At 38.6% G+C, this 72,089-nt stretch overlaps 4 protein-coding genes across 4 annotated transcripts in view; 2 read left to right on the forward strand and 2 right to left on the reverse strand.

Moving 5' to 3' along the window:
• Positions 1-4,578: 4,578 nt before the first annotated feature.
• On the reverse strand, positions 4,579-11,826 carry LOC145777121 (uroporphyrinogen decarboxylase-like). The gene is made up of 5 exons (XM_082588416.1): positions 11,601-11,826; positions 7,361-7,567; positions 6,613-6,785; positions 6,263-6,405; positions 4,579-6,144 (listed from the first exon to the last, which is right to left on the reverse strand). Exons 1-5 carry the CDS (start codon positions 11,798-11,800, stop codon positions 5,677-5,679), a joined length of 1,191 nt encoding a protein of 396 aa, XP_082444542.1. The 5' UTR covers positions 11,801-11,826; the 3' UTR covers positions 4,579-5,676.
• A 14,674-nt stretch (positions 11,827-26,500) lies between these two features.
• On the forward strand, positions 26,501-45,040 carry LOC145777064 (uncharacterized). Its single transcript, XM_082588348.1, has 12 exons — positions 26,501-26,773; positions 31,650-31,723; positions 32,807-33,113; positions 33,792-33,909; positions 34,642-34,772; positions 35,294-35,341; positions 35,639-35,793; positions 35,975-36,144; positions 42,819-42,915; positions 42,986-43,075; positions 43,333-43,470; positions 43,930-45,040. The coding sequence occupies exons 1-12, from the start codon at positions 26,701-26,703 to the stop codon at positions 44,116-44,118; spliced, it is 1,590 nt and encodes a 529-aa protein (XP_082444474.1). The 5' UTR covers positions 26,501-26,700; the 3' UTR covers positions 44,119-45,040.
• Positions 45,041-50,833: 5,793 nt separating this feature from the next.
• Positions 50,834-59,012, reverse strand: LOC145777382 (uncharacterized). Its single transcript, XM_082588751.1, has 5 exons — positions 58,918-59,012; positions 58,341-58,511; positions 57,143-57,310; positions 56,381-56,561; positions 50,834-51,106 (listed from the first exon to the last, which is right to left on the reverse strand). The coding sequence occupies exons 1-5, from the start codon at positions 59,010-59,012 to the stop codon at positions 50,834-50,836; spliced, it is 888 nt and encodes a 295-aa protein (XP_082444877.1).
• Positions 59,013-69,513: 10,501 nt separating this feature from the next.
• The window catches only part of LOC145777383 (uncharacterized), a 7,043-nt gene continuing 4,467 nt past the window's right edge, over positions 69,514-72,089 (forward strand). The window contains exons 1-2 of the mRNA XM_082588752.1: positions 69,514-69,997; positions 70,346-70,773. Coding sequence (XP_082444878.1) covers positions 69,514-69,997; positions 70,346-70,773 — 912 coding nt within the window. The remainder of the gene's footprint in view (positions 69,998-70,345; positions 70,774-72,089) is intronic.

Consider the following 72,089-nt stretch of genomic DNA (forward strand, 5'->3'; position numbering starts at 1 on the left):
AGCTCCACAATCACTCCTCCTATAAGGAAAAAAGTGGTGCCGACCCTCCATCAACACAATGACTTGTGGTGGAGGAGACAGTGGGAATCCAAACCTGACCAAGGCAAGACGGTTAGTGCCCACTGTCTGTCCGGATTTTCAAATTCATGGACCCGGCGCCCGGAGCTCCTGGATCACGCGGACCGAGTATTTGCGTACAAAGCTAGATTGAATCTAATGCCACTTAAATCAAAACCAAGCCATGGCCGCCGTTACCTACCTGCCATGTGTCGTGCGTGTGGGAAAGCGGAAGAGACTCCCCCCCACATATTGAATCACTGCCCTACCGTGATGTCTGTCGTCACGGAACGACACAATTCAGTATTGAGGGAGATCGTGGGGCACGTGCCTGCCGAATGGCAACCCGGGCTTTCCATAGATAGTACGGTTCCACAGCACGTGGAAGCGGGCGGTGCCGATCTGCGTCCTGACATCGTCTTGCAACGCCCTGACGGTGTCACGGTCGTATGTGACGTCACATGTCCGTTCGACAACGGCGCGGATTCTCTTCGAAAAGCCGCCGACAGGAAACACGACAAGTACGGCGAGTTATGTGTCAACATAAAGGAAGACAGGAAGCGCCCTTGCAGGTACGTCCTGTCACTTCTGTTCGTCGTAGGCTCCCTTGGGAGCTATGCCCCGACGAGCTCTCGAGCTCTGACGGCCTTGGGCGTTCCTGCTCGTGGGGTAGCAGAGGTGGCTAGAAAAGTGGCTTCCCTCTCAATCGAAGGATCCTTCCGCGTCTGGAAAGCTTGGAACGCCGGGCTCACTTGTGGAGGGGCTACGTCATAGAAAAGACGACTTCAGCGATCAGAAACTTATTCCCCAAAAACAGAAACGTTGCAGTAAGTATCCGAGCGCGCAAGACAGCAAACCGTTTAGACGTCATAACCTTATATTGTCTTAAAATTCATCAATTTTTATCATCAACTTATGTCTATAAACCAGTGTCATCTTTTTTATAATGCTCCAGTCTCATCAAACCCAAGCATTCAAAAATGAACAAAGGAAAGGAATAAAATGTCTAATGTACATTGTGAATCGAGACTGGTTTAACAGCAATTAAGTAACTTCAATCATCACTATATCTCTATGTAATAATCAATCAATTGTTTCGAATTATCTTACGCTGCCTTCGCCTTGTAACGCTGTTCTTGCCCCCTCGGATCAACCTCGCTCTGCTTTCAACGCATTGATCAACACGATCCCCTGATCAACTCGACGCAGCTTCAAAATTTCCACCCCAATTTTCTACTTTTTCCTGGTAATGTAGCCTATCAGTGCCTCTGGTTTCGATCGCTAGCCTCCCCGACCCAGCTGGGCGAACCTGCCTCAACGTCTGGCCAGTGCACATCCGTGCTCGCCGAATCAAAGCTCACTCTTCTCCAGTGAGTATGTATTACAATCCCACCTATATTTTTTTGTTTCTATTGATTAATCGAGCATCTGCTTCACATTTTTATTTGAATTTCGTCTGCCACGAGAGCCAAATTATCCTTAAATAGTTGACTTTCTTCCTCGTGGTAGACCCCAATTTTATCCGCTCTGCCTACTGGCAGACCGGGTATAAAAGTCAAGTACCTGCGCCGAGGTCGCGTGAGGGAGACGTGGGCGCCGTCCGGCGGTCAATTACTGCCGGTTCCAGCGTCCACACGCGACGGGTCGCCCGGCCCGTCGCAGGCCATCTTTCTGGGCAATGCAGAAAGAGCCTGTCTCCCTGGCCCGCTCCGCCATTCTAAATTTGCGGACGGGCCATATAGTGTTTCGATCCACACTCTCCCTCCACAGGTACCTCGACTCCCCAGCCTGGCCCCCGCGACCTAAGCTGGTGGACTTACCCCTCCGGGTGCATCGTCACCCCTAAATCACGCCGCTCTCCGCCGCCGCGGTGTGTGGCAGGCCGGTTTCTGAAAGTATTCGACCTGGCTATGTTTGTTTGTGCTCTCTCGCCGTGTCAATTATTTGTACCCGTGCGCTGTTGATGCGAATAAAACAGTTTAACATCTACGGTGCGATACTGATGAGCCCAGCCTCATGGGCGAAACACGTGTCTATCGCTGTCAATTCTTGCTACAAATTGGCTGCCGAGAAACATATTGTTGATTGGATGGTCTGAATGGCTAGCGTGGAAGCTATACCGTTATGGTTAGCGATTCGCAACTGCTCGCTGTACTAGTGAGTGCTCAGCCTTGTGCTGATAGCCGGGAAGAACGCCCCTTTCTTCACAATGTTTACTCGGAATGGTAGCCTATCATTGTTCCAAGCGTGCTGTAATGGCTTAGCATATATAAATCTTTTCTTAACGAGCTTCACTGCACCAATATCGCTCTTGTCAAGGGCATAGAGCTCTTGAAATAAAGTTTCTTCAACCTCCGCGATGACATTCATTGATTTTTCGCTTTCTCTCTCTGATCCCTCGTTCTCGATACTGTTCACAATATGAGTGATCACCATTTGGCGACCTTCTTCCGCTTGTATTCCAGGTAGTCATTCCAACCAACGCGAAAGCCGGTAATTCGGATGAGTCGCACTGGCCAGAATACATTGAGAAACTCTCATTGTGAAACGAGATTTTCCATGAAAACAAAAAATGACGCATAGCACTTGACGCTTAAAATAGCCAAAATAGTTGACGGCGCTATCACTTCCGTCAACTAAAAAATAAACTGACGGCGCTAGCCTCAGCGTCAACAAAAAGTTGACGGCGTCAACGTACAACACTCATTGTAGCCTATGAAACAATAAAGCAGATCTTGCACCAACAAATTTATGCGATTTTAAGTCAGCAGAGACCGAAGGAAACACTGGCTTTTGTTGAGCGAAATGAACACCATGAATTTTTTGTTAGTTGTGATACAGCTTGTAAGCATTAAGCAAGTATTTCTTTATCCTCCGTGGAAAGCTGATGTGAGCATAAAGCGAATGGTACCAGCTCTTCCGTCAAATACCACATGTGGCCCGTGAAGGCTTGTACGGCGACATTTGCAATTCCTGACAATTCAATTACAAAGGTATACTCAAGCATTTTCTTATAAACATGTAAATCATTGACAGCCACTTCAGAAGCAATGGGACACACAGCAACAAATTTTCAGAATTGTTGAAGACTTTGCAAAATGGGTGGCTCCAAGTCTAGTTGGTTTCGCAACAACAGAATCTTCAATGCGTAAATAGGTGTTGACATCCACACAACTACCAAAAAAATCATGATGTTCATTTGGCTCCACAAAAGCCAGTGCTTCTTTCGGTCTCTTCTGACACAAAATTACATGAATTTGTTGGTATAGAAATAAAAAAAATCACTTAAAAGTCCCCTAAAAAATTTTTTTTATCATGCGTTTTCCCAAATGGCCTGTCATGTTCCTATAACTTACTGAAAATTTCAAAGGGCCATTGATTGGCGAATACTTGAACAAACCTTCCCAATTTATTTTGGGGAGTTTCTAGGACCAACCTCATAATCTGAGGGGGTTGCCGTCATGTTCTGGAAGAAAAAGCTTTTTTTTCACAAACCCTGTTGTACAACCGTTGGTTAGATAATGGCGCAAACAGGATGGTAGCGAAAGACCATAAGTAGTCATCTTGTCAGTCACCACCCCATCACAGTAAATCTAACTACACATTCATACACATACGGTAGCCTACTAGCAGGCGCGGATTTATGGGGGGGGCCCGGGCCCCCCCCGAAATTTTGTGAAAAATTGTATGTTTCCGCATCAAATGGTTTGATATGCTTCTAAACAGCTGATATTAGTCCCTCGGCATCACAATTGATGAAAATGGTTGTTTTAATGTCTATTTTCTAGCATATCGTATATGTCGTAGTATCATTGTTCATATCTGTTTAGCTTTTTCTTTCTTTTTAATTGATTTTCAAATTTTCTGGCCCCCCCCCAAAAAAACTCTTAGATTCGCGCCTGCCTACTAGTGTGCATTCAGCGCCACTTAGTGGATACAATAATTTAAGCAACACTTCAACAATCGGAAAACTTCACTCTGTCAATCTCGGTAACTGCGTCAAGAGACTCTACAAGCACGCGAAACTACCAGGAATAACCTATTAAAGCTTTATCAGTTCCGGAATAAAGATTCAAAATAAAACAAACCAGCACGTTCGGAAAGAACCAACAGGGATGTAGCCACGTTTGATGGTTCAAAGCTTGACAGAATGGCTTCAACCATACCCAGTGGCATTTGCAATCACAAGTGAAAGCATAACTAAAATTCATCAATCGCTTTTGATAATGTTCAATATGATAAGGACTGCTCTTCAATCGGCGGCACCTGGTGCATAGAATAATTCAGACAACACTGTCAAACCTAGTCACTTCTAAATGTTCAGTGTGAGCCTTACTTTCATGGGAAGATCACTGAGAGGCAATAGCTTCCTGGGGGTGAAACTAACAAGAGGAAAAACGATTCCTTTCTACGCAAATATTGAAACAAGTCTGGTTGCAGAAACACTTTCATAGCGAATTGAAGTGGATGTTCTAAGGCTAAGCTTAGTTCTTCCCAAAACGTTGATTTATCAAATAGTGGTCAGACAAGGTTTTTATTGATTTAAAAATATCAGGCATATTATATGCTTTGTCGAAGCGATACCATTTTAGAAACTGTCAAGTTGCATTAGGATCAACCACTTCAGTGTCGGCTAAATAATTAATTATACAATACATGGCGTGAGATGGTCGGTATGCATTGCATAGTACAAGGGTTTCCAAAGCAAATTAATTTTAACCTAAAAATAAAACAGCTTGATTTTCCACGTAGAACTGAAGTGGAGAAGTTCAATAGCACCGAAGATAAAAACGGTCTAGTTTCGAAAACGTTTGCTGAACATGAGTTTAGTACAGTAGCTAGATTTTGAGCTTTTTATTTAGAACTGAATTTACCATCGTTCCCAAAAGAACCGAACAAAGGCAATATATTAGATTGGAAATGCAACTGTCACTTGTGATCACTTCAGAATAACTTACATAATAGGGACAGTGCGTATGTTGTGTGCCGACCATTCGTATGGGATTCTTTATCCCCAGACAGAGAAAACAATTTTCGAAGCTCAATTATGGCACTTTCGTTTACACACATGTGGGGGGGGGGTTGGGCCTCCAGCAGGTCCGATCACCAAGATAGACGGAGTGAGGTTCAACTTATTGAAACAGTGTTGCTACAAATTCTTCCAATTCATTGATAGCTGCCTATATCGCAATGTAGATGCAACGAACGTCTCATCGCCAAAATGACGCTGCAAATCAACTTTCTGCAAAATGTGCAGACTGCACCAGACGTTCGACCACACTCGAGGGGAAAGTTTACAAAGCCGTTGCCATGGCGACAATAGAGTCCCCTAACAACGGATATTAAAATACATAGTTGTGCAAACGTTTCTTTAATCTTTAGACAAAATGGCTTACTGGCAGTGCAGACAGTTGATCAGCAGTTTATCCATGCAAACACAATCACATGTAATATAAACTCCTAGAACTACTTTATGTTCTTTAAAATTAAAACGCGATTCCACTGCTTCCTTCTGGAGAGAAGGAGTAGTCACGTGCGAGATCAAACACTTAACAATTTCCTATTGCATAAGCACAAACAAACCGGGCCATGATTGTCTATGAAGCAATGACATGAGGCCTATGTCGAATTCCGAACAATGTTTTCTGAAGATCGATGCACAGACTCAACAAACGCGTTGAGGTGGTCAGGCATCATGTCAGGGTACATGCCATGGCCGAGGTTGGCTATGTAACCCTTCATTCCAAACCTGTTCACCATTTCACCAGTCAACTTGCCGATGTTGTCAAGCGAAGCGTACAAAGCGGCGGGGTCAAGGTTGCCCTGGAGGGCTTTCTTCTTTCCGTTGACAATTTTTCTCGCTGTCTCGGGATCAATTGTCCAATCAAGACCGATCACGTCGTAATCAGTGTCAGCTAAGTCTCCGATAGCGTAGTGAGCATCCTTGGCAAACACGATCATCGGGACAGGATCGACATCCTGCTCTTTCAATCGTCGCTTGACCTCACTGGCAATGCGGCTCAGGTAAGGCAATGAGAACTCGTTGAAGGTGGATGACGATAGCAACCCAGCATGGCTCTCGAACAACTGCCATCACAACAATGTTAGACAACCTGACATTGGACGGACAAACCTACTTCACTTTAACATCATGATTCGTAAGAGTTTAGACGATATTATGACAAAGTGAGCCTGCCTAACCCACCTGCAACATTTGCGCACCAGCTTTGACCTGCTCGACCAAGTAATCGATGATGGTGTTAGTGAGAATGGTGAGTAAGTGTCTACTCTCCTCTGGATGGCGGTAGAGCCATGCTCGACCCTTCGCGAAAGTGGAAGAGCTTCCACCTGCGTGATAACCGACAGTTAAGTTGCAAGATCAACTGAATGAGATGCATACAACCAGTTTCCGGTCAGATTTCCCAACAATTAAACACGAGATGTGTGCTATGGATGCATCCCTCCCGCTGTCCGGTTCCTCAAGGCTTCAAGGTTCATCATTCGGCATTGGGGTTCAACTGTTCAATACTAATTTCATTATAAAAGTAGTCCCACCTTCAATCATATACGCCATCAATGTCCAAGGTGCACCGCTGAAGCCGATCAACGGGACTTTCCCTTCAAGTTTATGACGTGTTAAAGTGAGAGCTTTGTATACATAAGCAAGTTCTTTCTTAACGTCGGGAGTTTGATTCAATCTCTTCATATCTTCGGGCCCTTGCAATGGGCTAGAAAAAATGAAATTGGAAGTAAAAACGCTATCCACAAAAGTGGGCGAGTAAACTTGCAATGTTTTTGTTAAAACACTTATATTATATACTGTGGTTTCACCAGATTCCTCATGCAAATAAAAAGTTTTTGTCACCGTTTCAAGAAATACCGAAACACAGACATGGTGAGTAAATAGCCTGACTGGAGATGAATAAGAGGTTTACACATACAATTCTATTTGAATGGGACACTGCTGAAGTAGATTTAAAACCACCAAACTTGTGTAAATTGTTAAGTAAACCATAATTGTAATAATTAAAAACGCAAACCGAACTGAAGTGTTAGTTTTTGCATAATGAGTTCCGTTACTAATACCTTAATGTTTAAAACTAGACACAATTTATCAGAATAATAAGACGGCCGAGACAATGAGACGGATGAGCAGAGACATCTATTTATTTTATTTGCTTATTTTGGAACAAACAAAGTTATTGGCGGCGAGTCGATCTATTTATACTGGGGATATTTTGTGTTAAGAGTTAAGACTATAAAGCAACAACATCTTGAAAACAAACAAATTATACTTTTTTACTTTGGGAACACTGGTCCTTTTCCAGGAACCATTTGGACTTCCATCCCCATGGCTTGTGGAACAACAAGAATGTCAGAGAAGATAATCGCAGCATCTAGATCCATCCTACGCAAAGGTTGCAAAGTGACCTCGCACGCCAGCTCTGGAGTGCGACAGACGGTGAAGAAATCGTGCTGAGCACGAACTTCACGAAACTCAGGAAGATATCTGCGATGAAATGTGTCTGATGGTGAACATAATAATTAAAAACTCAAAAAATTTGAAGCATCATCTCAAAGAAACCCTGTTTCTAATTTCATGTTGTATGATAACTGTTGGAACCTTCAAGCAATAAAAATACCGGTACTGTACTTTGCAAAAATATTAAATTTTGCAGTTTAAACAATAGGCTGTTTTAGTTTTTGTTCTTGCTTGCTGATATATCGTAATGCAGTTCACTGGCAGAACTATTCTTGGAAAGCATTCCTCGACTGCAACGGTTAACTTTTTTTCTCAAACCTTCAAAAGTGTTATTTTCAACAACTAATCATACAAATACTGCAACGTTTGGGTGTTCATCGGGGTTAAAAAGAAAAAAAAACATCAAATTCTTGTTACATTTAGTAGGCTTAGCAAAAAGCAACTCACTGCTCAGGAGCAAGATCTTTCACATGAAGGCATATTGCCTGGACAGAAGTCAACTTCTTTTTAAAACAATGAACAAATACCGCAAATATTTTTCTGGCTATTTTTAACTGATAAAACCCATTTTTCCAATAGGACTCAAGTTTTTTTTTTTATCAAAGAACCCATTTTTAAAAACCGGGGGAGGCTGGGTTTTATTTTAGAAAAAACGGGTTTTTTACAGCTCTGCCCACAGTCCAAAGCTTCATCTCTGACTCTGCACCCTGTTTAACCGGAATGCTTTTGTCAAGAAAGGGCTGGGTGAAGCTCAATAGTTTGCACAATAGAACTATTCCGCTCCAACATGCAGAAATGGGACACTGCTCCATCCATGATCTGTGGGTATGGCAAAGAGGAACATATCCTATACCACAGACCACATCATCTAATATGCACCTAATGTTGTGAGTGGTCTGCGAAAATGAGATGACGAATTAATTCAGTTACTGACAAATAAAACATTGATTGACTGAACTTATTAAAAGTCAAATCCAATATCAAGTTTCAAAGCCAATAGCCAATATCAAATAGAACTCGAAAAAAAAGAAGGAAACAAAAGGTAGCCTACATAAGTATCATAAGGTATACAAAATTTATATGAGTAAAAAAAGCAGTTGCAGGCCTTGAAATTCACGGCGGACATGTTCGCCGTCACAGCATGTGATGTCCGCGGGAAGTACCATCTAGATCGGTCATATTTGTCCGACGAAAAATAACACAAGAACTAATACAAATCGTCACTGCATAGCACGTCACTGCATAGCACGAACAATTGCTGCGAGAATACAATTTCCCACACATTCTAGCACACATCTAGAAAATGTGAATACTGTATCCCTTAGCTTTCATTCAAGTCAGAAAACTTTTGATTTTTACGTTGTTTCAACGATTGATAACATTGAATCATCGTAACATTAGGTGAATTCTTCGCAAAGAATCGATGGGAGTACGGGTACTTCTACACTAATCACGCGCAACTTAGTTAAGTCTTATGTCACAATGTCTGGCTTTGATCTCAGAGTAATATTGATAAAGAAAGATTGGTTACAAAATTAGAAATACGAGTAGCTAAGGCTATTACAGCAAGATACAGCAAAATTTGTTGAGCTTTGGTATTACAGTAAGAAAAAGCCCAGAGAAAATTCACTTTCGCTAACATGACACGCAAAAATAAACCTTAAAAAAGCCTAGTGATGCTTTGCACAGCAGAAAATAGTAGCATTAGTATAGAAGTTTTCCGACTTGTGCCCAGAGCATTGTCCTGTTTTTTTTTCGCTGAGACTTTTCGGTCATTTGTCCAAAATGACTTGAAAAAACTCGGTCATTTTGTATTTATTTCGGTCATTTTTTCTGATGAAAATATTTCCTTTCAAGTAGCTGATACAAACCAAAGTTTGCACTTCCTGACTAGCTACCAACATTAAGTTTCGCTGAGAAACGTTGTCGTGTTTTATCTGAGAAAAGTTGAACAGACAAACGTTTCTTCAAGGTTCATCAGCGAAACTCAACCTTGCAACACCCGGCCGCAGACATTGACTATGACTATATTTTTTTCGGACATTTTGACCGAATTGACTATGTATTTTTTCGGACATTTTAACCGAATTGACTATATTTTTTTTCGGACATTTTGACCGAATTGACTATATATGTTTTTGGACATTTTAACCGAATTGACTATATTTTTTTTCGGACATTTTGGCGGAATTGACTATATATGTTTTCGGACATTTTAAACGAATTGACTATATTTTTTTCGGACATTTTGCTAAAAAATCGGTCAATGACCGATAAATAACCTAAAAAAACAAACAACCCAGATTGTGACGCAAGAAGCCATACGACCTCGTTCGGTGGAAGTTAATCAGTTATGCGACGTATTAAGCAGCTAATCGGCGCTTTTACTCTTCAAGCGCACGTCGTTGGTCTGATGAAACTTGCCATGTTGATCGACTTTTTTGTTTGTATTTTGTTTTATTATCTTTATCCTGCATTGCGGGAAAGCGGACTTGAGCGCTATGCATCGGTGTACGCCTTCCGACGTACACCTGACCCACGCTGCAGCCGACTGCAATGTCTGTTTCCGTTTGTCTACTCTACTTATGACTTAAATTTGGTACGGTACTACCCATTACTCGAAATCGATCACGTAGGTAGAGGCAATTATCGTAAAGTTTCTTGCCCAGAGAAACAACAGCAAGTGCGGGTGGCTGGAGTCGAACATGCAGGCTCTTGACTGCGAGCCCAACGCGCTAACCACTCGGCCCTGCTGCCGACTTTATTTTAGAAAAAACGAGTTTTTTACAACCCTGCCCACAGTCCAAAGCTTCATGTCTGACTCTGCACCCTGTTTAACCGGAATGCTTTTGTCAAGAAAGGTGCGGTATCAAAGATGCTGATAGTCATGGGGGGAACACTCTTCGGTACACGACATCTGAGCGAAACCCACTTGGGTGAGACCAAGTGGGCAACGGTAGCGAAAGTTTAGCCGTTCGAAAAGGTGGTGACATATATAATTTATCTAGTTGCTTTGCGGCGTCGCGGTTTATCGTGAAGCTTAAGAGAAACCTCTTAACCGTTATCGAAACTTGTCAGTCGCAATACCAATGTTGATGATGCATTCTGTTGAAACATTTTTCGATATAAGCGACAGGCAGCAAAATCATTTGGCAACCACTGCAAAGTTCTGATTCCGTGTGACTTCAAGTCTTAAAATTTAATGACTAGGGCCAGTAAAACCCATTAAAGTTTTTTTTTGGTGGTGCAGAAAGTTGTCAAACCGATAACCGTGAAACAATGACGTTGCTACGGGGTCAATTTAAGAAGTTGTAAAGTCATATTTTCTGTTTTAGATCATAAAATATGACTTTTCATTTTTACCTCACGCTGAGTTTCACAAAGCATTAGAAGTAACATTTTCATTATTTTTGTAGCCTAGTAATAGCGCTTGCTGTTTGATGTTAATTTGCATTGTGACATCTTCTTGTTTTGCAACACACAATCCAGTCTCTGAATATTATAAACACTTGCGGTAAGTCACTAGGTCAAGGTACATGCATTAGACAATAAAACATTTGAATTTTTGTAGTGATTTTCAAGCAAAACAGAAGTTTTTTGTTAGTTGTTTGAGTGTGTTATAGTTCAAAATACATGTAAAAACTTACATACGAATCATTAACTACGGAGATTAGCATAAATTTGATGCTCTAAAAATAAAGTCATATATATATATATTTCAAAAAATAAAGTCATATTTTTCAATTTTTAGATCATAAAAAAATGGCCTTAGTAATGACTGCCAGTCACAATGTGTTCTGCTGACAATGCGCCTAGACTAGAGCATTCGGATTAAAATATATCAGTTGACTTTGCAAATTAACATCAAACAGCAAGCGCTATTACTGGGCTACAAAACTTTCGCTACCATCGCCACATAGTCTGTCGCCCACTTGGTCTCGCCCAGGTGACGTGTACTGACACTCTTGATGCAAATTTACTGTAATACTTAGTCTTGATCAAGCAGAAGTTTTTAAACGCTTTGAAAGACAAAAGGCCTAGTGATAGAAGCATAACTAACCTTCCAGCTTGCCGCATTGCCCACACTGGAACTCTCTCAACAGTCTCGCATCTTGCTGCACGAAGTAGAAGATCATTTTTCAACAACGGAAATTCTGCCATTATTATATACAAATACTGGAAAACAAAGTAATGTATTGCAGCAACAGATCTGAACAAACCGTATGATACTATCTTGATGATTTTCTTTAAACAATTCATCAAATACAAAAAAATCCTAGCCTATAAAAAGATGGAGAATGCTGATGTTATTATATCTTACAACACATGAGGCGGTGTATTACAGGGTGGCCAACAAGTCAATCGCGATCGATCGCCAAGTCTTAACTGGTGAATTGCATTTTATGTTGACGTTACAAGATTCCTAAAAAAAGCAAATTTTTCGATTGAAATGAGAAATATTGTCCATCGACTCAGACAAAATTCAGTCAGGGCTTTTCTGGGTATGAAAACAGAATACCTGTCAGTCATAGTCTACACGCTCATTGAAGAAGATTGTGATGTAATAGGTATGAACAATGAACATCTTAGTGTAAAAATAGAAGTAGACTAAAGCAGGTGCCTTGGCCAACCGGTTGAGGCGTGACCATAGATTTCACATTGAAGAAAAAGAAGCATAAACTGTGAAGACAACAACAGAGTGGTTTGCAAAAACGAGAAAATAAAATGAAGAAATAACATTTTGAAACGAGAATAATCGTTGTTGTTGTGTGAGCCACTGAGGTCGAAGGTCTATCCGTTTATCAACCCATATTCACGATGTTCCTGAACTAGGCTACACTGGAAGGCCAGCCATTGGTGCATGGTTAAGCAAAAAAGTCCTACGCCCATACAAATAGTTGAGGTGCATTCACACCTGTCTAACAATCAATCAGCAGCAAGAAAAAACACACTTTTTAACACAGCTTATGGCGTCACAGGAAAAAAGTTGCTCAGTGATTTCATCACTGACCTGTCGATCGCTAGTAAATAAGAAATCTTCTAGTTGATCCTATTCAATGAGAAGTTGGCCACCCCTGGTATATCAAAAGCAACTGATTAAAATATACTAGGATATAATAACACAACTCTCTATTAGAAAAGTTGAAGTGTAGAAGTCAGAAAGTTTATTTTGGTGTGCAAAAACAAATGAGCAAAACATAAAGGCTACAGCCTATACAAACAAGACAGTGCGCTTGGAAGCATAGAAAAATAACATAACAGAATGGTTATGCAGCCGACTCTCCCTTTGGAATTCGTTGAATAAACAAATATATATGCATAAAGTAGAATTCATCACCAAGCTTTTTGGACAACTGGCCAAAAACGTTTTAATTTTTGACAAGTGGGCCCTGTGAGTATAGCAGTGACGTGCGGTGAGGTTCCTAGATGGTGAGGCACTAATTTTTTCAAGTCACTTTTAAAATAAAAAAATAAAAAATTTTAAAAACAACAAAAATGGTATCATACTAATCAAAATAATTAGCAGCATGCTTTCACATTTATTAAAAATAAAATCCATGCGCCTATCCTTTTGGACTGAAACATCGGTGACTTTGTTGTAGAGACCCTTCTTTCAAAGTCCAAACATTATCACTAGATATTAAAAACTAGACAGGAAAAGCAGAAAAGGCAATTTTTTAAAGCATAGCCACACGGCCACTTCTTTTTTGAGTAGCCTACCAATCTCTTTGAAAGTTGCGAGTTATTTTTTTTGTTCAGTCGTCTGAGGCAAACCTTATAAATTTGTAACAGGTCTTCCTTTATTTATGACTTCAACTTTGGATTGAAAGTTTAGTTTTTAAAAGTCTCTCAGATTTGATACTAAATCTTTCTTCATTTTAGTTAAATTTTATAAGAAACAATCCTTTACACTGCAAGAAGTCACATACCACGCTGTGACATCACACTTGCGGCATGCCTCAAATCATAGCTAAATCGATCATGATGATTTGGGTGAATCGAAATGATTAAATCGATCTGGGCGACATTGCGAAAGAAAAAGGCACGCATAATGCAGTGTATGGAAGTTTTCTGATCTGAAGTAAGGCACAGCTTGGTGTTGCCTCTCCTCGCGTATTTCAACAACTTTGACCACGTGAACGCTTGATACGAATATCGCCACAGAAACACAAACAATCAAAGCACAGTTTGGGTGTAGAAACGTAAGATTTGCGGGAAAGGGGGCACGACTACAGAAATTCACACAAATTAAACACCTAAAAACATCTAAAACATAAAAACGTGCACCTAAAAACGTGCAATATCCTACTTTTTTAAAACGTGCAATATCCAATATCCAAAAACGTGGAATATCCAATTTACTACTTTTTAACAAATAATATTTATTCTGAGATAACCATTTCTTTGATAAAACTTTTGCTTTGCCAGATGTTGGCAACTGAGGCAGTGCCTCACCTGCCTGCACGTCCCTGGAATATAATATAGTTAGCAACAACAAACATTACTTAGCTTCCACACTGAACTGTCACTACATGTAAGCATAACTTGATTAAGTTTGACACTCACAAAGCTTCGAAAACTTTATAATAGCCTACTAAACAAGCTCTTATATAAATCAGGTTAACTTTTTGTCAGATTAACACTCCTCAGCCTTGCCAGGCTACTGAGGCTAGCACTGCAGCCAGCTACAGCTACCCCAGATCAATCATGTGTTTAAAGTTTCCACAATTGTTTAACTGTGACGAAACAATAAACCAAATTAACAATGCTCAGTTGTGACATAACAATGGTGCAACCTAATTCGTACCATGAACAATTCGTACCGTCAGTTCGTACCTTGAAAAGATCAAAAGAAAAAATTATAAAAAGCAGAAGTTGCTGATCGCAGTTTCTGCAAACATTTTAAAAGGGTTAGGGTATCGGAGTATCGATTAGCGGTATCCGCAAACAAACCAACTGAAAAGATCGAGAAAAAATAGAACATTGTTGATCGCAGTTTTCGTTTTTCCGCAGTTTCCTCAAACAATTTTAAATTTCCAGTAAGGATCCTAGAGCAGGGGTCCGCAAATACTGGGCCGCGACCCAAATTTGGGTCGCGAGACCATTCACAGTGGGTCGCAAAACGGTTTAAAATTACCATAAATATAACTTGTATGGCAAAAATAAATACAATCATATAGTCTTTGATGTGCTGAGTTTCGTACAATTTGGTAGGCTACAAGAAAATTTATACTTTCGATTGTAGTACAGTAGTTAAGCCCACGGGGCCACGGTTATATATATAGCCTGGAAGACAGCTTGAGCCAGGGCATGAAAACTCTCTCAGCTTAGGCTATCTCCAGAACTGGCGACTGAAACTTAGCGAAAACAAAACTTTGGCGGCAGCTTTCCACCTATAGCCAGTGGCTCCGAGAGGGGGGGGAAGTCGGGCTACTTTCCCCCCTAGCATAACATTGTAAAGGAAAAAACGAGTAGTTTTTCGTTTTGTCACTTTTGAGGGGGGCCCATTTTTACTACTAAAATAAAAATTTATCAACTTAAAAATAAACAAATTTTTGAATGAAATGCGTAGTTACAAGTATTTTTCGATCATTGTAGATGCTACTTTAGATGTTTCTTATCAAGAACAAACCATTCTCCTTTTGAGTCCGGCTATGTTAAACTGCTTCAGCGCGTGAAATCTGTTGCTGTTAAGCCTGCTGATCTCAGTATCACTGAACGTTTTATCTTGTTCTAACTTGAAAACTAGTGCTGCTTTGGCTAAGCGTGTATTATGTTTGCTTGACCAACTGTACCTTGACATGAAAAACTGCGTTTGCCAGGCATATGATAATGAATCCAACATATTTGGAAAAGTGTCCAAGCAAGATTGAAGGAAGTAAACCCTTCTTGCCTATTTTCTGCTTAAGGATGTCATTACTTAAATGCACTAGAGTTGGACTTCATGGTGTGCAGTGTTGTCCAAATATTATATCAGTTTTGAGTAGTCTAATTAATCGACTATAAGCTTATGTCATCTTCAATTGCAGCCAAGCCAGATAGGAAATTTTAAAGAAAGTTACCCCATTTCCAAGCAGCCTACCTGAGCAGTTTCAAACCTGTGCTTCTCTGCATTATGTAGATCACAGGTCTAAGCGAGATTCACTCTACTAACATATTTATGCAGCGATAAAGAACTGTGCAATGTTTTTTCGGCCCCAGAGGAGGCCCACACGACGACGACGAATGGACAATAAGCTGATGGATTTAATGAAGTTAAAGGAAGATGTAATTGAAGTTACAGAAAGCTGGAAAGAGTTGACTACTCGCAAGCTTAAGTTGTTATGGGAACTATGCATTAAAAAAAAAAGATTTTATTTTTTTGGGGACGGAACGCTACAACAACTCCGCTTCACCAGGTCAATCTTACAAACGAAATTTATTCTACTGCACGCTATGTTGCAAAGGATTCGCTAGCTGTTGGTAGTTTATTCACAAATGTATCAACAAACTCAAAAATATCGATAGGTTTGAAGTCCTATGGAAATATCATTGTAGGCCTATATCTGATGTGTAGTTGCAAGCATGTGGAGCAAATTTAAACAAGTTGTACAACAATGACATTTTGGATAAGTTTGTAGGCTACTTTTAAAAGAAAGCTACCCAGCAAACTTGAACTGCAAACCGCAACGCATCACCTCAGGCTCATGATATCTGCTCAAGGAAATCATTGATTGCAACTTTCGAAACACTTTTCCAAATATTTTTGTTACTCTGAAAATTTGTTACGTAAACCAGTACCTCCAACGGTTGCAGGTTGAAAACGCGGTTTTAGCACACAGAAATTTGTAAGATTTGTTTACGCTCCACCACGACTTAAAACCGAGTGAACAGTTTATGCATGTTGTGCATCAAATTAGACCTTTCAAAATCTTTATTATTTGATGCTGTGATCCGTAACGTTGCATTGCAAAAGGTTCAAAATGGATTGAATGCTTTTTGAGCTATTTTCATTGCCCGCACTGTGTCTGTGTGTTTCCAATTCTTCCTCTATAAGGGACGGTACATTACGGGACGCGCAACTCCGTTGTTTCTTCAACATTAGAAGGGTCAATTGCCAATTTGACATTTTTTTTTACGCTTTACTGCAGGCTTGCTTTCAACTAAAAACCTTAAATTACTTTAAAACCAACTTAAATCTTCTTATATAACCCAAAAAAAGTAAAATATTTTGTAAATTAGAAAAAAACGTAACCCTTCTAGTGTTGCGGATAAGCCAAAGGTGGATGAAGTTTCGCATCCCTATGATCTACAATCCCTATTCCTCTATCTACGGTAAGTTATACTAAAATTACCACCTATAACAATTTCGATTCACAACCTGACTGAAGCCAACGCAGATGCAGTGACGCAAACTTGTTAAAGGAGGAGACGTTATCGCCGACCCAAAAGCGATTCTTCCAGGATTCCACACAACAAACAGACAAGAATTCATCAGCAAATACGCCCACACTGCCCAAACACCAGAGAGTTTGCACAAACTAATGCATTCTTTGAATATGGTGCATTTTTCTTGGAAGTGTCTTTATTTGGGGCCAGAATCGTTTTGGTACGGGACCTAAATTATCCTCCCAACGGCCATGGCCAAAGGCACCATGTATGAGGTGTGCATGTGAACATCATATAACTTCACTGCAATTCTTTCAAGAGAAAATATTGAGCAACAATGGCAATTTTGCTCCAAGTGTAGTCGAGTGATTTTTGTTGATTTTCAGATTGAAAGCAGTTTTTTCATATAAATATAATATACTCTGTTTAAAATCGAAACTTTAAAGGAATTCAATTTCACGATGAGGCGATGAGGAAAGTAGCCAAGTTCGGCTTAAGACACATGATGCGAGGCATGATACAAATTCGTCACTTGTATTTTTGCTGAAAAATGTTTTTTTAGGGCCCACTTTTTGTATTGTTTCCCGACCAGTCATGATTTCTCTCGGAGGCCCTGCCTATAGCCTACAGTCGGGAAGTTGATCGTGAGCTACATGTTCAGAACAATGGAAAACCTCTGACCTTCTGCCCCGAGCCAGAATATCTTGGGGTGACACTAGACATATCGTACACATACCGCCACCATTTGGTGTCACTACGCAAGAAAATGACATCCCACGCTGCACTACTCAAGCGCCTGGCAGGCCACAGCTGGGGGGCGAGGGCTGACACTTTGCGTATAGCAGCCTTAGCCCTTGTCTACTCTTCAGCAGAGTACTGTGCACCTGTTTGGTGCTGCAGTGCACACTGCCATAACATCAGCACTGCCATAAACAGCACCCTGCGCACAGTTACCGGATGCATGCGTCCCACATCATTGGATAATTTTGCCATTCTCGCTGGCATCCAACTTTCTGAGCTTCGTCACGAAGAAGCCACTCTGTTTCTTAGCCGACGGACACTAAAGCCTAACCATCTTCTCCACCACAAGATCTCTGCTTCCCCAAACCAGCACCCGTCGACTGAAGTCAAGACAACCATTCGTGCCAGCCGCTCAACTTCTGATCAACGCAGCAGATGAACTTCATCTCTGCGGCTACTTGGGCAGATTATAAATGGAATTCTGAAAGGAAGTCAAGTACCACCGGACTTCATTCGTTCATCCCCAACGCCGACACATGCCCCATCGGCCTGACACTACAAAGACAAGCATGGGTGCGCCTCAACCGTCTTCGTACGTGCGTCAGGCTTTTCCGGTCAACCATGCGCCATTGGGGAATTAGCCTCTTCCTCCTCCTGTGAATGTGGTGCCGAGGAACAGACTGCAGACCACATCATCAATAACTGTACCATTTTCAAGCCACCTAACGGAGTGGAAGGTCTGCGTGTCATGGATGATGAAACTAAATATTGGCTGCTCTCTAATAGCCTTCAGGTGTACTCCGGGAACATCTTGAGTCTGGGCTGGTAAAAGGATAGAGTAGACCCTCGGCCCCAGAGGCTTGCACGACGACGAAGCGCACGGTTAATAGGTCCACCCGCTTATTAAGCCCAATTTGGTCCATTCCGGAATTACTGAAGGTATAGGAGTGGTAGACAATTGTCTCCCGCAGCCAAATTCGTCCGGTCCCGATGTGGCCTTAATAAGTGGGGACGACCGTATTGGAATTAATATTAATTTGCAAAGTGTTTTGCGCAAAATTGTATGCTTCCGAAACGTTTGGGTCGCGAAGACTTCGAACGATTGCTTTTTGGGTTGCACCAAAAAGTATTTGCGGACCCCTGTCCTAGAGTTTTCCAAAGTCGCTGATCGCAGTTTCCGCAAACATTTTAAAAGGGTTTAGGGTTGATCGGAGTTTCCGCAAGCATTTTAAAAGGGTTAGGGTGTTTCCGCAAAAAAATAGAACAAAGCCGAAGTCGCTGATCGCAGTTTCCGTTTTTTCCGCAGTTTCCCCAAACATTTTAAAATTTCTGGTAATGATCCTAAGAGTTTGCCGAAGTCGCTGATCGCAGTTTTCACAAACATTTTAAAAGGGTTAGGGTTGATTGGAGTTCGCAAACATTTTAAAAAGGTTAGCGGTTAAGGTTGATCGGAGTTTCCGCAAACACTTTAAAATTTCTTTAAATGATCCTAAGAGTTTTTGTTTGTTTGCGGAAAATTTTACAATGTTTGCAGAAACTGCGATCAGCGACTTCTGCTTTTTTAATTTTTTCTCTCAATCTTTTCAAGGTACGAACTGACGGTACGAATTGTTCATGGTACGAATTAAGTTGCATCCAACCATATAGACCCTTACATAACAAAATTTCAATAAGATAAAATCATTGTGTGCGCATTAGAAAAATTAGTAATGAATTTGGTTAATATTAGACGGGCCAGATTAAATACGCCAATATCAGGCAGGCCAGATTAAATAACCCAACGGGCCGGGCTTGGCTCATCCTTTTTTCCAAACCACTGTCATTCTGGCGGAATAACTTATACGCGTTCCGCCTAATGATGCGATCCGTAAAACAACGCGCGGTAAATAATGCGACGACAGTAACAACAATCCTGATAAACGCACTTCTTGACATATTATTTTTATGCCGTTTGAAAGTCAAAATAGCATTTTTACCTTTGATTTTATTAGGGGCTTTATCAGTGGCGTAGCCAGGAAAAAAATTTGGGGGGGGGCAAATATTTGATGAATTGAAGAGAACGACAAAGTGTTTGATTTAAGACATCACTACCTGATGTGCAGTGGCGTATCCTGGTGGCTTGATCAAGGGGAAGCAATGAAACTGGTGGGGGTTAGAGCGTGCCGAAGGCACGCGTATTCTAGGGGGGTCCGGGGGCATGCTCCCCCGGAAATTTTTTGCAAAATTACACTTAAATAATGGATTATAGCGCTTTCTGGAAACACTTTTAGGGTAATATTTGTATGAAATTTATTAGCAGATAAACAGCTATTAACTTATTAAAGGTAGCTCTTACACACGAACGGGCAAAATCTGCGGCTAAAATTAGAGAACACCAAAAACTCAGCTACACAAAAACCCAACAGAGTAAGCGATTCTGAAATTGCTTCCACAAATTAGTTAAAAGAAACGTAAATCGAGTAAATTTTGCGCGATTTACGATTTGCAAAATATATTGGTGTCTTTCTGTGTGTCTAAAACAAGTCCTTGGGGTGTTAATAGCCAGATGTCTTGGAAAACGTTATAAATTTCTACAAATTTCGTTATATTTTCAACAAAGGGCTCAACTTCGGAATCCAAACTTTGAAAATTTGGGGGAGGCCATGGCCCCTTTCGCCCCCCTCCCCTGGCTACACCTATGGGCTTTATATTAAGGGACGCGAAACTCCGCTTATCCGCCAACACGAGAAGGGTCACTGCACAATTTAAGTAGAAAGGCCTACGCAGTCACATCAAACAGCACCATCGATTTTGAACATACGAATGTATTGACACTAAAGAGTGGCAACAACGTTCCAATAAAGTAATAAATGTATCAAAACGCTTATACTGTATGACATTTTTTAATAAATTTACATAGGTCTATCCAGGGCTTCCCAAACTGGGGGTCGCGACCCCTTGAGGGGTCGCGTAACGAACTTCGGGGGTCGCAGAAAGTATACAAATTTTACACAAAGCACTGCATATTAACAGTTAACACGTATGTGCAAGATGCTGTGAAAGTTATTAACTTTATTAAGAGTCGTGCACTCAATAAGCTACTCGTATTTTGTAAATTTATTTAAGTTAGTGAAATATGGAATAAGAGTTTAAAACCCTCTTTGCTGCATTGTAAACATGGACTTCAAAACTAAAATCAATGCTTTAAAAAGTTATTAGTGTTAAAAAATTAAGTCGTAATTTTTCCAAAGGAAAAAAGTTTAGACTTTGTCCACCGTTTTTAAAAAGGCTTTTCAAGTTATGCTATTTGTCCGGTTTGTTTGAAAAAGGGGAACGAATTTAATTTGTCCTTCCAAGGAGAAAACATCGATGTTTTTACATTGAAATCTAAAGTTGGAGCGTTCATCAAAAAATTAAACATCTAGAAACAAAAGATTGAAAATGAATCATTTGAAATATTCTCGTTTATTGAAAAGTTTTTGGCTAACAGTGGCGTGGAATCAAACGTTATTAAGCTTCTGGTGACCGACACTAGTCAAGATTGTTGAAAGAGTTTAAAAAGTATTTTTTATCTAAAATTGGACAATACCAATTTATCTTGGATCCAAAACCCATTTGCAATGCAAAAACAAAGTAGCCTACCGAACACCTCTCTTTCAAATCTCAGGAAAAATTTGCAGATCTATCTTTTGACTCTAAGTAGGCTAGTGGCTTGAATTTTCTGGAAAAAAGTATCACACTTTTTGGCTTAGCCTAACGTTAGAGCGGAATATTCACCATTATAATGGCTTAACAGTAACCGCACTCCTACTGTTTGTCTCCACGGATATGTGCGTGTCAGTGTTTTCAATGTTGGTTGATACAATACCGTTCCAGCGGAAGTAACATTAAAACCGCCTTGAGACCAGCATTGACAAACATCGAGTGTTACGGACAATTTTCATATCAAACGTCATATAAAACCGTTCAGGTCTACTGAATCTTGGCGTCTGACGTAATGGACTATTGCAAAAAATGAGCAGATTGCAGAATCGTTTGCAAGACCTGTAAAACATTTGCAGCTGCAGCATAACATTACATTATCGTTAAATCTTTAAGTAAGCTTACTTGAACAAGTGTAAGCCAAACTTGAGCAGGTGTGAGCTAGACTTGAGCAGGTGTGGGCCAGGCTGGAACAGGTGCTTGAATAACTTATCATTGCCTATCATTATTACGTCACATAACTGCCTACGTGCGATTTGGAATATTGCAAATTATCTCTCATTCGTAAAATTGTAGCTTGAAAGTTGGTCGCATATTTAACTGTTTTGCTTAGTGCTTGCTAGCTGAACGAAATTTCCGTCTTTATCTAAGTAGTTTGGATTGTAGTGACAAGTTTTTAGGGGTGTACCGCGTTGTACCCCATTTTCGATAGCCGCGGGATAATTTTACAGAAATACACTTTTTTAATAGACGTTTCGAAAGAGTGTTTCTTTTTCGGTCATTACATACAGACGAACGGATCCGGAAATTTTATGTTACAATTTTCCCACGAAGAGATTATGGTTTACCGCTGTGACCATCGAGAGACGGCTAGACCTGCTTTGTAGTAGAGAGCAGTCGCACCCATCACACTGAATAAATGTGTTTACTTTTTGGTTTTGTTTACAGCAGGCTACAAGTAGTAGGCTTCGATTACGGATAGCTTGTTCTTAGTTTTCGTTTAAATCAGGGATATCTATAACTACGGGATTGGAAACTCTATTCAGTGCTATACATCAGTAGGGACATCACATTACTACGACTACAAAAAGATTAACAAAATGAAATACCGACCAAAAGATATACAAAATTCGATTTTACAATAATAATACAAAATGTACACTCATATTAAAATTTAACTAATGTATAAAAGTACATTTACGCTTCTAGAAAAAAAACGATGAATCCAAAAAATGAATGAATGCAACGAGTCCAAAAACCGCCTACTGTTGTTCTTTAGCCTTTTTCCTTCTGCAAATCGGATTAGAAGTAGGCTAAATGAGAAGTGTTCAGCAATCAGTGAATATGCTTTTGTATCATCAACTTGTTCACAGACCAATCCAGTACGAAACCAATACGTTTCCGATGTCATCAGAACTAAAAGCAATAGTCATTCTGGAAATTTTTTAAGAAGCAAACAAAATACAGCATGACTGCAATAATGGAATACAAACAAATAAACAAACCAGGCAAGCGTAGACCTTACAATTTACAGCAGGTGAATTGATTGTTACGCTTTTAATTGTTCGTTTAGCCTACTACTTGCTGCCCTTTGAGGTCAATTTATGTGATTGTTTACCACAGCAGCGCACAAAGAAAAATGACCCTACTGGTGTATGAAATGGTTTTCAGTTCCACCGAGTTTCCAATCCCGTAGTTATAGATATCCCTGGTTTAAATTAAGCCTTTCAATAATAATCACAACCGTATATTTCGCATTGTTTGTTCTTTTAACCGTAAAGGGTCGCGGAAAATTTTAGGAGATTAAAAGGGGTCGCGAGCAAAAAAGTTTGGGAAGCCCTGGTCTATGCAATGCGTATTATATGCGCAGGCTATATAAAGCTATGTTGCATACATTTTACATACCATAGCATAGCATTATAATCAATATTTATATATCAAAAAAATTCATGTACAAAAGTAAACAATTACACAATGTAAATATGGTTCTTCGCCATCACATTTACAACAACTTTAACTTTATCAACATAGGCTATGAAAAAATACGTAGGCTACATCCCTTTTTACTGAGCATCCACAACAACCCGAGTGCTTGCAATACACGTTGGCATGACCATTTGAGTGGTGTCTATTATGCAAAAATCGTATTATTTTAATGTTTATCGTAAATATATCCTCCATCTTTGAAGCGTTCTGCTAGGAGTTCCTTCTAAATGCACACCTATTGGTGCACATCCCTGGAAAGGTAATTTAATACTGAATCCGATGCATGTAAAATTTAAGTGGCACGTGTTGCGGATTATACTTTTATTCCAAGATGTTTGAAGACGTGTCAATTATGCAAAAATCGTATTATTTTAATGTTTATCGTAAATAGCCTATATCCTCCATCTTTGAAGCGTTCTGCTAGGAGTTCCTTCCAAATGCGCACCTATTGGTGCACATCCCTGGAAAGGTAATTTAATGCTAAATCTGATGCATGTAAAATTTAAGTGGCACGTGTTGCGGATTATAGTTTTATTCGAAGATGTTTGAGTGGTGTCTATTATGCAAAAATCGTATTATTTTAATGTTTATCGTAAATATATCCTCCAGCATCTTTGAAGCGTTCTGCTAGGAGTTCCTTCCAAATGCGCACCTATTGGTGCACATCCCTGGAAAGGTAATTTAATACTAAATCCGATGCATATAAAATTTAAGTGGCACGTGTTGCGGATTATAGTTTTATTCCAAGATGTTTGAGTGGTGTCAATTATGCAAAAATTGTAGGCTATTATTTTAATGTTTATCGTAAATATATCCTCCAGCATCTTTGAAGCGTTCTGCTGGGAGTTCCTTCCAAATGCGCACCTATTGGTGCACATTCCTGGAAAGTTAATTTAATACTGAATCCGATGCATGTAAAATTCAAGTGGCACGTGTTGCGGATTATAGTTTTATTCCAAGATGTTTGAAGACGTGTCAATTATGCAAAAATCGTATTATTTTAATGTTTATCGTAAATATATCCTCCAGCATCTTTGAAGCGTTCTGCTGGGAGTTCCTTCCAAATGCGCATCTATTGGTGCACATTCCTGGAAAGGTAATTTAATACTGAATCCGATGCATGTAAATTTTAAGTGGCATGTGTTGCGGATTATACTTTTATTTCAAGATGTTTGAAGAGGTGTCGATTCTGCAAAAGTCTTATTATTTTAATGTTTATCGTAAATATATCCTCCAGCATCTTTGAAGCGTTCTGCTAGGAGTTCCTTCCAAATGCGCACCTATTGGTGCACATCCCTGGAAAGTTAATTTAATAAAGAAAGAATTTTACCTATCGTGAAGAGCATGTGGTCTGACTCTGAGAGCAGAAGCAGGATGTTGGAGCAGAACGTGAAAGCTGTTACAATTGAACAATGTCCTTTTGAAGAAGGTGTTATCTACAAAAAAGTATGATTGGGCAAATATGTAAATACGCAAATGCTTGTACGCAGTGTTGGGTAAATTCAGTGCAATTGGGAGTTACTTATCGACTTGAAAACCGCAGGCTATTTTGTTATTCTTTCTTCATTTTGCTTTACAGAAAGAATCTAATTTCGAATTGTTTTGTATTGTTAACGTCAATTCCTTTCTATTTTTTGAACTGAAACCGATATACAGACAGAGAATATGCGCATGAACTCTCGATGACAATACGGTCAATGAAGACAGCCGGGATGGCTTTAAATGTAGCCTAGCCTATGTAACAAATGGTATCGGAAAATGTAAAGTTAAAAAATCACAGCTAAGTGGTCTTGGTCTTTGTAGGCGTCCCATTTTGAAGTCACAAAAATATGGTAAGCCTACAGATGTGGATAGGTCATCTGATGTCACAATCCTAAAAAAAATCAACCAGCCAGGTTACTGACAATGCAACTTTTGTTGCTGTAATTGCTGGGAAATTTAAGGATGCCAATTTGGCTCCAGCTAGTAAAGCTTCTTGTTGAAGTAAAGACAGCATCATCTCGTATTTTAGTACCTGAAACATTCAGTAAATGTATTATCTATCGAAGAAGCTTAAACTAATTTCGGCATAAGCATAATTTTTTTGGTAATGACCGTACTTTATGAAGATAATGTGTTTTTTTGGAGGTAACATGCCAGAAAGCTTCAGTCTCTACAAATAATTGAACAACTAAGAATAAACAAATATACTTCTTTATGTGTGCCTTTGCAGCAAAATGTTAATATTTATGTGAAGTTGCTCTAACCTTTAAATGGATACTTCACAGACATCACTTTCCACAAATTCTCCACCATTTTGATAAATCGAGCAGTTTCAAGAAAAGATGGACCGTGTTACATTGAACAGAAAAATACATTGTTGTTTTTATTGTTTTAATGCATGCGTTCGGCTTTTTATTTGTTGTTAGTCCAGGTTTGCATCGGCGAAAGCTTTAGGCCTATCAATAAATTATTTAAGTTTCCTAGCATTACTTAGTTCACTTTTAGTTAAGTCAAATAATAACTACACTAAACATCAGTAAAAAACATACCGTACGGTAGCCTATATTCAAGCGGGTGGTAAAAATTTTGGTGTGCAGTGCCTGATTATGCAAGTACAGCAAAGAACCCACTTAGCAAACTCTTTTGTTTGAAAAGAACTTTACTAGGAATAGCACCTGAATGACCGGGCGCCACAGCCGCCACAGTGCTTCGCACCTAAATATCATGACGCCACTGTGTGCGAGCCTATTTGACCTGCGCCTAACTGTCTACCGGTGCATCTAAAAGATGTCAACCCACAAACAGCCTCCACCCTGAAAGCTCAATTAGATAGCGCCTGACTTCATAAGCAAAGAAACTTCAAGATCAAGTTTAACGCTGATTTGATTCTTGTGGTGTACGTTTGAGCAATGCATTCTAAGGACTGTTCTCCATTCAGCGGCAACTAGTGGGTGGCATAATTCACAGACAACACTTCAACAACAAGCGGAAACTTCTCTCTGTTAATCTCGGTGATCGGGCCTGCGTCAGTATTTCAAAGCCTCCACAAGTAGGTATGCGAAATTGCCGGGATTGATGATTTGATGAACCTCTCAAGCTTTCTCTGTTGTATGATAAAGATTCAATCAATCATTAACGAGCTGTGTAGGTAGATATAGCCACTTCTTTAATGCTTAGACTACAATTTTACATGTAGGGTATGACTGCATGTTTGCAAGTAGGCTACGTATTAAAACATAAATGCCGTATATTAGAGCTAGTTCTGAAAATGAAGTTATTTATCAGACCAAGATCATCATTGAGTTTTGAACTAATGATGGAGTGGTGTTGCTAATGTTTGGTCTTACTTCAGTAAATGCATTGATTTGTGGATTGTGTGAATACAGTTTTGAATTGGAAACATGTCTATGAAAACAGAAGATTACGAAGAATTTCAAAGACAATTGGAGCTGCAAAACTTAACTAAAGAGAAAGGTGAGCAATTGGCAATGGCTATCATAGATATTATTGAGTTGAAATTTCTTAAGTTCAACTAATTTTGTTATACTGCAATGCAAATAGAAATACCAAAATAAACCAACAAAAGGAAAGTGGAGCTGGTGTACAAGTCTTTGTCTGATCAAATATACAATGACCTCATCGATTGAAATCGATCCAAAATATAATATTGACTGAAATAGCTGTTTTGTGTCTTGACTACATGATACCCTAATCACAGCCCTCTCTTAACCCTGAAGGTTATAGTTAGAAAATAGTGAAGCAAACGGAAAGCAGTAAAGGCCTAAACAGCTTTTGCTTGGTTGAATGCTGTTCAAACTTTTCACTATGTTTCAGCTGATTCCAATCTTTGACGTATAAACACGTCGTAGCATTTATATAATAATCAAGGCAGGGACTTGTACACCAGCTCCAGAAAGGGGTCTGCTACTATTCGGTGAGTCCGATTCGGTGAGTTCCTAACCCCTAACCCTAAAACGGCAATGATAATTAGGCTATGGTACCCAATAATTTAAAAAAAAAATTGAAAAAATCCCCCGTTAAGGGATCAGACTCACCGAATCGGACTCACCGAAATGGGCCATTCCGCCAGAAAGCTACTTAGCAAAACCGAAATTATTTCAAATGCTGCTGAGGTCAGAATAAATCTGTTATCAACCCCTTGCTGAAAGATAATAATTTCATATTATTATTATCAATGCATAATTTCTGCAAAACAACTGTCAATATGTATTATTATGTAGCCTACATGCAGTCTGCACATGTAGCCTACATGCTACATGTAGTATTCCAACATGCACAAGTGGGGTCTGGCTCCCTCATCGGCCTGCGAATGCGGCGCGGAGGAACAAACTGCTGACCATGTCGTTCTCGAATGTCCCATCTACAAGGCACCAAGTGGAACGCATGGTATAGCAACGCTGGACGAAGCTACACTCACCTGGCTCTCCACCACCTGCCCTGAAATTTGATCTAGTCTCAAACGAAAGAAGAAGAAGATTATGTAGCCTACTGTCTGCAGTAAATAATTATATACACTATACATACAGTCTGGGTTTTTTTTTTTCGCTGAGACTTTTCGGTCATTTGTCCGAAATGACTTGAAAAAATTTGGTCATTTTTTTATTTATTTTGGTCATTTTTTTTGATGAAAATATTTTCTTTCAAGTAGCTGCTACAAACCAAAATTTGCACTTCCTGACCAGCTACAACATTAAGTTTCGCTGAGTTGTTTTTTTCGGACATTTTGACCGAATTTACTATATATTTTTTTGGACATTTTGACCGAATTGACTATATTTTTTTCAGACATTTTGCTAAAAAATCGGTCAATAACTGATAAATGACCAAAAAAAACCCCAGCATATATACAGTTTAAGCACAACCCTTCATGCAGTGATACCAAGTGGATGGAAAAATTATAACTTACTATAACAACTTACTAAGAACAACTGACATATGCTTATTATCAGGATCGAAAGAATAAAGGACGAAAATCATAGAGCGAATGTTAACTGTGTAAACTGATGGTTCTTAACCAGGGAGCACGCCTCCCTAGTAGGGTGTAACACTTTACACACTTTTTTTACAAATTGCTACTGGCTAGTTATTGTGGTTTGCAAAATTACCTAACTTGATCAAGGGGGAAAAAATTAAAAAAAAAAAAAATCATTTAAGCAGGCCACGCTCCCCATTTTTGTGGCGAAACCCCAACAACCCCACTATTTGCTATATTTCATCCCACGATGGAGGTAGAGAGCTAATTTTGCCACCAAAAGATGCAGAATACAAAAGTTTATATCCAACTTATGAATGTACCATAGCCCTAAACCCTTTAGTTTTTTCTATAATTGAGAAAAACTGTTTTTGACAGTAAAATTTGCATCTTTCGTAACCAAATGCTTGTATTTCAGGTCATGGCTTAGATGAATGTCATTCAGCCATTACAGATAGCCTTTATTCAAACTCACAACTGTGTAACTAGTACAGTCATTGAACAGAAGACAGTATTGTTGTTCTCAAACTTTTTCACAGAATTGAATCAGTATAATTTTACAAGTTTCCTTCACCAATATACAGCACTGTGCACTGGTATACAAAATTTTATGATGTTTATCTCAAAATTGATTACAAAGATGTAAGAAGTCGAATAATGAATTTTCCCCAGGTCACCAAAATAATGCTTTTTAAGCTGGTTAAGTAATTACCTCAGGTTTTAAAACTGCTGGTGTTAAATATCACATCAAAATATACTCAGCAATATGTCTGTGATAGAAACTCTTTCAGCATTACTTAAATGTATATACTAGACTAGCCGAATCGGACTAGCCGAAACAGGCCATTTCGCCCCTGCACAGTGCACAGACCATTGGAGAACAAAGGTTATTTGCTCTTGTCCAATGTCTTCAAGAGTTCATCCAAAAGAGCTAAGACTTCTTTTAGATCAGCGCTCAGAACGTAACATGGTGATTGGTGGTGTTGATGTGGCTGTCTGAAGCAAATACATTTGAAGCAAATACAAAACAGAACTCTCAGAACTTGCCATAAACACGCTAGTGATGATTTTGATCTTACTGGTAACAGTGATGAATTAGAGACATCTTTTGAAGAGGAAATGCCAAAGTCATCATCCAGTGAATTTGAGTGTATGAGTGGCAGTGAAGAGGAAATTGCTTCAACATCATCACACCTTGTGAGTTCTAATGTTTGTAAATTAACAGACAAAAGACTTGCATCCCAGTGCCGTACAAGGTTCATCAGTTGTCTTAAAAATGAGAAGCTTCATGAAAGCATGTAATGCTTCTGAGCCAGCGAAGAAATGCTTCATTGACCACAGTGAGAAATGGCTGAACCCAAAGACAGCTGTGTTGGGTGCACTGCATGCCAACATTGATGTATCTAGGATTTCAACAGCAAATAAAGCAGACACCAAAGCTCTGTTGTGGTCAAACCGTCCGCTGGCGGCATTTATGGATGCAACTTCTGCATTTTCACTATATCTGACACCAGGGAGTAAGGATGATTAGGAAGTGTTTCGAAACAACAATACTTCTTGTGATCGATTGATAGGCCACATGAAGGAAACAATTAATAGCAAAAAATTCGTGACACAAGTGATGTTGACATAAAGACAAAGAGTTACATTAACAATGCATACTATTCGCAATGAGAAATTAACAGGACAATGTACTTTGTCCAGCACAGTGGTTCTCAACCTTTTTGTCTTGGTGGGACCCCTTTTGGTGCCTTCGAAGCAGTCGCAGACCCCTAACAATTTCTATTTGAAATTTTGGTATATCGCGTCTCCTTATGGAATCATATGTTATATAAGTTTCGAAGGAACACACTGAGAAGAATTTGCTGAATTCGCAACGCACTTGACGATTGATGAAATTATGTTATGACTTATGAGCTATAATTTGTTGGCACACAGGATCAAACATCAGTAATCTATATGCTGAGGATGTTTTTCTATAAATTTTATTAAAAGTTAATAGAATACTTGTGACCGTTACAAAGAATTTCTCTCTTTTTTCATTTGTAATCAATATTAATTCGTTATAATCACAGTCATTGCAAAATATGTGAGTTGCATTTCCAAGTTAATCATTGATCAACAATCTGCTGTCTCAAAAGAATTAACTTGAACATAGCCAACATTGCTTTATTAAAAGGTTTAAGTCATTTATATGATATTTTTTAGTTAAAAAATCAAACCTTTGTGCAATGTTCTTTGCAATTTTAAACGACGCACCAGTGGGTTGCAACTTACAGTTTGAGAATCACTGTAAGCTAATATGATACATAAACAAAGCACAAACAATTTTTAAATTTCGTAATTTATCAATCATGCTGAAAACTCGAAAACTTTCGCGGACCCCCGGTTGAGAACCACTGGTCTAGCATGTATTGTATAGTTTTGTGTTGATTGTTTCCTGCCTCATTATTGAATAAAACATCACTGTTCTTATACAGCTTACAAGTTTGATTTATAAAGGTTATGTTTTTAATGACTGAATGACAATCGTGCAAGCCAAGATCTGAAATACAAGCATTTTGCTTCAAAAATGACAGATTTTACTCTCAAAACAGTTTTTCTCAATTATAGAAAGAAGTAAAGGTTTTAGGGCTGTAGCATGTTCATAAGTCGGATAGAAACTTTGGTATTCTGCATCTTTTGGTGGCAAAAGCAGCTCTCTATCTCCACCAGAATACGAGATATAGCAAATTGTGGAGTAATGGGGATTTCGCAACAAAAACGGGGAGCGTGGCCTGCTTAAACAATATTTTTTTTCCATTGTTCAAGTTAGGTCATTTCGCAAACCACAATAACTAGCCAACAAGTAAGTTGGTCGGAGCGTTACACCCTACTCCCTAGGGGGGTGTCAGCTAATCACCTAGCAGAATACATTCCTTGTGTAGCACATTCCTTGAAACTTGTAGGAAAATGTGCTGCTGTGTGTTGCCAATTGACAATGTGTTTTTTTCATGTTTGTGCAGGGTCTCTATCTTTCTATATATCATAATTATGTCCTTTTCAACTTCACTATTATTGGTGCATGGTTGAGCGGAAAAGCCTGACGCTTGTATGAACACGATTGAGGCGCACCCATCCCTGTCTTTGTAGGGTCAGGCCGATGAGGCATGTCGGCGTCGGAGATGAACGAATAGAGTCTGGTGGTACTTGATTTCCATTCAGAATTCCATTTATGGTCCGCCCAAGTAGTCGCAGAGATGTTTTGTTCATAAGCTTCGTTGATCAGAAGTTGAGTGACTGGCACAAATGGGTGGGTGTATTGTTTTCGGTCAACGGGGGTGCTTGTTTAAAGCTAACTTATGCTTTACTTATTAGAATCTAAAACGAAAAAAGATGAAGATGGTACAGAATATGAGTGGGATGAAGAAAAAAAGGCATGGTTTCCTAAAGTAAGTTTGTGGTTGCAATAGAACAAAATTTAACTGTCCAGTAGCATTTTTTTGGTAATGAGATAAACATATATATATAGTTATATACCTCTTAATCCATTGCATATTTTTGTGTTTTTGTGTTGTTCAGTTAAAGCAATTGTGGTAGGATGCAGAATGTTTGAAGTTGTTAGTGAAGCAGAGTGATGATGATGCTATAGTTGCAGAAATAAATCAATGTTCAAAATCACTGAATTTGTGGTTGCGATAAAACATAATTTAACTGCACATAGCTTTTTTTTTTTGGTAATGAGATAAACATATACTCTTAATCCATTGCATATTATTGTGTTGTTCATTTCAAGCAATTGTGATAGGTTACAGAATGTTTGAGGTTGTTAGTGAAGCAGAGTGATGATGATTGATGAGGTTATAGTTGCTGATATAAATCAATGTTCAAAATCACTGAATTTGTGTTGCGATGCCATTGTGGTGGTCCACGCTTGGAGGCATCTTCAAAGTGCAGTATTTTATATTGCAAGTACCGTAGTATGATGAAGTTAGGTAAAGATGAGTCCCATACTTGATTCCAAGTGTAGGAGATGAGAAGTCTCCATGGCCTTTCCTTCAGCACTTATGCCAGAGGTGAGCAGTGTTTTCAATTTCACCAGCTTAGCCTGGAGTCGAACCAGGTTTGCAATATTGGAGAGCGAATGCCTTATCCCCTGCACTATCCCAACCCATCATCTCATTGATGACATTAAGTCTAAACAAAAAAGCTAAAACTACAGATACAAAATTAGGAATTTTGAAAGTCAGAATTACAAAATGCTATACCGGTATACCATATCAGAATGTGGTGAACTAAGTTGTACAATATGTATTTTTTTGTTTTAGTATATTATTAACCACTTGCATTTGCATATGATTGTCTTGTTATACTCATGGAAAACATGTGTATAATCACGTCACCCATCCGAAGTGGTTAAAGCAGAAAGCAGTGACACCACTTTGTTTCGTGGTTAATTAGTTAATTTCAATTATGCATAAACTTTCACAAGTAATCTTATCCTTCACACGTTTTTCAATTTTTTTTTATTTCAGTTGTCACCAGACCTTGTCCTCAAGTATCAATCTGGCTACTCTGATGGAAGTGACACGTCGAAGGATTCCACTTACTTTGATCCTGTGAGTAAGATGAAGTTTGTTTGGGATGTTGCTGAGCATCGCTGGAAACCTGAGACCACACAAAGCACTCAGCCTAACTACCCAGATAACTACAAGTATGCCGATCCAAAAACGGGAGTGGTATATGTGTGGGATGCGAAAGAGAAAAAGTGGAATTCGTCGGGCAGCCATGATAAGGAAGACAGTTGCACTGATACCAAACCTTCCAATATAACACAAGAAGGTGAGTCTATGAATTGAAGTTTTGCTGTTTGCTAGTTTATGCTGCATTTTACACTTTCTTTACACGCATAGAATCAGGCAATTAATGTTATAAACTTTACTTTTAATCTCAATTCTCATGCAGCGTTTGTCATTACGAGCGTAGTTGCTCTGTATTTGTGACAATTGTTGAAATACGTGATTTTAGAAAAATGCTTGTGTTGCTGTGCGTTAAATTAGACATTTTTCTATCATTTGCTTCAATAAATAAAAGTGTTGTGTGCCAGTGATCAATCACTTCACTGTCGCATTTTGCATTTACAGAATAGAATGTAAACAATAATTACTATTATATAATACTACAAAAAGTGCTCAATAGAATAGAAATTAGAATGTACCTATTCATTTCAATTTAATTAATGGGGGAAGGTCTATTCTTTTGAAATTTCAAATTCCGCATTGCTCAGCAATCATTCAATAAAACATAGATAGTGCAAGCACCCTCTTGTAATTATGATTGATACCCTGATTATTGATATGAATGTCTATTTGTATATTATTGATTGGATTGTGGTAAATTGATACCTTGTGAGAGGAGAGAGACATGTAACACTGAGGCTCACTGAGCTTCAACAGCCGAAGAACAAGTAGAGACTTGTATGAATGGAGTTCATTTTAATTTTGTTATTTCCTTACTCAGGTGTATACGTTGATCCTGACAGTGGGATCATCTACAAGTGGAACCAGACGAAACAAGTTTGGGAATCTGACGATGGTCATGTCTTGTACCCCTCCAATGATTGGAACTCAGTACAAAAGTATTTACTTATGAGAATAAATGACCTGTACCAGCCTGGTCTGCTGGTGTAATCTTTAATGATGTTACGAACAATAACCTTGGTTAGTCAGTGTAGCAGAATAGTCACAGTTACAACAATTAACGATGACAAGTCAGGTTCCTTGTGGGATGAATGGCTCACTTCATGATGCGACTCCCGGTTAGTTTTGACTGAGCGCTCAGTTCTCACGTAACAGTCTGGAATAATAACAACGCAACGCTTTCTGGTGTGGTTTTGTTGATAGAAGCAACGTTATACAGTATAATGCTAATGGAATAGAGAAGGGTTTTCATCACCAGATATAGTTCCACAATGCATTGTCATGATCTATAAACAACACTTTTTTAGTAAGAAAGCCTCTCTTTTACATGATATAGCATAGCCAGATTTGTATGAGCTCTGCTTAGGCTTTTGGCAGCTGCTTGCAGAGTTATTGACGCAACGCCTTTCGAAACGAAGGAAATTGGTCAAGTGCTAACGAAGTATGCCTCTTACAAGGACTGCCCATAATCCTGTTGCTCCAGCCTGGGTGGCTAATGCAGCGACAGAGGGTCATTGGGTTCTGGGTTAAAAATGATACAAGAACAAAACATGCATCTATGTGAACTTCCCCATGAAAAATGTAAACCTTGCGGAAGGGAAGGTCATTAATTTGGCCATGTAGTCATTGGTTGTAGCTGAATCGTCTTACAGCACATTGCTTGTCTGCAGCTATACCGATGAAAAAACTGGAAAGTCATACACATGGGATGTGAAGGCTCAGTCATGGAAGGAGATTGCGGTTTCGGGTAAAGGGAAGAAGGGAAAAGCTGCCGGAGTGAAGAGAAGTGCTACTAAGCCAGGTTAGTATTCCTGCTGTGGCTTTCATGGAGTAGTATTCGACTTGGTGTATTTCCCAGCAGGAGAGTTTAGTGTTTTAAACATCGATCCCCGACAACTGTTGGTAATTGTGCTGAAGTGAAAGATGTTGTTAATTCACATAAGAAATAATAACGTAATGTATACAACGTAATGTATGCTACATCTTGACTTCTATTGCGTTTTTTTCTCCTAATAGTTTATTGACCTTGATTTCATTTAAATCTTAGTGGACTGCTTTCATTCAACAGCACTGAAGGTGTAAACACCTAGTTTTGCTGAATATGAGTTTATATCTATATTTCGTTTGGGCTCATTATTTAATTTGATTTAAATTGTGCGTTATGAATTGAAACGTGCGTTGATGAAGAAACTTAACACAATCGAGAGACTGAAATCGAAAATTGCATAACTTTGGTTTGCTCGGTCAATCACTTTTGATGATTGGTTTACGATAATCCTCAGTTTCACTGCTTGTTGCTCCTAATGTTTGCTTCTCTTTCAGAATGGTTCAAGATAGATAGCGAGAAGAACACCAGTGTGTACGTGTCTGGTGAGTGAACGGGATTTTTTTCTAAGCAGATAGTGTCAGTGTTGTCAAGTTGTCTAACTAGAACTCTGTCTAGATTATTACTTAATGAGAATTGTTTCTCAAAGCAACCAGAAATAAAATGCAGTGTGGTTTTTATAATGATTTCAGTATTGCCTGGCAGGGAGTCGAACCAGCGTCTGCTGAGTCATCGCCACTGACGTAAATACTCAAAATAGTCGATGTTAAAAAATTACAAAAACCAAGTTGGACTGGTCCTCGTCAATTGGGATAGCGCGTTCATCTCCCTCTGTTGCTAAGGTCTGCCGCTGGATATAACGAAAACTGAATTCTTGGACATCATGTCGAAATGTGGTATCGTTGCGCCGAAGCCCCTCACGAACGAACCCAAGTTGAAGCTGTACCTTGACGACATCGGGAACCCTAAGGGGGATGGCCTGTGTTCCTATCTCAAGGTTAGTATCCTGGTTTATAAATGTGAATGAAGAAGCTCATCCTAACTATGTCTGTCCTGCTCATCCTTTTGTAGTGTTCTTCTGTCAAGACAGGCACTACGGGGTTGGTGACTTTTTAACTTTACTAAACTGATGCCCTGCCGACGGTTTCTTTCAGTAACGAAGTATTTGGATTCCGCAGAAGGAATCGGTCGCCCTCGCCAAGCAGTTACTGGACGGTATGGTTCTCCGGGACTCAACACTCAAAGTGCAGGAGGCACAATTCCAGCTCAAGGGAAGCTATGACGCGTCGAAAAAACCAAAGATGCTGAGCAAGAAGGAAAAGAAGAAGTTACAAAAAGACCAGGAAAAGTATGGAGTTGATAATAATCCCATTCAGTAGCAACCTTCCTCAGTTCAGTTTAGCTTTTAAATTTGACATCACTGCAATTTATGGGTCTGCTACTATTCGGCGAGTCCGATTCGGAGAGTTCCCTATTTGGAGACAGCCTTTTTCGGAGAGTTTCCTATTCGGAGATTTTTTGAAATTTTTTTTGAAAATTATCGGTTACCGTAGCCTAATTATCACTGCCGTTCACGTCAAGAACAACGCCAGTATTTCTTAAGCCTGTCTGCACTATATTTATCTAATTGAAACATGTAGCCATCATGTAGAAAAACCTCACCTTTGCGTTGCGTACTAATCGATTCCTCTGCCATGATCAAGTAACATCAACTGAGGGTCTAACGAAGGAACTAACCAATGGAATTCCAGGTCATGTAACGCCGAAACCCAGGTTTACTCTAAACTGCCACTTAGGTTTTAACTTCATTTTTTATGGCAAACGCTATTTGGCAACTGTCTTTTTTAGTTGACACGTTTTCGCTGAGACTTTATCTCATAAACCCCTATTGTTAATCATGAAAACTGTTGTTTTGATGTAAAACACATATTTTGAACGAACCCAGACAACAAAATTCGTCATTTTTACATTGATTCGAACGTCTGCAGACGTTGAATCAATGTAAAAATGACGGATTTTGCCGTCTGGGAAGGCACTCAAAGGTAAACACTGGATAAAATGCAAGAATGCAAAAGAAACGATATTGTGGAATAAAATACAAAATTCTCTAAATAAACAGAAGAATCGGACATACATCTCTCTGTTATCATTTTTAATGTAAAAATTCCTTTTGTGGCCCCTTTGTCTGGAACAAATAAAAACTGTGCTGTTGAAATTTCCGATTGTAGTTTTGGTCTCAATCTCATCATCATGATTCGGAGTAAGATGTTTGTTAGGTGATTTACAAGGCTAATTGTTCTGTAGAGTGAGCATTCTGTTGCTCCGGCTTTCTTTATTAAAGTTATGAATATGGAACGTACCATATCACTATGGAACGTACCATGTTTCCGGTGTCATAAATATGATTTAAGATCTCAGTGGTTAGGTCTAAACCCCACTCATCTAAAGCTTCGAGAATTTCAACTATAAAAGAAACAATATTGTAGAATAAAATACAAAATTCTCTACTGTAAATAAACAGAAGGCGTCGTTGGATTTAGAATTTTGTAATAGTTGAGGTTCTAATATATTCTAAGTTTGCATGCAGAAGGCGACGCAGGATACATGTCAATTTTATCTGAGCAAACATTAATAATTCAAAAATAAATTTAATTCGCTTTTTAGTCTTAAGATCTCAATGGTTATTGGTTAGGTCTAAACCCCACTTATCTAGGGCTTCGATAATTTCAACTAAAAAAAAAGATATTGTGGAATATCCTAGTATGCGTATCCTAGTCAGCTAAAGTTCTCTTTTCTACACGATTTCAACGTTTAGCGACGTTAAAACGGTGTAGAAACGGCAATTTCTGCTGGTCGGGATAACTAGGCTACGGTATTTCAACGTTTAGCGACGTTAAAACGATAGGCCACACATTTGGTTATCTGTTACTACAATGTAAAAATGAACTGTTAGGTTAACTGGGTTCTTGGAACAAATTTTTACTGGTCGGGATAACTAGGCTACGGTACCCGATAATTTCCTTTCAATCCAAGCTGTAGGCCACACATTTGTTGATCCAACCTACCGGTAATCATTTTAACTATTCAAAAGTACTAACTTATAGCCTAGACCAGTGGTTGTCAAACTTTTTCAAAAAATTTGTTGAACGGTCCCTTTGCGATTTTTGCAACGACTCACGGTCCTCCAAAACTTAAGGCAAATTAGCGTAAAAATGGTAAATAGTAGTTTATTTGTTACATGCAATTAAAAATGCACACATCAATAAAATGGGTGCACCTGCTCGGGTGTTATCATTTCTATGTTAGGTTCTGTTTGGTTCATTATGATCTTGATGTGTTATCAAATGTCTTTTTAGCTTGCTGGTTCTAGAGCAGAACTTGCTAAAACTTTACAGCACAGCACGCACTTCGGCTTTTTTTCTCCTCCAGAATGCATCACAGTGAAACCAAATTGAACATAGGAATCAATGAATCTTAATTTTTTTCAAGGCTGAGCCATTTTCACTTTTTGTACCGTACTCAAATTTAAGTTAAAAATTCAATTAGTAAAGTTAAAAAGTTCTTAATTTTAGGCTAATTTGACTCTCAAGGCTAAAAAAGCTAAAAGTTCGGAAAAGCATTCAATTCAAAGCTTAAATCAGTAAAAATAACCAGCCTTAATCAACTTCGCCTGCCTCCTTTTTAGTCAAATATATTTCGTAATTCTGTTCTTGATCTGGTAAACACGAGTGTTGTAGGAGTACGTCACCACTATGCACTCCTTGATGTCACAAAGGCGATAGAAACGAAACAAAGGCTATCACAATGAAACGAAAGGCCAGGCTTAACAAACTGTGTTGAGGGATGACAAACCAGCTTACTAAAATATATCTGTTAAGTTTGGCTTGGAAAATAAGTTGCCTGAAAATTTGTACTTTCCACAAATTTTTTTCTTCGGGATTGTGTTATTTTTTTTGGGAAGGTGCTTCGCGGTCCCAGAAAATTGTCTCGCGGACCCCAAAAGGACCGCGGACCCCAGTTTGAGAACCACTGGCCTAGACATAAACATGATTTTTTTTTTGTAACATCTTTTTTTATTTTCCCTTTATATCTTAAATTTTTCTGAAGGTGTTGCGACCGTGCCAAATTTCTTTCAACTCAATAACTTACTTCGGTCACAAGCACGTTTTAACACTAGAACGGCCGAAAAAAAAGTATACCTCCAACGGCCGCTGGTGTCGAAATCGATACTTTTCACAAAAACTTTATTTTTCCGCAAAATTAGCAGTAAGATTACGTTTTAATTTACAGTGATAAAACTATCTGAAGCACTTATTACTTTTGTCACCTATTTGCGCTGTTCATTTGTTGGTTTTAGACAAAAATTATGATGTAGGCTACCAGGTTTTGATCAGTTCGAAGCTTGACTGTATCTTTATCTTGACTCTGTACCATGATCTAAAAATTCAACAGAGCGAAGACATAATTATCATAAAAATAGTACAAAGTTTTCTTATTTAGGAGAAGAAAAAAAATCAAACAAGCCAACAAACACTTTACGCAGTGCAGCCTTTGCACTCTGTAACTTTCCAGTCACCATTATCACACTTCCCACTTTTCGACAGTGGCCGCAAATGGTAACTGTATTGTTTTGCAATAATATCCAGCACATTTTTCCGCGTTTTCTAGATAGTCGTCCCTGCTCTTCTTCTCTCTGCAGTGTCGCCTTGCGTTTCAGCACATGAGCAGTTCTCAAGAGCTCTCAAGGAGCTGGAGGATAAAGTCACGTCGGCTGATGTTGCTGCTAGAACGTTTTCTAAAAATAATCCAAGAGTTCTAAGCTGCAATATCTAGCATATTTGTCCAAACTGCAAGAGGCCATTTTTTACTTGCTGCACGTGTGGTGTACTTTCTTGCCATTTGATCAAACACATCAACTGCTACTTTGTTTTGGCTATAAAGATGGATCACAGAGGGTTTCTTTTTCTCTGTTGCATCAATACTGGAGCTGTCATGCATAGTGAAAAGGACATTTGCATTTTTTTGCACAGATAGTTTACAAACATGCAGCTGTTCGTTGAATTGTAGAAGAATTTACTGGAAAATCTTTCTCCTCCACCCTTGGTCATCTCCTTTGTCAGTCCTTTACTGTTAGCTCGAACAGTTCCAACAATGGTTATATTTCTTTCCTGTAGTAAACCAGCAAGATTCACCCTAGTAAAGAAGTTAACTGTTGTGACGTTGTACCCGCTTTGTCTGTGTAAATTGGTGGTGATCTTAATCACTACATCCTCGGGGAGAAGCCTTCCATTTCGTTGCTTTCTTTCAATATTTCCGAGGTACGACAAGTACGGTACTGTATTGCATACGTATTTTGAATGAACCTCGGCTAATACCCAGAATTTCATGCCAAACTTGTCTGGTTTGTTTGGCATGAACACGATAAAAGGACATCTGTCTTCCATTGGAAATAGCTGTTCATCGATTGGTAGGCTCCAATCCGGAGTGTAATTGTTGATGCAATTAGCAACAAGTCCTTCCAGTGGCTCTCGAATATGAATAAACTTATCTGTTGCAAATCGCTGATAGATTTGTGAAAGTTTTTTCTAATAAACTCAGTAGGATGACCTAAAATCAAGCCGAGCGATAGCACACATCAAGCCGAGTGTTGAAAAATTACCATGAGAAACGCTATAAGTAACTGTGAAAACTATTGAATTAGTTTTTTCACACAGAAAATCTTTTATACTTTACAAATCTTATTAAATTTGTATGAGGTGTCGATTTCGACACCTCGGCCGTTGGAGGTATATCCGCACATTGTAGATAGCATAAAAAGATTTTTTAGAGAAATAATACTGAACTATAAAATTTAAGCATAATTGGGAAGCTACTGAAACTTTGAAAACGTTGCGATAACAATTAAGGCCCAAAATAGTGAACTAAATTTCTAAGGGTTGAATGTAGAAACTAAACTTAACTAAAGAACTGCTTAACGCTAAGAAGAACTTAGCTAAGCATTGTTTAAGTCCCGGTCGATTTCCTGTTGCAGAAAGTATTCTTAATCTCTTCTTAGTTAAGTTTTCAGTCAATGACTTAAGTCTACGTACGTGACGCATTGCGTAAGAATTTCTTACGTCGTCGCTGCTACATCACCGACACTAGACTTGCAAAGCAGCACCTGCGCATACGAAACTTCTAATTCTGGTCATTTTTATGCTGTAATAACCCTTTCTAATAACAAGAATTAAAAATAATGTATAAAGCGATCCAGTTTTGACATAGTACTGCAAATTACATACTGGTCACTAGGAGCGACAGCCGTTTGCAGTGGTGGATATAAGAATGGGCAAATTGGGGAGTTGCTCAGGGCCCCCCCCCCCACTTTAATTTACGCGCTTTCGAGGCCCCCCAATTTGATTAGCGCGCTAAAATTTACTGCGGTGAAGTATTTTCCTCTTGTATTTACATAACTAAAGTCTACAATACTTGTGCATTTTTGCAAATTGTAGTTACCCCCTGCAGTGAATTTACATGCCTCATTATTAAATGTGGTCAACTTTGCTGAACCATCATTGTAACCTCTAAAGGTAACGATGATAATAAACCACTTCAATTTCCTGATACCAGTTTTTTATTACCATGAAATTGAGTTTTTTCAAGCATGCATAGTCGCATAAACTCTTGCCAAAGGGTCTATTAACTGAAAGTATTGGTTTATTGGAAGTATTGGTTTATTAACTGCAAGCGAACCGCACGTCCTTGTAATCTTGTTGCTGGGAAAGATAAAGGAGCAGCATCATCTACTTCTGGTCCTTGATTGTGGTCATCTTGTTCAACAACATCTTCTGGAAGTGGTTGTCCACGTTTAACTGCATAATTGTGCAGACAGAATACTGCTATTATTATTACCAAGGAGTTGCCAAAATGTGTCCGCAGTGGAACGCGAAGACACCTGAAGCGTTGCTTCAGGACACCAAATGACTGTTCGATGACAGGTTTGGTGGCCGTGCTTAACTATATTTATCGATGCAAATACCGCAATATTAGATCTTTTTATGCACGTCTTAAACCATTAAGGTTTTGCCACCTTTTCCTTTTGTTGGTTTTGTTACTGTATTTCTTTTTCTCAATATCATTTCTTTTGCGTTCTGACAAAGAAAAATAAATTGAATTGAATTGATTCGAACACGTGTGTTAATGTGACTCCTGTTGTATCTTCGTTCCCTATCGTTAGCTGGGTTCAGCACTGGCGTCATTATGTAATGCTTACATGCATACCCACTGTTTCCTAACAAGAGACCGTTTATATCATTGGTTTCGAGTCTGTCCCGTATGACCAGAAATAATTACAACTTAAGACTGGTCAGTAGCAGTCTTAACTTTTGAACATTTTGATAAGAACTTAAGTATTGCTTAGTCAAAAGTTTAGTTTCTGCATACAGTTTTAAGACATGATTAGTACTTAAGTAGTTCTTATGGCTAAGGACAGCTTAAGTTTAGTTTCTACATTCAACCCTAAAAGTGTCGATTTCGACACCTCGGCCGTTCTAGTGTTAACGTTTGCGTTTTGTCGCTTCTACCTTTTTCTCGACCTTTGCTATGTTGACGTGTATTGTTTTTGATATGATAGTCACAATTAACAACAACTAAACTGAACTGACGAATTTAAGCACGTTTTAACGTTCGCGTTTTGTTGCTTCTACCTTTGCTATGTTGACGTGTATTGTTTTTGATATGATGGTCACAAATAAAAACAACTCAACTGAACTGACATGACGAATTTTCATTTAATTGTTCAAACATTTTATTTCTATTTTTTTCTGCACGATTTCAACGTTTAGCGACGTTCAAACGATGTAAAAATGGCAATGATAATTAGGCTACGGTACCCAATAATTTAAAAAAAAAGTTTCAAAAAATCTTCGAATAGGGAACTCTCCGAAAAAGGCTGTCTCCAAATAGGGAACTCTCGGACTCGCCGAAACGGGCCATTCCAGCAATTTATTGTCCGTCCAGACAAATATCATTGTTGCTTTTCAGGATGCTCGACTGGAAGTTGGCCAGGGCTGAGGAGACAATCTCGAAGACAGACCGCGTTCTCGTCCTGAAGAACATGTTTAGTGTTGAGGAGTTTGAGGTGAAGCATTCGTCGATCTTGGCTCATTGATATGCATCATATCTTGCGTGACGTCATAATAGCATTGCAGGAGGATCCAGTTGCAATCACCGACATTCGCGATGATCTTCGAAAGGAGTGTGAGAAGTTTGGAGATGTCAAGAAGGTGATCGTGTTCGACGTAAGTCTTGAGTATGTTTAAAGGCTCAACACTTAACATTCATGGCTGCAGTGACGCGTGATATGCTTCCCACATTCGTCTTTCGCCACACTTTCGTTCTGTGCGTTGCTTGAGCATCATGGCCAATGCAAACCACCGTCACCTTGCTTTTGGTGCGTTGATAGATCTCCTTTGCGATCAGCAAGTTTCGTTTGCCGGCTGCTGTAGGTCAAACGTTAAGTCTACATAACATAAGTGTTCAATTCAACTTCCACCAGCGCCATCCGGATGGAGTGTGCTCGGTCGCCTTTAAGGAGGTGGAAGCTGCCGCTCTCTGCCAGAAAGCTCTCCATGGGAGGTGGTTTTCCATGAAGAAGATCCACGCCGAAGTATGGGATGGTGTCACAGATTACCAGGTGAGTTGGGGCGCAGCCCCTGTGCAGGGGTTGAGGGGCCAAGAAATGGGGATTCTGCTTTTTATAGTTGAACGAATCTGCAGCATCAATTGAGTTGTAAGCCTACTTTTAATAAAACCCAACGTTTGAAAGAAATTCTGCCCACAGCATTTTGCTCACTTGAACCTCCTCAGGTCGTTGTTGCGACTTGCACTCTTGATGTATGCATGTGGTCACGGTTCGCTGGTCAGGCTCCTCAGCTTTGTGTAATAATTAAACTCTGGTGAAAATATTTAAATTTTGATCATTCACTTAAACAACATGTTTCTATTCACTATCTTGATGGTGCTTTTGTATTTCGCTATTTCTATTTAGTATAGCAAACCAACTAGGTACTCTGTTGGGAATTCACTAGGAATCTGTTGGAAATCAAGATATTTGCATTTGTAGCAAATCAACTCGACTTATGTCATTTCACAGATTGAGGAAACTGACAAAGAAAGAGAAGTTCGATTGAAGAACTGGGAGAAGTTCTTGACCGGAGATAAAAATGAGGAGGAGGTGAAAACTAAGGATGTGGACAACAGAGAGGAGGTTGAAAGCGCGCCGAACAATAACGATTGTGCGGAAACAAAGGATATTAATAAAGCAGCAGACAGCAAAGATTGAACGTGAAATAAACTTTTGTGTTTTTGTTGGACATCCTGGTCAGGGCAGCCCCGTTTCCCGTCGCGCGTTAAAAGATATTTCTCGAAACTGCCAAACAACTCATTCGCGGATCCCGGTTACTCAGGCCGCTCAAACATCGGTAGCGTGACGTGATTAAACTTCTCCTTTGTACACAAATATCTAATTACTGTACTGTTGAAAGCTGTGATCTCTTGGTTTCATCAATAATCACTTTAATTAGTAAAACAAACCACTACGAATCGTAAGATTTTAAATTGCTTTACTGTCATTTTGTCCTTTAAATGTGGCAGCATTTTGAAGATTGCCATTCGGGAAGGTACCATAATTTCTTGTGTACACTAAAAGTTCAATATAATTTTGTCAATTGGAAGAACCTTCCGATTAACCTTTACGATTCTAGAAAGGAGATCTTCACCAAAAGCATGCGGCGTTGTTCGAAGTTTTCAGGATATTTCGACTTGCTTCAACATCTATATTGCGATAAGAGGCTTCTGCCAATCTTTGACCGTTCAAAGCTGTGTCTATTTTCTGGCGTCCAAATACTTTCAATAAAATATAAGCTTTAATGTACTTAATGGAGGTCTGCTTGCGAACTGTCCTGACAAATGATCTGAATTAGAATTGTAATGAAGTTCTTTTGTTGTTCTAGTAGACAAAAGGATCATAATATTCAAACAAAGACCGACCCAAGAATAAGGCTGCTTTGTATTGCAAGCTGTATGCCACGAAACCTCATTAAATGTTGAAATTTACGAGTTATTTCTTTCTTTTAGATGTAGGCTACTGGTAATTATTGAAATTGGCATGTCTGATTTCCAAAAAGAACATTCCTTGTTTGAAGAAATGTAGTTTCAGCATGCAAACAGCACCAAGTCTAATTATAGCTCTCCCGTGATTTTGGTAGACCATTTTGTCGAAAATGACTTTCTTGCATTTTTCTGCGTTTAAAGACTTCATGCATCTCCTGACAAAAATTTGTGCCCTAATGTAGTATGGTTTTCGAGATAGTTGGTGGGTAAAACCTAACACATCTGTGCAAGAATAATTTTCTGAAACCTAACATATTCATTAGGGTGATTCATTTTTTCACCATTTTTGAAATTCAAAATGCCTGGGGTCCCATCTGGTGGTATTTGGGGAAAAAAGTTTACACCCCAATTTTTTTTCAATTATGACGTCATATTGAGGTCAAAATCTCGAAATTTGGCCGTATCTCCGGAACCGCTCATCATAGATCGACAAAAGTAGTATCAAAATGCGCAGAAGGGTCGGTTTCCTATACCTGATGTAGAGAATATTAAGGTCTATCTGCTTCAGAAAAAAAGTTATTTCAAAAAATCTGATTTTCGGTCTATTTTCTACTGATGAACAGAGATCAGGTGATCAAAATAAGAAGTTTTTCTGTATTTTTTTCATCTTGGAAGCTGCTATTGCGTAATAATAATCGTTGTTCGTTTTGCAAGAGATTAAATGGTAATTTGAAGGTATTACTATTATAATAATAATGTAACCGTTGAGGAAGAGGTATGCTGCTCACCTGCTTTAGATTAAGGGTTGAATGTAGAAACTAAACTTAAGCTGTCCTTAGCCATAAGAACTACTTAAGTACTAATCATGTCTTAAAACTGTATGCAGAAACTAAACTTTTGACTAAGCAATACTTAAGTTCTTATCAAAATGTTCAAAAGTTAAGACTGCTACTGACCAGTCTTAAGTTGTGATTATTTCTGGCAATGCCTAAAGATATGGTACACGTTAGGCTGATACGAGGTGATGGGGGGATTGCTTTTATACCGGTAGAGTTGCTCCGTTCGCTTTTGGTTGATTTTCTTTGGAATTTTTATGGTTTTGAGAAAACGAGGGAATCCTTTCCTTTTATGTCAAATTGACACTGATTAGCTGGTGTGAAATAATCAAATAATCACTCATGGTGCTACTGAGTACTGTTTGGTGAGTGCTTGTAAAGTTTTCAACAAAAACGTTATATAGCCTACTTGCACAGTTTACAATTGCACAGCAGATCGCATTTTTACGAATGTTGTTGCGCGATGGCCTGGGTCAACTTATGACTCCAGAATTTTTGAAAACAGCGTCATACGGGACAGACTCGAAACCAATGAAATAAACGGTCTCTTGTTAGGAGACAGTGGGTATGCATGTAAACATTACATAATGACGCCAGTGCTGAACCCAGCTAACGATAGGGAACGAAGATACAACAGGAGTCACATTAACACACGTGTTCGAATCGAGCAGTCATTTGGTGTCCTGAAGCAACGCTTCAGGTGTCTTCGCGTTCCACTGCGGACACATTTTGGCAATAATAATAGCAGTATTCTGTCTGCACAATTATGCAGTTAAACGTGGACAACCACTTCCAGAAGATGTTGTTGAACAAGATGACCACAATCAAGGACCAGAAGTAGATGATGCTGCTCCTTTATCTTCCTCAGCAACAAGCTTACAAGGACGTGCGGTTCGCTTGCGGTTAATAAACCAATACTTCCAATAAACCAATATTTTCAGTTAATAGACCCTTTGGCAAGAGTTTATGCGACTATGCATGCTTGGAAAAACTCAGATTCATGGTAATAAAAAACTGGTATCAGGAAATTGAAGTGGTTTATTATCATCGTTACCTTTAGAGGTTACAATGATGGTTCAGCAAAGTTGACCACATTTAATAATGAGGCATGTAAATTCACTGCAGGGGGTAACTACAATTTGCAAAAATGCACAAGTATTGTAGACTTCAGTCATGTAAATACAAGAGGAAAATGCTTCACCGCAGTACATTTTAGCGCGCTAATCAAATTGGGGGGCCTCGAAAGCACGTAAATCAAAGTGGGGGGGGCCTGAGCAACTGCCCAATTTGCCCATTCTTATATCCACCACTGCAAACGGCTGTCGCTCCCAGTGACCAGTATGTAATTTGCAGTACTATGTCAAAACTGGATTGCTTTATACATTATTTTTAATTCTTGTTATTAGAAAGGGTTATTACAGCATACAAATGACCAGAATTAGAAGTTTCGTATGCGCAGGTGCTGCTTTGCAAGTCTAGTGTCGGTGATGTATCAGCGACGACGTAAGAAATTCTTACGCAATGCGTCACGTACGTAGACTTAAGTCATTGACTGAAAACTTAAACAGAACTTAACTAAGAAGAGATTAAGAATACTTTCTGCAACAGGAAATCGACCAGGACTTAAACAATGCTTAGCTAAGTTCTTCTTAGCGTTAAGCAGTTCTTTAGTTAAGTTTAGTTTCTACATTCAACCCTAAGTGTCATTATGGCATTAAGGTCAGGTATTAGTAAGTCGATGCAAAACTTCAAGGAATTGAAGAGAAATGTGCTTCCCCTTAATTTAGATATAGTCAGTCACTATTTTTACTTCAGGAAAAAAGTAGCCGAAACTAATCTTAAGTTTTTGAAGAAAATACCCCATTTCAAAGATTGAAAGATGAACTGCTGAAAGATGTAGTTGGCATATGGAACAAAGCTGGTCTTCCAGTGCTTAGCAAACAGAGAAACCTAGCACTTCTGGTTTACAATGTGCCAAAGCATCGGCACCACTATGTTTGAAACAGAGAAAAGGAAATGAAGTAGTTAGATGTCTAAGCAGTAGCGAAAGCGACTCTGATGGTGATATGAATTGGGAAGATGATAAGGAATACGAGCCTCTGAAACCAGCTGTTTGGGGGAAAGTGTACAAGAAAGTACATTCTTTTTCCATAAATGATAGAAGTTGTGTACTTGCTGATCGTAGGATAACGTCGGTACGCCAGCAGTCAGATCTTGAGGTAGGTTCTTGGAAATGATCAAGTAGCTGCAATGCTGCATCACCTTCGACAGTATATCGCCGACAAAAAACGAGAGAAAAACCTCTGATGGAAAGTGAGAACCTTCTCAACTCAGCTTCTGCCATGCAGTTATGTTATGATGGGCGCGTTGTCAATAAAATAGATCGATGCATTTTCTTGGGTCAACTTGTTGATGATAATGGCATGAAGCACGAAAGTGTGCTTGCTGTTAAATCTTTTCCCAAAAGTGTGTCGGTCACTGCAGAACTGATTTTTGCACCATCATCCAGGAGGCTTGCAGAGTTCACCTATCCCAAGTATATTCAGTCATGGCTGATACGAGTGCTCTCAACTCAGGAAAAAAGTCCGGAGTCAATACTCGACTGGTCAATTATTTTAATGATGAAGTTGGTCATGATATTCATACCCTTTAATGCATGTTCCACATAAACGAAATATATCTTTCCCATGTCATTTCTTTTGTGGACCGTGCCAAGAAGGGTCCTGGAGCAATGCAAGATGGGGCTTTGCCCAGATAAACAAGACTAGACAAGCATAGTACTGAAACCTTAACACCAACTATTATTACGCAATAACAGCTTCCAAGAGTGGAAAAATACAGAAAAACTTTTATCTTAATCACCTGATCTCTGTTCATCAGGAGAAAATAGACCGAAAATCAGATTTTTTGAAATAACTTTTTTTCTGAAGCAGGTAGACCTTAATATTCTCTACATTAGGTATAGGAAACCGACCCTTCTGCGCATTTTGATACTAATTTTGTCGATCTATGATGAGCGGTTTCGGAGATACGGCCAAATTTCGAGATTTTGAGGCCCAAAAATTTCAAACCTCATGGACCACCTCAATATGACGTCATAATTGAAAAAAATTTGGGGTGTAAACTTTTTTCCCCAAATACCACCAGATGGGACCCCAGGCATTTTGAATTTCAAAAATGGTGAAAAAATGAAACACCCTAATATTCATCTAGCCTACTCCAATCACGTAATAGGATATCGTCACGTCATCATAATCCATCGTCGGTTTGTTCCCCACTAGTGGGGGTGGCCGATTGTTTCCGCGCAGCAATTGTTTTAATCCCTTTTCTCCATTTCACCCTGTCCCTTGCATCTTCCTCCTTCAGTCCGACTTTTTTAAATTCATCCTTCACTTGTTGTTTCCACGTTCTTCTTGGACCACCGCGTTTCCTCTTCCCATCCACCTTTAGATCCAGTGCCTTTCTAATAAAACTTCCTTGTCAAACACTAAGTAAGCTTAATTATGTAGGCTAGCCTTAAATGTCCATCCGAACACACTAGCTTTTCTTTTCATTAAATGCCGTATCATTTACGTCTCGCCGATCAGTTTGATTTTTCGTAGCCTACTGGTGTACTGATGGCTTAGTTGACTTTACGGTACGCTAAATAACTTAGCTTGCATACGATTATTAAGATTTTAAAGCAGAGGCCCGGGAGTAGCCTACGCTACTCAGTGTGTTTGGTCATTTTTAATCAACGGTCCCAGATGCTGTGCAGCCAATGAGCCAATTACGGTAGCACGGTAGCCTTAAATCAGGGTTGACGAACCTTTTTGCGGTCGCGGGCCACTTTGTCAATTACACATGAGTTATCGGGCCACACAACTTAGCGCTTGTCAAAATTCTATGACGTCATAGATTGGAATCGACCAAAAATACAAGGTGAAGTTGGTGAATAGTGTTTAAACAACTTTGCCTTATAGCTTTCCTATTTTCTAACTTTAAACCTTGAAAGTTAGTGTTTAGGGCAAGAAAATAGCAAAGGAAAGGTGTACCAGTGAAGGCATAAAACAGCTTTGAGATGTCTTTAATGCATGAGCGATTGTCAAATCGTTTTGCGGGCCTTACAAAACTCTTTGACGGGCCGCATGCGGCCCGCAGGTTCGTCACCTCTGCCTTAAATGAAGGCATGGTTATTAAGTAGGCTACCAGCAACTAATTTTGAGTCAGCGATAGCCTTTAACCTAGCAGGCTTTTGTGATATCAGCAAAGTCATCTAGAGATTACAGTGATGAAATGATACACAGTTCTGGGAGAAATCCAGAGGCTTACTGGTAATTTAGGCTTACAAAGCCAACATAGTGTGGCCAAAGTCAACATTTAGCTTATAGGCTATGAGGCTTAATTATACAAAAACATAACATTAAATAAGCCAATAAGGCGGTTAAAGTCAACATCGAGAGTATATATTAAGTTTTATCATACAAACCTATTACTTTTTTTATAATATTTTAATAAACAAACAAAAACCTGGCTCAAATTTCATTCTTAAAAATTTTGTTTGGTTGTCCGCTCCAGCCTTCCAAAAGTCAACTTCGAGTGTTTTACCTTGTTAATTTTACAGCTATAAACACAAAAAGTCGTTTATCTCGAAAACTTGAAAATGGCGGATATTAAGTTATGACAAATCACGGGAGAGCTAGGCTAACACTCAAACAACTTTGCTTAACTGCTGCAAACATTTTAGCTCACAAAGTAAAACTTTTTTTCAAAAATCAAGCCTTTGTTTGAAGTGATTGCTCGGATTTCAAAAACCTAACTATTGTTTTCAGGATTACCAGTTCACTCTTAATATTCACGTTTTGCTAGCGTAGCCTATTACACACCGAACCCAACTCAACAATGTATTTGAACGACCCCCATCACCTTTAAAGTTTACACCTGGAACAATAAACATGAAAGCATATGATGATAATGGCACAACTGGCGTTATTGTCAACAGGAGCGATAACTTGACCGTTGCTCCTTTAAAGCCACGAGTTTGCCCTTGTGGACATCTGATAGAAGGCACCACAACGGGAACCCTGTTATTTCTCAATAAGCTACGAATCGATCGTGTGAAGAGTCTGGTCATTCCATGAACTCCATTTCGTCCATAGCTACCACGTGATCGTTTACAGGCACGCTGTGGCTGGGTGTCGAAAATGCGCATGGCCGGAACTGGAAGGAACGATGCTCGTCAATTGCGTTCCCGGTTTGATCGAAATTGCTTGACGTCACAGAGCTGATCGTTCCTCTGTGAAATGACGCATCAAAATCGCTATAGCGATACGAACTCTGGTCAGAGAATGGAATTATGGGATCGCTTTCTGAACGGTCAGTAGGTGGTTCATCTCGAAACAGCTAAAAGTACTAAATTCAGTTTACTAAGTTGAATTTAAAACTATTTTAGCTGCATATACCATGTAATAAAAACAGTGCTATATTTTTTCGTTTGACACTTCAAGGAAAGTCGGCCATGACTATTCAACCACGAATTAAATTCTTCATAGCAACTGTCCATACAAATCTTAAATATATCAGCTAAAGCTATGTGGGCTAATAAAGCTATAGCCTAAATATATGTTGTTTTTGTAACATTTTATTTTTTTATTTTCCCTTTATATCTTAAATTTTTCTGAAGGTGTTGCGACTAGAGATGTAAAAAAACGTTTTTTTTTGTTTTTGAAAAAAACGAGCTCGTTTTTTTTGTTTTTTATTCGTTTTTTTTTGTTTTTTTTACCTATTTTGACATTAAATGTCACAATATGCAGCAATTAGGGTAAACTCATTGCAATAGCGTCTCTTTCAACAAAGAAACAGTCTCATAACTCGTATAACTTACTTTAAATCAGACTATATGTCTGGTATAGGCCTATTTTTTCATTGCAATTTAGTAGATCCCAAGTCTCAACACACGAGCCATAAAGATTTCTCACTGTCTCAAATAGTAGTAGCAGTGTCCTATGGTTGGCACATCTCAAGTATTGTCTGTAATTTGGTCCAGCCAGTTGTTAAATGCAGTACCACACTCGTGTACAGTTTCGAAGCCACCTGGGATTTTGGTTAATGGGCATGTTAGGACCAGGTGGTCAGTGTCCTGTTTTTCTACTTAACAAAGGTACTTTTGACCAGCACTCCACACCTTTTCCAGTACAACGCCAAGAGGTTGTTCCAGTTGATGTGCATTTGGTGCAAACTTGATGAAAATCACACAAGCGGTTCTCGAGTTATAAGTGAAGTAACCTTAGCCACTAGGTGGCTTCATAGATAAGGAGCAATAGAAAAATGGCAATATCTCAAGAACCGCTCAACATATTTGGATAATTTTTACCTCTACCCAATGTTTTCTGGGGTGGGCTATCTGTTTATGAACATTAAAACAAGTTTTGGCGACTACTTTTTCAGATAAAAAGAAATTAACCTCTTGTCGTTACGCACCAATAAAACCATGATGCGTAACTTTAAAAAAAAAATTTTTTTTTATTCGGGTAGAGGAAAGATTGATGAAAAGTTTGGCAAAAGCAGTGTAGTGCTAAAGCCCCAACTTTTAGCCCAAATCACATTTAAATGTAGTGAAAGATGGAAACATTTTGATGCTTTTTATTTTCCCTGAAGAGGTTCAATACTCCTTTGTGATGTCATAGTCATGTTTGTTTTCCCTTAATCACACCATTGTGCTGTCATAGACATTTTTAAAAGAAGTATGGTTGCACTTATCCATCCAAATTGAACTACTGTAGTTTTCAGGACTTTGAGACTTTAGCACTTTTCTGTTTTTGCCAAACTTTTGCCAAACTTTTCATCAATCTTTCCTTTACCCAATAAAAAAAAAAATTAAAGTTACGCATCATGGTTTTATTGGTGCGTAACGACAAGAGGTCAATGCTCACTCTTTTTTACTCCAGCGTAGTTCCCAAATAAAATAAGTTTTCATCTTTGATGTTTGTTTTGTATCTTTATCCTGCATTGTGGTAGCCTAATATGGGTAAAACTTTGTTCTTGTCAAAAAAAGTATTATGAAGCATTTATTCACTATGTGAACACTGAGCAGTGCTGAAAAACTCCACTTTAAAGGGAAATTTTCTTCATTCATGGTTAGTAGTTACTAGCAATAGTTAACATGGGTGGTGGGCATTTGAAAGGAACATTAACCTAAACCTTTTCTGACAAATTCGCTTACTTTTGACAGCTAAAAATATCAGTGATAAGATCTCTTGCATTATGTCACAAATGATCTGCAGGAAGCATCAATGACAAAGTGTCTAAGACCTTAAAACACACGAAAAGAATACTTCTGTTTCAACATTTATAAAGCATATACAACTTATACGAGGTCCGGCTAAAAAGAAACGAGACTGACACCACAGACTGCGTAATACAAAAGTCTCACTCGAATCAATGCTTTCACAGAGTTTCATAACATCTGTTGAGTGTTCAACAGATGTGTTGTCACAATGACATTGTTGCGTTTGTTTTTAGGGAGAGTGAAGTGAAGGTGGTAAGGTATCTGTTAACAATTTCCATTACACTTTTTTATTGAATAAAGTGATTTTGTTTTCAATTTTGCAAAATGACAACTGAACAAAGAATCAACATCAAATTTTGTGTTAAACTTGGAAAAACAGCAACAGAGACTTTGAAGATGCTGCGTGAGGCTTATGGTGATTCTTGCATGTCGAGAGCAAGAGTGTTTGAATGGCACAAGCGATTTGTGGAGGGAAGGGAGGATGTGGATGATGATCTCAAATCAGGAAAACCTTCCACTTCTAAGACAGATGCAAACATCGAAAAGGTTCGTCAGTTGGTTCGCAGTGACCCCCGGCTCACTATTCGAATTATGGCTGGCGAACTTGGACTTGACAAAGAAACAGTCCGAAGCATTTTGGTAGAAAAGTTGGGCATGCGAAAAGTGTGTGCCAAAATGGTTCCACGGCTCTTGACACAAGAGTAGAAAGCTCGTCGTCTGAACGTGTGTCAAGACATTCTTGAACAAATTGATGCAGATGAAACAATATTAGAAAGGGTCATCACAGGAGACGAATCGTGGATTTTTCAATACGATCCTGAGACAAAAAGACAGAGCCGGCAATGGAAAACTGTGAATTCACCAATCAGCACACATCAAATCAATAGAAAAAAGGGAATTTGAAGAATGCTTCAGGACATGGTCAAGAAGAATGACAAAGTGCATGGAAGCCAATGGCGAATATTTTGAAGGTGACCGTTAGAGGTCACATTATAGTTGTACTTCGTATTCAAAGTGAACTTCACTTGCTATGGGTTTTAATAAACTTTAAAATTCACCAGTCTCGTTTCTTTTTAGCCGGACCTCGTACATCGTTGTTAAGCTATCAGTTAAAAAACATGTTTAAACAAGCTATTGGCAATAGCTTGCATTAGTAAATTACCACAAACAAGGTAATGTGTGTTCTGAATACTGCCATATTGTTTTTGCCAAAATTTCGTTAACCCATTGAGTGTGTACAAGAATAACCAGTAAGCCTACCGGTATACTAGCATCGTAGGCTACCTTCCATAAAGGGCACTTCCATAAAAGGAAAAAGAAATTAACTCATCTACATTATGTCATGTATCAAATTGCATTAATTCAATGTTTGTCAGGTCTACTGCCACAAACATGCCTGAGAATGAAGAAAGTGAAACAACGTAGGCTATAGGGCTATGCAAAAAACATATGCTGCTGCCAAGCACACACACTTTGGAATTTCAGCACACCAATAAAACCAATTTTACTGGTTTAATGTTTTTCAAGAGCACTATAATGAAACTAAGCTGCAAATTGCAAAAAATTTGCAACTTTTCCAGAAAAATATGAAAAAAACAAAAAAAAACAAAAAACGCGTGTTTTTTTGGGCCCAAGTTTTTTTTGAAAAAAAACACGTTTTTTTAAAAAAAAAACGGTTCGTTTTTTTTGCATTTACAACTCTAGTTGCGACCGTGCCAAATTTCTTTCAACTCAATAACTTACTTCGGTTTCAAGCACGTTTTAACGTTCGCGTTTTGTCGCTTCTACCCTTTTCTCGACCTTTGCTATGCTGACGTGTATTGTTTTGATATGATGGTCAGAAATAAAAACAACTGAACTGTAGCCGTTCAAACACATGTCAGTGGATATGAAGAGATGCGGCATTTTGAAACGAAATCTTTTGAACACAATTAAAAATTTGCTTTCAAGCGAAACACTTTCAAAACATTTTGTTTTTCCTTGACGAGACTATAGCCATGAACACAAACTAGACATAGCCTGGCTAGCATATGTCTGATGATCAGCACAATTGCTTGAAAAATGTTAGGCTACTGTTGGTTTGGTTTTGAATCTTTATCCTCGGACTGACAAAGCCTTGATAGGTTATTTCTGGTAGTTACAGGCTTTTGACGCAGGGCCAAAAAAATTACTAGACTAGCCTACACTGAAATGACCCATTCTCATTTTTTACTGAACATGAAGGTTCTACCATCAAAATGACTTCTTTCAGGAGCAAACGCCCCTGGGCCAAGTGGAAAACATCAAATCGGCTCTCAACCGGTATTGACCTTACTGAATCTGCGATGGTAAAGTGAAGCTAGGCCTACTTACAATAGGCTACAGGCCCAGTTACTTGTAAGTTGTATTTGTGGCACCCAGCCTTAAACAGTGGACCATCTGGTGTGCCCCAGCTTAGGCATCCCCCAGTGTAGCAAGTGTAGGGTTGCCACATGTCAAGGAATATAGTGTTCAAATCTGTGTCAGGGAGAAATGTAAAAACTAAGGAGCTTCAGACACGCACTTGGCATTTGGTGTAACAAAATGCAACGATTGTTGCTGTTTTTGTATTGTTTCTTATGTTTCCTCCTGTCACAAAAAGTGATGGTCATGGTCATAACAGGCCTTTAAATTTATTTATTTTTCCAGCGACCAAGCATGGCCTACTTCTCGAACCAAAATTCTTGCGTTTTGCAGCCAAAATAAAAAATCCGTTAATTAATATCATATTTTTGCATGCACTCAGGTAGGAACAGCGTAAACAAGAACCTGAAACATATTTGCAGTTGTATTTAAATACGGTAGGCTGCACTGCTTCCCAAGTAAATGAATTGCCAGTGTGAGCTTTTACAGATCGACGTTCAGACTTTTTGCAAAACTTTTATCAGCAATGTTTTCCGAGACTTGGCCTTGTTTGTGAATGCGAGTGAAGGGAACAAAGTTCAACGTGCAACCGCGAGGGGAGAAAAAAAGTTTCAAATACAAATGGAGTGGAGAAAATATTGTTGACTTGTGGAAGCCGGTGATTAGGCTAAACATGGGATGAAAGTTTCAGAGTCCATTTAACGACTTCTCGGCGGCCACTGCGGCGGGAGCTTGAAGGCCTGCGATAATATGCTTTGGAAGCAGGGATAGGCTACCAGTTTGGAAGTAGGCCTATCCTAAATATATAGCCTACGCTAATAAACGTGTTTGCCATGGAAAAATTTGTTAACGCGACTGAGACAAATTTGTCAGGGACTGTGCATCATGAAAAATGGCAACCCTAAGCAAGTGGGAGCTTTAAGTAAACAACTCCGTCGCAAAAGAATGTGCCAATGTGTGGTGTATCAACAAAATTTAGAAGACTGGACGGTTATGACCTAACCCACCTCAATGTTTGGGCTGTTGTTGGTGAAGTATTGAAGCAAATGTTCAAAAGAAAGATCCTCATCGGATGATAATTTTTTGGTGGACATCCCTTCCTCCTGAACCTCCTCGCAGCAATCCGGATGTTCAAAAGTTTCCTTTATGGGTCGTTTTCCTTTCAATGAATCACGATCTTCCCAAGAACTGGTAAAAGATTTTCATGCATTGGTTTAGTTCCAATTCCTGTGCAGACATCAAAAATACTTCATGTTGCTATACCACTACAACGGACCAATGTCATATTTGATAGCCAGAAATCATTTCTATGGAAACATTCATTGCTGACCAGGCTACATACAGTACAGTAGCTTGACAACGTTCTTAATGAAAAGACAGCTATTACGTCACCATACATCTGCTGGTCTAAAAAGCGCCTATTTGCAGGCTTATACAAAATATATGCGTCAAATCAGACTTTGATTACTTTTTTCAGAATTGGATGAAATTAGAAATAAGCTACAACCATTTTTTTTCAAAGTTAGAATTCCAACATTTGCTCATACTTGCATGACTATTAGTAGCTCGAAACGGCTAGAAATAATAATTCTTATAACATAAGCAAAAAATTGCAAGCCAAGATTAAAAGATTTTGTTCTTGATCGTTTTTGATAAAGATTGACAGCAAACCAGCGAACCAAACGATTGGAAGTCAGCAGCTGTCGTCAACGAGTTTAGGTTCGGGAGCCATTTGATGGATAGGCTACCGTAAGACACATTTGTCTAACCTGTGGTGCTGCGGACATTTCCAATCTGTTAGTTCTGATGGAGTTGAAAGCTGACGAAGTGGCAGAGGACACGTGTCACTTGGCGGGGTTTTCGACACTTGATCCACTGCTTTGCACACTGTACGTCCTTGATCTTTGAGACCTTTGAGTTTTAAGCCTTCTAAAGACCTAGAAAAGCAAGAAGCAACATAGGCTACATTTATTTTTTTATAGAAATTTGCGTAAATTGATAAGCTAATTACATTTGATTCTACTCTTGAAGCCGAAAGAATATGGAGGTTAAGTGAAAAGGTGACGATTTATTTATTGCTGTAGGCCAGGGGTCACCAAACTACGGCCCGCGGGCCAGAACCGGCCCGCGAACTGATTTCATCCGGCCCGCCACGTGCTGCGGAAATAACAGCTGCACTACAACTGTTAAGAAAAAAAGTTAACGAACTGTTTGTAAAGGACTGACGTTGCTGTTTATCATTAGGCCACCGCAAATGGGGACAGCCTAGGCCAAATTTGGAAAGATGTAATGTTTTTTCAAGAGCACGATGCCCTGTAGTGTATCACAGCAGGGGATTACTTTTCCAGCAATCTTTCGATTTTTATCACAACTTTGCTATTCCACCGCTGACTTTGTTATTTATTGTGCTCAATTCAAGACAATGGATATTCTAAATACAGTACAGCAGCTGTATATCTTTTCGCAATTTGCATCCGGCCCGCAGCTGTTAATCTCGCAGCAATCCGGCCCTCAGAGAAAAAAGTTTGGTGACCCCTGCTGTAGGCTAAATACGTTTTGGCTATAGCCCGCTATGACAATGAAACAAGGCTGAACATAATTGCAATAACGTTTCCTTGAATGCATTGATACAAATTAACACAGCTATAGAGGCCTAAACAAAACAGAAAAATTCCATAGTCAACTAGTGCACTCTAAACATGGCAATATGAATACATCGATGAAACAGTGAAAGAAAATATGAAAAAGCGCATAGATTGGATAAGCATAAAGTATTTTCTTCATCAGATAGCCTAGCAAAAAATTTATATTTGGTAAGTTACCTCTGTTGAAAGATGTAAACGATGGTTTGCATCAAACATGAGTATCATGAGTTCCATTCAAGATATGCTTACGTCATGGTACAAGTCTCTGCTGTGTTAACAGACTTTCTCCCCGATAAACTACAAACTGTTGTCGTGAACGTACCTAAAGAAGTGGTCATCCACCATGGTTTGTGGACTTTCTGTAAAATACGTGAGGACGATACAGCCAGGCCGGATGTATTCTATCTCCGGAAACGGGAGTTCCTTCATTCGAAAAGGGGGTACTTGGAAGCGGATAGCTTCTTCGTTCAAAGCATGATGAGGATACAAGAATCTAAATTTCAGGTGATATGATGATGATACAGCTAAGAATAGATAGTTTGGTGTCGTGATGTGACATCAAACGAACAAACCATTGAAAGTGACATCTCTTTCAAAAGTTACTAAAACAAAATTTCAACAAAAAAACAACTGCCATATGAAGACAGAATATTTACGTAATTTTCTTTGTAGAGCTTTCACGACAAACCGTTTCAATTTACACCATTCTTTCGATAAACTGCGGGTTAGACAAGTTTTTTGTTTGACAAACTGTTTGTAACCACTATATCAAACAGTTATAGCCTAGCTCCAATACCACTAGCACCCCTATGCGGTACCCATCCTATTGATAGTAATGCTAGAAACGTCGATTTTCAACTGTATGAAGAAACATACTTCCAACAATAAACGCGGCCTACTTTTCATCGACGGCAAAAGCGACTTCTTCCGATGGATCTTGTGATGACATCATGACTTCATCATGGCACTCCAAGTTAATGACGCGTGTTGACATCATAAATGACGTTTGTGGGGGTATGAGCAAAGCGATGCCAGTAATCGTTCAACTGATAAATAGCATCATTTCATAACATTAACCAACATGACCTCACATTATTATGGTCGAACATTTATTACGCAGTTGTAACAATAGACTTAGACCTACTGTATCTATTGGATCCACCACTGGACTTTGCCAACAGCCTAAAGCCCTATTCCACAGAACCAAGACGTTGGTATACTCACTAGGAGGCTTCCGCGAATTGAGACAGCACGGTCTTGTCTGAAGAGGAATTTCAGCAGTCACACCGGAGCTGCATTTCAACATTGCGTTTTTAAATCTCGCATGTTGCAAAAAAAATATTAAAGTAAAAGATGGTTTTATCATGCATCGTATCATTGGCAAAATCATTATCCGTTGCGCCATCTCAACATTATTCGTTTCATCCTTTTATTCAACGAGAGCAAATTTATTAATTTGCTTCGTTCGAACATGCGGAGGTCAGCCGGCTAAGCAGTGCTTCCACTTTTACAAAGCTAGATTACCACTTGCATTACCACATCTGTCCTCAGATTAACACATTTTTTTACTGTGATTTTCTTCCCGATTTTAACCGTATTTCGACGTTTTTTTACATTAACAAAGCGGCTATTTTTACCCACTTTTGCCATGGTTACAATCAGGTGTTGCCAGAGTTAGGATTAAAGTTGCGAAGGGTTAAGCCAAGGTAAGGGTTAGACTTAGGAATAAGGTTAGGGTTTTGATCTTTACCCAGAACTAAAAAAAAATTCCAAAATTCAAGTTTTTGTTTTCAACAGCTTTAAACTTTTCTCAAATTAGGACAGAATTCCTTATCTGGCAACGGTATTATTTGGCTATATTTACACTATATAATGTAAAATAAGGTCTAAAACAACTACTCAGTTTATTAACTGAACCGGTTATTAACAGTTATTAAAACGCCAGAAATAAGTCAGCAAAGCACCGCAGCTATAATCTGAAAGACAGTGACGATCGGTGAGGGAAAGCAAGAAAAGCAGTGCTTACCTTAGCAAAAACTATGCAAAATATAATGACTGAATTCTAGGTTTAACCAGTGTTGTACGTTGACGCCGTCAATTTGACGGCGTCATTTGACGGCGTCAACTTTTTGTTGACGCTGAGGCTAGCGCCGTCAATTTGTTTTTCAGTTGACGGAAGTGATAGCGCCGTCAACTATTTTGCCGATTTTAAGCGTCAAGCGCTATGCGTCATTTTTTATTTTCATGGAAAAAAAATGAAAAATCTCGTTTCACAATTAGAGTTTCACCTATGGTTTCACAATGTATTCTGGCCAGCGCGACTCATCCGAATTACCGGCTTTTGCGTTGGTTGGAATGGCTCCCTGGAATACACGCGGAAGAAGTTCGCCAAATGGTGATCAGTCTAGGGCCATTTTTATTTTGACCTAAAAAAAAAACTTTTTGACTTTATTTTTATCAAATTTTGACTTTATTTTGACCTAACGAAATTGCTTATTTGTAAAGGTCACATTTCTTCCTTGAATTGATACTAGTTATCCAAACATAATAGTTTGTCGATTTCAGACCCAAACGTAATATTTTGTCGAAAAGTCAAGGTTTTTATGGATTATAAAAAATGCGTCGTGTTTTTCGGCAATAGGAAAATCTCCACAAATCTGTCTAACTTTTGTTGAAGACGATTTAGCTTGGCTATTCCTAAAATCCAAACTGTTGATTTTCGAAAAGACTACGTTTGTGAAGATGGAGCTTTTTATAAAAAATATTTAAATACGTAACAATGAATAAACAATGGGCAATTTGCGATAAAAGGTACTGCTGATCCGTCAGCATTGTGACATATTTCCTACTTTTATGGGTTAATATGGTTTAATTGTGTCGCAGTTCCTGATTTACAATGCTTCCACGAGGATTTTGAGAAAAAATACTTTCAAGAAACACAAAAAGTTTGTCAAAAGCCATAATTTGACAAATTTTGACTTTATTGAAAATTTTGACTTTATTGTCAATTTTGACTTTATTTTGACCTATAAACTTCTTAGAAATAGTCCCCTAGGTGCTAAAAAATAACTTTATTCTTGGATTCGTGGATAGACGAGGTCCTTAAAAATTTTTGATTTTATTGACTTTTGCGGGCCCTAGTGATCACCCATGTATTGAGAACGAGAGATCAGAGACAGAAAGCGAAAAATCCATGATCGGCTTCGCGGAACGTTGAAGATACTTTATTTCAAGAGCTTTATGCCTCTGAAAAGAGCGATGTTGGTGCAGTGAACCTGGTTAAAAGATTTATACATGCTAAACTATCACAGCACGTTAGGAACAGTGATACCTTTCCGAGTAAACGTTTTCAATTTATTTTTGAAATACAACACACCAATACCAACCAGCGCTGCTGTGGAACGCATGTTTTCACTTGGAAATGACAATAGCCTAGGCTATGCGTCCCAAACGCAGCAAATTGTCAGACAAACGTTTTGCAATGCTTGCTTTTTCTGTAAGGAAATAACTAATAGGCTAAGCAGCTAATTACAATACAGTCTCAAAACATAATATCTGCTCTTTATTTTTAGCTATTGTTAGCCTAAACTTGGTTGAAATATTTCCGTTTTATGAGACGCTGGCAAAAAATAGCGCTAGAAATTAGCGCTGACGCTGACGCCGTCAATTTCTTTAAGAGCTTACGCAGTACTTTACGCCGTAAAGTTTTTAGGCAATTCGCGCTGACGCCGTCAATTTATTTCAATGACGCGTACAACACTGGGTTTAACTTATTATTTTTATCACGTCTATTTTAACTTGAAAATTACTGTATTCGTGACTAGAATTACTCGTAACGCTTGTGAATAGTCTAAGTCCTCACCAAACCGCATGTCTTGCCTATAAATGCCAATTGACGCAAACGCTTCTGTCAGAAACAATCACTGAGGCTCCAGGTAAGCAACTATCAAACTTGCTTTCCCAGATTCAAAAATGTCAAAAAACGCCTTCGTTTTAACCAATCCTCACCCGTTTTGCAAAACGTCACCAGCTGCTTAGCCAATCAGATGTGTTATGGTTATGGTAGGTTAGTTGTGCTTTCCCAGTGACGTCAATGCGTACATTCGCTAGAGCGACTAGACTAACTCGTCAGAATGGTATCTCGTCAAGGTAAACGCACAGCATCATAATGCCAAAAAGCTTGTTGCAGTTTTTTGATGTCTCCTCGCCATGTACTTTAGCCTACTGTACTAGCTTTCATAGTCATGCCTTTGCCCTTTTTACAGCGTTGATATAACGTTACTTCGCCAATGAACGTTCAGGTGCGGATGCAATATTTAGTTTGTTAAGCTTCTATACGCAGAAGGCAAACTTATCCAGCTTTTCGTACAAATTGCTTGCGGTTGTAATGTTTAGGCCTAAGTGTTAGTTTTTGTAGTGTAGGCTTAACTGAATATCTGAGAATGAACATTCATGACGAATTAAACATTTATACAACTATTATTCCATGTCTAACACAGGATTTTGGTCCTGCAACGTTAAAATTAAGATTGTTCATGACTTCTAAACATTAAATGGATGTATGATCACGACATAGGCGAAGCACAATTTGACAGATTTTTATTTTTGATTTGTTTTGGAAATGCTCTCAGAGCGCACCAAATTGGAAGTGTTTTTCAAAAATTTCTGGGAGAGGCCCCCCAGACCCCCCGCTGGAAGTGTTGCCTTCGGCAACACGCCTTCGGGCTTCGCCCGACGGTTACGCCCTTCGTGCCTACTACCTTGCTGCAGCATATTTTTAAGTTGCTTTCCCAACGGTTTAAGCCACCGAACGTCACTGCTGAAAGACATCTTGACTATGATCACATGGTCACCCTACGTTCAAAGTCAAAAGTCAGGACGCATTCTAAAATCAAACAGAAAACAGCGGAACATGCTAGTCGCATGCTATTATAAGTAATTTTTTGCATATCTGTTAGATTTCGAGAGACAACAGTTTAAATGCTCTTATTTATTAATAGTATTCTGATAGTATTTTATGTCAAATTTTCAAAATTTATAATTTCCACATTTTGGCAACATTTCCACACAAAGTTTCCATATTACCACTAAATTACCACAAATTTTTCATTACCACATTTTTACCACAAGCATGATGAAAATTCCACAATTGTGGTAATTACCACCAAAGTGGAAGCGCTGCGCCTAAGTTAGAATAATCACAAACCATCTGAATAACAACTCACCAAACCTCGGCAGTCAGAATTGAAAAAACTTTTAAAATGGTTGTTTGATTGTTAAATGAATGCTTGATGCGACTGAAGCGTTTTATTCTGATTAAAAACCCGAGAATTGGCAGGCAGACGCCGGTAGGCAAATCTGCTTGTGTTACGTTTCATCAACGTGTGGTCGGGAAGAACAAGCACCTTCTCGTGGTCCCTCCCGTCAGTACCATATCTTTGAGAAAAGATATGCGAAACGAAGCTTGTCACACTCGAGCAAACCAGGCTCATACGCCATCATCATCAACGTGTGGTGGCGTTTGAATGATACAATTTATAAACGAATCATCAAAAAGAGCAATTCAAGCTGATTGTAAATCAGCTCAGTAGCCGAGTGGTTTCACCCATTCTAGTGCTGGTAAGTGAAATCGACTCCAGGTCGAGTCAAACCGAAGACTTTAGAAACGGTGCCGATTTTGTTCTTGCTTGTATAACGTGGTGAGTATAAGTGGGGCAATAATGTGAAGACATTCTTAATTATGATACAAAAAATATAATCAGCTCTGTCGTTAAAAGACTTTTGCAGTGATGGAGCGACAATAAATAAAACCATAACGTTCCATTGCAGACAACTGACTTTAACTCACAAGCTCCCTTTGGCGAACAAATATTCTAAAACGGTTTTCCGCTGTTAGGTGAAACAATTCTACATCTGCATCAATTCATCTGATTGCTCAACAAGCCGAGTTGTTGCCTGATTAATTTTGTATAATCCACGTTGGAATATTTCTTGTTAACGCAATTAAAATAGAACCAGCTCACGCTACTTCTTGATGTAATGCAACTCAGCCAGCTCTTCTTTGAAGATCATTTGGTTTCCATTGCGAAAAGAGGATATGAGGAAACTTACTGCTGGTTTGAATCTTTATCCTCAGACGTACAAAGCCTTTGACTGGTTGTTCCTGGTAGTTTTGCATACCTGTGCAAGCTTTGAACAACTGGCGCAGGGCTGGTTTGGTAGAGTGGAGTTTTCTCATGTTAAAGTGTTGTTGTCTTTGAATTCTTCCATCCACTGGGTGCCGCTAAATGGTGAGCAGCCCTTAGAATGCGTTGCTCAAGCGCGCACCCCAGAGTCGAAGGCATGCCTAAAGGTGGACACGAAAGATTGGCTTCCTTGCCTTCCCGTCCACTCAATTTAAATCTTCAACTTACGACAAAAAAGAATGTTGCTTTTAAGCTACGTCATAGACTCATAGCTGTCCTTGCAAACCGGAACATTTTGTTTTTTCAAGGTTTTCATCTGAATTAAAGCTCTTTGAGTACACGACGAGAATTGCTTCTAGAAGTAATTTTGATTTCTATCTTTGATCATAGCTTAGTGAATTGCGCAATCACACAAAACTCAAGTAAAAATATGAAAAATGACAAGGCTTACTTAATTCTTTAAACGTTTTAATTTTTACAATTTCAAAATTTCACAGTAGAAAGTCGAATGCCTGCTATTACGGCAAAAGATAAATTGTTACATCTGGTGATCTTTCAGATAAAACTTCTTTAAATCATTGACCAATTACTTGAACGATTGGGCGTCACCAGTCCAAACGCTTGAAGTTGTATTCAAAGATATGCTAAATGTAATGCAACCCTCAACATCAAAGTATTCTATTGTTTACTTCTTCTCCTAGTTGTAAAATAATGGAAGTCTCTCTCATCCACACAAACAAAGGTCAAACAATTACATTCCCGCTTGTGATCTAGCGAGTTTTTGACTTGCAATTGCCTCAAATGTTTTATCTTATCACAAATTTTATCTGCTTTCTCATCATATAATATTGTATCGTCGACTTTGAAGGGTTGATGCGCGTTGCAATTATAAACTAACTGTCTAAAGAACGAAAGTATCATATGAATAAACTTAGTAAAGAAACAGACTTAATGGCTTCGTTTTTATTGCGTCAAATAACGTTGCAACGTTGTATATTTTGCAATGTTTACAGAACATTTGTAATTGCCACCACAACAGTAGCTTAATAGGGTATTTCCCTGCTGCTGGACAAAACTTGAAAATTTCTCTTCACGGCAAAAAATCGCCGTCAAACATTTGCCTTTGTTCTATAAACTTCAAACTTCTTCAATGGAAAACATGAAAACTCTTTAAATTGTTTGAACGGTGTGTATACGCTTAGAATTTACTTTACATGACTTGGTCATATGCAGTAGAATTTTCAGTGAAGAGAAATATGATTTATGGCCACCCGTAAAAATATAACATGATAACAAATCGGCGCAATTCCCACCACCCAATCTCCGTAGCGACGCCATATATTCAACCGCGATACAGCGAGACGACCAGTAGTGCGGTGGCAATTCGGTTTTGGTGTCCCGTCGCTATTAAATATTGATATGCGACTGTAGGCAAGCAACACTTTCTCAGCATATTAAGTTTAGCGTTAAACATTGGTAACGTTTACAACGCTGCTTGATCAAGTTTACTGACAAATTTATGTTGTTTGCATGTCACCAGACGTTAAAATGATGGACGTATGATTGGTTGGGTGGTAGGGGTGTTATACGAAGCCTCAATATGCTCTTCTGTTAGACGTTAAAATTATGTATATTTTCTGCAATCAAATCCAAGCAATTGAAATCGTTTAACAAATATAATTTGATATCGCAGTGGCTACAAATAACGATTTCTTTCTTTAAATAATTGAAAACAAATTTGCTTTCCCATATTGCTTTATCTACTTGGATCTACTTCCATCAATGATTCAGGCTAAACATAATTTTTTTGTTTGTCAAAAAAATTATATCAAAAATAACAGAATAAGAAATGACAGAGTTGTAAAAAAAAAACGTTAGATATTCGCCGTTTTTGTGTTTTGAGAGAATTTCGTAATTTTTTTGACGCAAAATAGTATTTCCAAGAGGAAAATCTACTGGCAAACTTTTATAAGGCTTGATGAATCATTTGACTTAAAACTGTTTACAAAACAACATTGGTCTTTGCAACTACTGATTTACTACCTTTTCGTTTCCAAATTAATTCCATCATCCAAGAGGGAGAAGTAAACTGAATTCTCAACCAATCATAACAGAAACGAACACACAAAGCTTAAACGATAATTTACGATATTAAGATAAACAATGCAAAGTCACGCGCGTGATTTGGTAAGCGAGATATGCGTCATCGCAACCACAGGTCCAGTCTGTGGCGTTCAATAAACTGTCAAAGTTATCTTGTATTGTAACAATATTAAAGATTTTGTAATCGCTTTCTTACAGAAACAAATTAGTAAAAGTTTAGTGGATTTGAATCAGTTCAGTTGTTTTTATTTCTGACCATCACAGCAAGAACAATACATGTCAACATAGCAAAGGTCGAGAAAAAGGTAGAAGCGACAAAACGTGAACGTTGAAACGTGCTTGTGACAGAAGTAAGTTATTAGTTGAAGGATTTGGCACGGTCGCAACACTTTCAAAAAAATTTAAAATAGAAAGGGAAATAAAAAAAGAAAATGTTACAAACAAAATAAAACAACAATATATATTCAGGCAATAGCTTTATTAGCTCATATAGCTTTACGGTACCTGAATTATTTGAGGTTTGTGAAACGAACACTTAGATTGGATAAATAATTTCAAAGTTTTGAATCGTTTCAAAGTAACATATTTGAAAGCAAAGCAAGTTGGTATTTCTCTTCACAGACTTCTGGAATATTCTACTATCCTCGAGCACATATCCATGCTCTTTTGCACGCCAATAAGCTTTTCTATGTTTGAATTTTTATTTCCAATAAAAAGAGAAAATAAAAAGAAAACAACTTTATTAATTGTTTTTGAAAAGAAAAGCGTTTTTGTATAATTATGGAAATCACGTGCGAGAGCTCAACTGCCACTAGCAAGGTAAAGGTACAAGTAGCATGTCATAGCTGAAGGTGTTGCGACCGTGCCAAATTTCTCAACTCAATAACTTACTTCGGTCACAAGCACGTTTTAACGTTCGCGTTTTGTCGCTTCTACCCTTTTCTCGACCTTTGCTATGTTGACGTGTATTGTTTTTGATATGATGGTCAGAAATAAAAAAACAACTCAACTGAACTGATAGCTCCACTGTATATCTACAGTGAGCAGGTAATTTTGTACCAACGACCTAACGCCGAGAGATTGGCAGGTAATGCCTCGCATTACAATCGATGTGCTTGAATGCAAATTGGATCGATGCCGATGGCACGTCACGATAGCACCGGTTTATGAGCAAGTTGTTTCAAAACTGGAAAATAAATAGGTTTGTGTTCTCCATGTAATGAAAAGCTGAAAATAAAATATACACTAGCTTGCTAAGTAGTGTGTTTTATAACGAGAAATGCTACATACTAGAGATTTGGATATCTAGTGGTAAATTTCAAACACAACTGCAGAAAAAAAAAATTTTTTTGATAAGTTTGTCTTTAGTTAAATTTTTCCTTGAAATTTGGATGGCGTTTGCTGGATTCCAAGAAATACCACATTGCGCACATTGATATAAATTGATCCCCTTGTAACCAGTGAGGCCAATGGTTGCTGGCTGGGTTGCTTACACGTTATTGAAATTAAAAAGAATGGAAAGCTAGAACAAGAAAGCAACTTGTCGTCATGTAACCCGGAGGTCGGAACATGACTTTGTATAATGACGTCATGTTATAGGATGCTGTTGAACAATACGCCTTTGAACAATATACTGTAAATAAAACGTCATAAGCAAGTTAAAGGCGCTATATGGATACCTTTTCCCAACAACAAAAAACTAATACAAAACAGTAAACTGTGTATTTAGCCCAGCTGTTGATTGAAACATTCCGTAAAGCATTTAACATTGCTTAGTTCAATGATGTTTGTTTTAGGCAACAATGCATCAAGTGATATGCCAGGAAAGATAATTTTGCGTTACTCGCTTACGCCCCTTGTCTCCATCCTCCAATGGTCCACACAGCGTTATCTTCTACTCACAGTCCAACACAGCAGGCTATGATGGATGGTTTCATTCGAGATCCAAAATTACAGGTTGTCCAATTGGAAAATTAAAAAGGAAAAGTTTTCATTAAACACCGTACACTTTTTCGTGGGTTGCCATATACAACCTTTTTCACTTCCTAAAATACATGTTCGTTTTTCCCACTGCTTGAACGAATTTTTTGCCGTTGCTTGAATGAGGTTTATAGAAAGTTGTGAAAGAAATATTCTTTAAAGATTAATTATAATCCTTGTAACTAGATATAACTAAAAAAGTTTAGTGTTACTAGAAATAGAGAAAATTTTCTCCAAAAGAAAGTTAAACTGCAAAACGTGTTTATGTAATCAAATTAAACGAGGCAGGACAAACGGCCGCCGACCGATTAGTATCGCCCCAAATCCTGGCACGTCACCAAGCTCGGTTCAGCTGAAACTATAAACCGACACATGGTGCACAGGTACTGGCGGCCACTTCGGACGGGTTAATCGGGTGTCGAGTTTCTGAGCTGCAATCGCGGCCATTGCTGCTTCGACGACGTCTCGATCGAGTTCTGTCGGTCGTTCTTTCAACTCAGTGGCGCTAAGACGCGAAGAAGGTGCCTACTTATTTTCCATTCGGCAGGATATTATCTTGTTAGTTCAACAGGCGGTTGTCGTATTTCAGGTCAATTTTTTCGAAGCTTAAATTACAGCAATTGATAGAAGAAATTTATTTTAGAAGTCAAGTCATTATGATGAGACAGGACCAGACCATCAGATTACTGAGGCAGTGAAGGCTAAAGAACATTAATATAAATTGCTGATTAATTTTTGACAGAAACTATTTTCAACACTTTAGCATGTTGCATTGTCGGGAAAACAATTAGAGTCACTTGGAGGTTAAAACAAAGCGATTAAAATAAATTAGTTTCATCAGGAAGTAAATTGTTTAAAAGTTCAGAAATTTATTATACTTGTAAATTGTTTGGACCCAAATTAAGAAAATCAAAAGAAAATTCATAATACTTGAGTAGTTTTACAAGACTAAAGATGGTTGCAGCAAAGAATGGGTAGCATTTCTTGGCAATGAGTGTGATAGAAATAGCACGGAATGAAAACCTATATTATGACTATGCAAAACTATGTCAAATAAACTGAGCATAATAAACTAATCTATGAAACACAAAGTTATGCAGACGTTTTTGACAACAACATCGATTAAATGTAACTTGTTTGTAATCACTAATTCCGTTACAGATAAAACTTATTTTCTATTTTAATCTACGTTGAACTCCTTGTTTTTACTTGAGTGGCTTTATAGTGATGGCAACAACTGCGACACCTAACGTGATGCATAGTCACGTTGCTTCTTCTCCAAAGAGTTCTTCGGTTTCATCTACTTCTCCTGACCCCAGACATTGGTATCAAGATGTCAAGCGGGAACCCCCACCCCCAGACACAACAGCACTTCACAAGAAACAACCTCATCAAGAAGAAATTCACCAACAAACCCGGACGGAAAAAATGATCAGCTATCATGAATCTAACACCTATCCTTCAATCCCCTCAAGAGGGAGCGTTTTAAATGAAACCAATCTTCACGAAAGTCCTTCTTCCTTTCTACAAACAAAGTCCCATTTAAAGAACGGTGCAGAAAGTTTCATTGGATACAGAGGAATACCAGCCCACGAGGCAGCATCAGACTTCCCTCCTGCCCCATCCCGAGTGTCGTATGGATACGAATCAAAAACCTACGGAATTGGTGATGAACATGGAGGAGTTACTTCCAAATATCCGAATTACAATCGTGAGTCACATATTTATTCATTCGGCTTCAATTTACTAGTTTCTGATACGTTTCTAGCAGCGTCTATCATACTTCACCAACCGCGTTTACTTAAAGTTTACGATTTTAAGTAACTTTTTTACAAGCTGAACAAGCTGAATTACCTTTATTTTTCTTTAATTGTAAACTAAAAATGGTAAATAAATTAAAATAGCAAATAATTATTTCTCTAAACAATATTAGTGGCGACGTAGTTGTGTTAACTTTGACATCCGTGTCTTTGAAAATATCATGCAGCTTTCAAAATGATTCCTTAACTATTCAGTGGAATTGTGAAAGCTTATCATGAAATTTTGTTTGTTACTTCAGATAACCACAACGTCCTAAACCAATCGGTGATCCCCCCGTACCCGGGCCACATGGGGGTGCACGAGTATAGTATTCCTATGCTTCAATATCCCCACCACCCCGGTTCTGTGGGGCGGGTGTCTGGAGATGAAGACAAAGGTCCCCAGAATAAAAGTGCTCAAAGCGATGGTTGCTATGGAAACGATGAAGAGACGAGAAGCGACAACGCTCAGTCTGATGAAGATGAGCAACCGGAAAATCAAAATGGCGACCGCGACGAAACCGCGGGCGTTCGATCGATTGCAAAAGGTAAAAAAACTCGAAAGCCCCGGACCATCTACTCCAGCTACCAGCTCCAGCAGTTGGTGCGAAGGTTCCAAAAGACACAATACCTAGCTCTTCCTGAAAGAGCCGAACTGGCTGCATCCTTAGGCGTGACGCAGACACAGGTAAGAGGGATTCGAAAACATCGATAATTCAATTAAATTAAAATTTGCTCACTTAATTTCATAGTAGCCAAAATAAAAACATAACATTTTATTCTTAACTATGCAAAATTACTTTCTTTGTATTGTATTTTTTTTTTTATAAAGAAACGATATTTCAACACATAAACAGTCATATCTCAGCAACAATACGACATTTATCTTTGCAACACAAAAATAAAATAAAGCGAACGTTTTTGACTATACTATACGTTTTTGACTATAGTCCTCTTAACCGTATTTGATAAATTGTCACGCGTGTGTTTCACTCCTTGGTGCTTTGTTTTGTGCAATGATCTCGTTTTGTGCTTTATTCTATCTTCCGCAATCTGCCGGCATTCTTCTTCTGTGAACTTAATTCTCTACTGAATCCGTTGTGTTGTGCAATCGTTTTGTATGTGAACAGGATAGGCAGTCTTTCAATGTTAAACAATATTTTTGATGATATACTGTGTTTCTCAAGTATTTGCTCATGCAATATATAATTATTATTTTTTCTTTCATGGCTTGAAAAAAGCTATATGTATAGTCAAAAACGTATAGTCGAAAACTATGTATAGTAGAAAACGTTCGCTTTATTTCATTTTTCTGTTACTTAAATGTCGTATTTTTGCTGGCCTATGTCTGTTTATGGTTGAAAAAAAAGCCCTCTCTACCCAAGTTAAATGATATTTCCTCCACTATGATGTTTTATATTGGTTATTTTTTAGCTCATTACAAAAAAATGTCACATAACGCAGAGGACATGCATGAAATTAACGGGTTTTGTTGAAACAACCTATAACTCAGCACGCAGTCTGCAAAAAATAATACACATGATAAGCGCAAGTTCAAGTATTTATGCATTCAACAGACATAGATAAACGTCAAATCACCTAGTTTTATTTAAGTGTACCCTCTCTCTTGAGACTGAGGGGACATTATTTAATCCAATGTTCCTTAGTCGTAGCCATCTATAATTTTACAAGTCTCAGTCACAGATTCATATTTTGATTCTTGCTTTCTATACACCTACTTTCCATAGGATTGTGAGGTTACGGTTCAATAGCTGAGGTGTTATTATCAGGCAGTTTCCACTTAAAATATTTACAAAGAAATATTCTTCGCGCACTGACAAATTGTTTGGTTTTATGGTTCTTCTGCATCAGAAGTTTATGTTTTTTTTTCTAAATCAGATGTTTGCTTCAATACAAAGTACACTTCGCGTCAATAGCGTTTCAGTACGGGCTTTCGGACAATTTTTGTGGATTAATATTTTTTTATCTTTTCACCTCTTTCAT

The sequence above is a fragment of the Aplidium turbinatum genome, chromosome 9 (assembly GCF_918807975.1).
Source record: "Aplidium turbinatum chromosome 9, kaAplTurb1.1, whole genome shotgun sequence".
Classification (NCBI taxonomy): Eukaryota; Metazoa; Chordata; class Ascidiacea; order Aplousobranchia; family Polyclinidae; genus Aplidium; species Aplidium turbinatum.

Coding starts and splice junctions, on each gene's coding strand:
- LOC145777121 (XM_082588416.1), bottom strand. CDS start 11,800: ATGAATTGTTTAAAGAAAATCATCAAGATAGTATCATACGGTTTGTTC. Junction 6,786..7,360: donor AAAGGACCAGTGTTCCCAAA/GTAAAAAAGTAT, acceptor CATTTTTTCTAG/CCCATTGCAAGGGCCCGAAG. Junction 6,145..6,262: donor CTGGTGCGCAAATGTTGCAG/GTGGGTTAGGCA, acceptor TTGTGATGGCAG/TTGTTCGAGAGCCATGCTGG.
- LOC145777064 (XM_082588348.1), top strand. CDS start 26,701: ATGTCTATGAAAACAGAAGATTACGAAGAATTTCAAAGACAATTGGAG. Junction 34,773..35,293: donor GAGAAGTGCTACTAAGCCAG/GTTAGTATTCCT, acceptor CTTCTCTTTCAG/AATGGTTCAAGATAGATAGC. Junction 42,916..42,985: donor TTAGTGTTGAGGAGTTTGAG/GTGAAGCATTCG, acceptor ATAGCATTGCAG/GAGGATCCAGTTGCAATCAC.
- LOC145777382 (XM_082588751.1), bottom strand. CDS start 59,012: ATGTCAACACGCGTCATTAACTTGGAGTGCCATGATGAAGTCATGATG. Junction 56,562..57,142: donor AAATGTCCGCAGCACCACAG/GTTAGACAAATG, acceptor ATCTTTTACCAG/TTCTTGGGAAGATCGTGATT. Junction 51,107..56,380: donor ACAACAGCCCAAACATTGAG/GTGGGTTAGGTC, acceptor TAGTACTTTTAG/CTGTTTCGAGATGAACCACC.